General features: G+C 40.8%; 1 protein-coding gene across 1 annotated transcript; it reads right to left on the reverse strand.

Moving 5' to 3' along the window:
• Window positions 1-755: 755 nt before the first annotated feature.
• LOC136879136 (exostosin-1) lies at window positions 756-57,805 on the reverse strand. Its single transcript, XM_067152888.2, has 2 exons — window positions 56,469-57,805; window positions 756-864 (listed from the first exon to the last, which is right to left on the reverse strand). Exons 1-2 carry the CDS (start codon window positions 57,383-57,385, stop codon window positions 768-770), a joined length of 1,014 nt encoding a protein of 337 aa, XP_067008989.2. The 5' UTR covers window positions 57,386-57,805; the 3' UTR covers window positions 756-767.
• Between the last annotated feature and the right edge of the window lie 14,284 nt (window positions 57,806-72,089).

The raw sequence follows: 72,089 nt of genomic DNA on the forward strand, positions 1-72,089 counted from the left end.
TTCAGCTCCGTTCAACAGGTGAAGGAAGCGGTGCATACGTGATTTGCTACGCAACCAAAAACCTTTTTTTTTTTTTACAGAGGGTATCAGAAAGCTTGTGAAACGGTGGACCATGCGCATTGAAAAGCAGGGTGACTGTTGGAAAATGATAGCAATAAAAGGTGTGTACTCTGTTTGTAATAAATTTAAAAAAAATGATGCAGATACCTACTTATTGACTTACCTTATCTGGTAATCTCGACAAGACCATTTGAAATTTCACCATTTCACTCAGCGTGAATACAATTATGCATGGCCTAGGTTATAGCGGCTAAATGCCCGACTTCGCGTACCGATTTCCATTAAATTCTCTTCAGCCGTTTTCTCTTGATGCGTGTACATACATACAGACAGGAATTACCGAAAATTAAAAAGTGCATTTTCTTGTCACTATGGACACGACTGATACAGAAATACCATCCTTCTTAAATTCTGAGCAATGTACAGACAAACCTCTTATTTTATATAAATAGATTATTATAATCTTACAAATATTGCCAGTACATGAAAATAACTTAAAGAAGTTTGACATCAACCACTGAACTATTATTTTTTTCTGGAAAAAGTCTATAATGAATCATGACGACTTCTTATCTTCTTCTGCATACCGATACGTTCAGCTGGTTTATGTACGAGTTTTTCCCCTTGTTTAAGAAAGTAGCATTTCTTGAAGCACTGCCTGAAGAACCTTTGCATCCTCAAGATCATTTCCTTCCACAACTTTAACTTCAATGGTGTTTCTTCATAAAGCTTGTCTCCAGTTCTCTTATTACTCTGTTCTTCAGTTGGTGACTGGTCTGCGCCAAGTTTCGTACTGAAAAGTAACTAAAAAGTAAATTCACGTAAATATTGTAACACTAATTAATTGACTATGATAAAAAAAAATGAACAAATGGTTGCAAAAGTAACCTGATGGCAGCCCTGACTTTTCAACTACCGGAGAAAATAGAAATCATTAGGATGGTAGGTCCCTTAAAACAACAACTACAACAATCAACATCATCATTTTCATACCACATGATTAATATCTAACAACTACTACTACGTACTAAACAAGTTTTCATTCCGTCCTTGAAGAAACGCAACGCCGCACAGTGGGTAATTTCTAGCATCCAGCCGGCCAAAAATAATATTTTCAACCCTTGTCTTTGGTGCAAATTTTCTGTGAGTCGTGTTTATAAGACTCTTGGGTACAGTAATTCAGTAATGAAAAGTCGCGCTGTCTGATTATCTAGTCTCACCGAAGGCCTAAAGTGGCTCTCCTCCGTTAGGGCGTCATATTCTGGCGAGGAGAGCGCGCAGTTATTATTATGTGAGGGCTCAGTAAAGACGTCAGAACTAAATATTTCTTTAGCTTGCAATGTGATTATATTAGATGAAGGTATGTATTTTTATACGGTATATAGCATTTTCTGAAAATTACTATATTGTTGTCCGAAATATGCACTTAAAAATTCAGGTACACGGTGTCCAAGCGCTATCTAATTATACAAATTTGAGCTGACTTTCAAAATGGATTGCCCTTGATTTCCGCAACGAAAGTCTTTTGGATGAGTTATCTATACTTTCATGAATAGAAAACCGTGACTTTTTGCTGCGACCAGGCGCGACCATGAGAGTAATTAATTTTTTTCACAAGCTATGTACTCTGTAACCCGGAGGTCGGTTTTCGAGCTGTTGAGGAACAGCAGGGAATATAAGCGGAACGATGATATTGCGAATGTTGTAATTGAACCTTTAGGCTTTGAGGATTGTTTAGAGGATATATCCAAGTCAATAAGGAAATCTGTCAGTATTTTGTGTGCTAAAATTCGATCACGCTGGACAAAATATAGTAGAAAAAGGGACAAATATCTGAAGTAAAATAAAAGTTGGTTCGAGCAGAGAATGAGCCTTGCGGAAGGACGTGCATCACAACAATGTCAGGATGAGCCTGCCAGTACTATAGCTCATTCCATGTTAAGAAAACAGTATTGCTCTTATGACAACAGGGTTGCCATATCGAACGGCTCCGCTCAACGCCATCACGGGAAAACGCCGGCACATAAATTAGTGATATTCAGTATGTAAGTTCAAGACAAAAGGCTGATTAAACTAAGCTATAAATTACTTTTATGAATTGAAGGGGACGTGGGGTTTACAGGGGCCACTTTTGGTTTGTACAGAATCAGAGGTAAACTACGGCACATACGAGGTAATAAACCTCAGCACTGAAATATAAGGCCAATTGTGAGAGAAAATAGACAAATAATTTTATGGACTTGAGGGGCGGGTGATGTATTTAATTGCATTTAATAAATTTATCCAGACAATAAAAACTAGAAAACAGACGCAGTGAATAAATACTGCAGATGACTACAAAAGATCACAGTATTAATGTTAAAGAAATAAATCACACACGTAGGCTTATCGCATAACTCTCATTCAACACAACACATTTACGCACTGATTTAAAGCCTAAAATACACACGCAATAAATAAATATTGTAGATGACTTCCCTACAGAAGTTCAGGGAGGAAACGCGTCTATTGGTTGATATCCGAAGCAAAGTGCTGGCAATACCAATGATGGAAACCGCTAGAAGATTCTTCAGAGAGGCTTCCACTTCTGCGGATATTACTGGAGTAGATATAAATTTAATAAACTATCTACGTGCCATCGTAGAAACTCTTTCGTGTGGGTATGCCATTGATAAAGTGACATTTGTAATGTACGCAAAGGGAACTATACAATTGTACTTACAAAAATACAAATCGTACTGCATGCCTGTAACTTTGCACAAACTCTTGATTCATGGCACTGTATTATACCTATTGGACACCTCTCCGAGGAAGCCACCGAGCTCGATAGCTGCAGTCGCTTAAGTGCGGCCAGTATCCAGTAATCGGGAGATAGTGGGTTCGAGCCCCACTGTCGGCAGCCCTGAAGATGGTTTTCCGTGGTTTCCCATTTTCACACCAGGCAAATGCCGCGGCTGTACCTTAATTAAGGCCACGGCCGCGTCCTTCCAATTCCTAGGCCTTTCCTATCCCATCGTCGCCATAAGACCTATCTGTCTCGGTGCGACGTAAAGCAAAAAAGAAAAAAAAAGAGAGAGGAAGCCCAGGAGACCAGGAATAAAGATAATAGGAAATCTCCCAGAAAGACACAAATACTGACCTTCTCCATAGGTTGCTTATATCATCGGACCCTTATATTACCAGCTTAGGGAAATCAAGGAGGAGGTAGTTGATTCCGCTTTCACGAGAAGTGCTCAACTTACTGTCTGAGCCTCCTGTATCTGGTTCTGCCGAAGGAGATAATGAAAGTTACGTAGCGATTCTGATATAACTGCATTTAATGAATAAATTGTTTGGCAAATACATGTATTCCTGCATCTGTCTTTAAACATACTAAACAGCATGTCCCACTATTAACATCTATTTAATTTCTTAAAGCTACAACGAAAAATGATTAAAATTATAAATATTACTAATTCTATTTCTTGCGTAGTAATTTTTTCTTTGTACTTGATTGACCACACACTTAATTATCTCCAATAATAACAGTTACATACTAAGTTTTATGTAAATCGGTCCATTAGTTTCCGAGATACGATTTTTGGCCGGCTAGATTCCTGAAATTACGCACTGTGCGCCGTCTCTAAGGCCAGAGGGATGTGTGGGGAAGGTGAGAGGGTTGGCGGCCGTGCCCTATAACAGGAACTGTCCCGGCATTCGCCTTAGTGCAGGAATATGGAAAACCACGGAAAACAATTCTTAGGACAGCAAACGGTGGGGACCAGCCCCCTCTTCGTCTACCAAATACAGAAACCTGAGCCACGGTAGACCGGGGCCAGTCGTAGCCACTTGTAGACTGAAACCTACTATGCCGACCTCTAACAACTAGCAAGAAGGCGTGCAATGTGACTGCAGTAAAATTGGTTCAAAGTAATCCATTCAGCAAAACCTGATGTCACCAAATAAAACTGCAACAAGACTGAAACCGATGGACACGCATTGGGGTTCTACTGAAATACTGTGCAACGACCGCCACAACTACAGCTGAAGTCCTCAAGTAAAATGGACAGGAGGTGCACCAGGGAGTTCATTGTGTTTCCACACATGACGAACAGGAGTGTAGACATTTTAGACCCATAACACGGAAAATAACAAAAACTTGTTTAATATCCCACAAACAGTTTTGAAAGAGAGGCTTGATGGGGAAAAACAGCCCAATAATATCTAACAACTACTACGTCCTAAACAAGTTATAATGTTATGCCGTAATTTTGCCTTTTTGATATACGGTAGTTCTTTTATTGTATATGTTCAAAGTAATTTTGTATGCTCTCTGAAGTTTTTCAATTAGTTCTTTGTTAACTTGCTGATTTAACCCTGTTGGTTCGTGCCATATCTTTCTTTTTCTGCTATTTCCTTTACGTCGCACCAACACAGATAGGTCTTATGGCGACGATGGGACAAGAAAGGCCTAGGAATGGGAAGGAAGCGGCCGTGGCCTTAATTAACGTACAGACCCAGCATTTGCCTGGTGTGAAAAAGGGAAACCACGGAAAACCATCTTCAGGGCTGCCGACAATGGGGTTCGAACCCACTCTCTCCCGGATGCGAGCTCAGAGCTGCGCGCCCCTAACCGCACGGCCAACTCGCCTAGTGCTGCCATATCTGTCTGAGAAGTACAACAATCAACTTGATCAATGGGTCTATTTAGAACAAGAAGTGTCCCATCCAATTACACACGAAACATCCTTAAAGACATTAATTTTAAATTCTATGTAAGTGAAAGAATCATAACTAGTTCTCTTCACATAGTGCATTGTTACCTGTAACAAGCACTATTAATATTTTCAACATGATTTTGTTTCTCAGCACGTATGGTAATGTTTTAGTTGCACTGCATATTTTATTACTATACAGTATACCGCATCCTCGCGCTCACCCTTAGTGGACGACGGCCGATTTTCAATAAATCTTTCGCTCTCTTTCGCCGTTTAATAATTGAATGTTCTCGTTCTTACTTACGTCGGCACTAATTGTGTTCACTCGTAATACATGTTTAAGTGCCATGGTACCTTCAAAAACAATACACAATCCTAAGAATCTTTCCGTCTGAGCCACAATTAAGCTGATGGGTCAGTAAAATTGCCGGAACTCATACAAGTAATGGATTCAAGATGATATATGGGTCGTTTTGGATGACCTGCATTTATGTAAGTACGAATTACAAGACGAAAATTCTTCTAATCATATCCTCTACAGTATGTGCCGGACATACCATAGCAATTGTCTTATCAAATAGCCTACTTAGCGTAACCCGGGGTACTTCATCAAATGATCATTTTTAGATTCAAATCTTTTCGAAAAGGCACTTTATCACCAAGATTATAAATATTCTGATTACGCCACTCCTAAGCAAGATAACCCAAGAGATATGCTCAACCCAAACCCGACCCCCATATTGAATTTATTCCGAATTAAGTTGAACATGAGGAATCCAGGAGCCTCCGTGGCTCAGACGGCAGCGCGTCGGCCTCTCACCGCTGGATACCGTGGTTCAAATCCCGGTCACTCCATGTGAGATTTGTGCTGGACAAAGCGGAGGCGGGACAGGTTTTTCTCCGGGTACTCCGGTTTTCCCTGTCATCTTTCATTCCAGCAACACTCTCCATTCTCATTTCATAGCATCTATCACTCATTAATATAAATCACTTTGGGAGTGGCGACCCCATCGTAATAACAGCCTATATATGATTCATTCATTACATCCCTGACCCGGTCAAAGACTGGAAAACAGGTTGTAGGTTTTCATTTTCATGAGGAATCCAATACACTGTTATCAAGTTCAGAAATGTAACAAGTGAATGAAAGAGAAGTTTCACAAAATAATTGTCAAGGTCCATGCTGGACTGTTTCTAAAGCGTAAGAACATGTTAGCAACGGACTCAATATGGGTTATTTAGGCCTACACCATTACCACGTACACAAACCAAAGTACGTACCTACAAGGAATTGCATTCCCGTTCCAGTAAGCAGGGCCTACTGTAACTTAATACATAATAAAGGAAAACATATCGATTATTTGTATCCCAGAGAATTTCCATTTAGACACTAAGGATCAAAAACTGCAACTCATTCTATTCCTTTCGTTACTGTATAGTAAATGCTGGTATAAAATCTTATCACAAGCAAGCTTAGAGCTGAAGAATTTTAAATTATTAACTATGAAAATAAATTCATAAAGCTCTTTATTTCTTAAAGTCACTGCGAGTGGTTTTGATGTCACAGCAGTTATCCTGTCTTATTTCGGATTTTGGTCGGTGGTTCCACACCAAATGTCCTTCCTGACACAAGCCACGTAATTTTACATGCGAATATTCCACTCTAGAATCCACTGGAATCGAACCATTCACAACGATTGTATATATAACTACTCTTGAAGAACGCATAATAAATCACCATGTTATACAAGTACGTTTGTCCTGAATGGATTGCCACTGATGTTTCACTGGAATCAGAGAAAAGGCATTTTGCGGATGATGTTATTCTGTATAGAGTAATAAATGTTACAAGATTGTAAGCAACTACAAAATGACCACGATAATGTTATGAGATGGATAACAGGCAATGGTAAGATGATAAACGGGTTTAAAAGTCAGGTTGTAAGTTTCACAAACAGGAAAAGTCCTCTCAGTTTTTATTAGTGCGTTGATGGGGTGAAAGTTCCTTATCCTTATGGGGATCACTGTAAGTACCTAGGTGTTAATATAAGGAAATATTTTCATTGGGGTAATTGCATAAATGGGATGGTAAATAAAGGGTGCAGATCTCTGCACATGATTATGAAGGTATTTAGGGGTTGTAGTAAGAATGTAAAGGAGAGGGCACACAAGACTCTGGTAAGACCCCAAATAGAGTATGGTTCCAGTGTATAGGACCATCACCAGGATTACCTGATTCAAGAACTGGAAAAAAATCCAAAGAAAAGCAGATCGATTTGTTCTGGGTGATTTCCGACAAAAGAGTGGCGTCACAAAAATGTCGCAAAGTGTGAGCTGGGAAGACTTGGGAGAAAGAACACGAGCTGCTCGACTGAGTGGTTTGTTCCGAGCTGTCAGTGGAGAGACGGAGTGGAATGACATTAGCTGACGAGTAAGTTTGAGTGGTGTCTTTAAAAGAAGGAAAGATCACAATATGAAGATAAAATTGGAATTCAAAAGGACAAATTGGGGCAAATATTAGTTTATAGGAAGGGGAGTTAGGGATTGGAATAACTTAACATGGGAGATGTTAAATAAATTTCCAATATCTTTGAAATCATTCAAACAACAGGAAAACAACAGATAGGGAATCTGCCATCTGGGCGACTGCCCGAAATGCAGACGGGTAGTGACTGATTGGCCAAACTTCGAGGTCATCGGCCCGAAACGGATATATACTGTACAGTATATATACCTAGTATAATAACTTGCCCGCCTGGTGGCCATGATCGTTAAGGCGTTGAAGTCTAAACGGTCTGACACTGTGGTTAGCCGGTTCGAGTCCCGTTGGTCGAAAATTTTCACCATCACAATACTGGCCGTGGTATACAATTTCTAATCACTAGTTTGCGTGCAAAAAGCCTGGATTAAATTCCAAACATCTCCGCAGTGTTCATATGGAGTGAGGGCATATGAGGCTGTTGATGGCGATTCGTCCGTAGGATGGGGACGTTAAGCCTTAAGCAGACCCCTTGCTGCTATTCGACAGGAGTAGGCCGGCACCGGGTTTCACCCTCTCCCCTCATACTATCATATATCATGTAATTGATTTCACCCCAGTAACTCCTCTGATGAGGTTGTCGTCAGGGAGGGCATCCGGTCATAAAAACCCGGCACGACAGATTCATCTCACGTCATGCCCAACTCCGTAGAGAAATGGGACAAGGACTGGACAAACAAAAACAAAATACCTAGTATAATAATGTTACTGATGAACAGAATAAAACAGAATAGACATGGTGTGATGTCGTGAGGGCAGGTCCTCCTCGCTGCCGTCCGTTGGCGACCTGCGCGTCTGGGTGTAAGCTGATGATGATAATAATGAGGTAGGGAGTGATTGAAAGCCGGTATCGGCATATAGCCTACTCCTGTTGAATACGACCAAGATGGTCTGCTCATGGCTTAACGTTCTTTTCGTCGCACCGACACAGACATGTTACTGTATTTACTACACAAAATGTGTTAAGAGGTGACGGATAAAATGATGATGATTCGAATTGAGATTGGGTAGTAAAATGCAATCGAAAGAATGTGTAGTTGCAAAAAAGCGTTAAGACCTAAAAATTGTTAAAAAGGACCAATAACGCCTAAAAGGCAAAAAAGGACAAATAAAACCTACCATTTTCTGGTCTGCAATGGCCCAGAATGAACATATATTATGTTGGGCCTCGTTTGCGGACACTCGAGAAAAAGAGGATTTTTTCTGAACTCCCGAGCCGTAGTTATTAATATAAGCGCAAGAAAAAGGTGAACTGAAAAAATAAATCAATAAAGCGGAACAAAAAAAATGGCAATTTGAGTGACAAACCACGCCTCCATAATAAACTAGTTGTGGTCTGGACGTGAAAAAAACTTGTTAATGCCATATTTGAAATTCCAACAACATACAAAGCGACTAGAACTGCAGCTTGTAAACCTGCTTCGACAAAAGAATATTTCAGCAACATGTGGTCAATAAACCTCGCAATTCGCTAGAGGTTGCAATGAAGCCAATTTGCTACTTAAATCACTTGTTTAAAAACTAAAGATAAGAGTTCTGTGGTTCGTTGTATCAACCTAATAATGATGGGTTACTTAGTACTTTCGTGTATTTTCGTTTTTTTTTTCGGGGGGGGGGGGGCGGGGGGCGTTGATTAGCCTGTTATTTAGGCTACTTGCTTTCCAACAAGACAGCTATCTTTCGAGTTCCGGGTTGGAATTCACACTTCAAAAATCACGTGGCGCCAGGAGGGCATGACGACTCAAAACCCAAACGGACTTAAGTCATGATTTTCAAAGTGAAATATCAACAGAAGAAAATAATAATGTTACTGGTTTTACAAGGAGCCTCTGTGGCTCAGGCGGCAGCGCGCCGGCCTCTCACCACTGGGTTCCGTGGTTCAAATCCCGGTCACTCCATGTGAGATTTGTGCAGGACAAAGCGGAGGCGGGACAGGTTTTTCTCCGGGTACTCCGGTTTTCCCTGTCATATTTTATTCCAGCAACACTCTCCGATATCATTTCATCATCTTTCGTTCATTAATCATTGCCCCAAAGGAATACAACAGCCTTCGACAGCCGGCACAATGAGGGCTTCATTCATTCCATTGCTGACCCGGTCGAATGACTGGAAACAGGCTGTGAATTTTCACTGGTTTTACATCCCATTATTGTTGTTGTGTTTTTGGGTCATCAGCCCACATAATGATCTGATGCAGCTCTCCATGCCACCCTATCTTGTGCCAACATTTTCATTTCTACGTAACGACTACATCTCACATCTACTGGAAATTGTTTGTCATATTCATACCTTGGTCTATCTCTATCGTTTTTACCGCCTATCCTTCCCTCAAAGACTAACTGAACAAGTCCTGGGTGGCTTCAGATGTCTTCCCTTAACTACTGTTATAGGTTTCGGAGACGCCGAGGTACCGGAATTTTGTCCCGCAAGCTTTCTTTCATGTGTCAGTAAATCTAACGACATGAGGCTAACTTACTGTATTTGAGCACCTTCAAATTCCGCCGGACTGAGCCGAGATCGAACCGGAAAAGTTGGGGACAGAAGGCCAGAGCCATATCCGTCTGAGCTACTCAGCCCGGCATGAAGAGAACATTCATCACAATTCTGACTAGAATGCGCTTAAATCAGCGTAGCTTCCTCAGTCATCTCTACTGCATACACGTTGTGAACTCTCTGTACTGTGTATGTGACGGAACTACTAAAGCAGACATGTACTATGTGTTCTTCGCCTGCAGAATATTCAGAAAACAACCGGAAATTCCCATGAAATCGATCAGCAAACATCAATGGCAGTTCAATACAAGCAGGAGAAAATCCAACAATACTGGGCAAAGACCAAAGCCGAACGGTAGAACAAGCGTGGTTCTAAATAGGTCCATTCGTAAGAAGAAATGCTGTCGCCTGTATGGTCTAAACACTAATTGCCAATAAATTTTAATTACAAAATTAAAAAAAGAGCGTAAGTGGCTAGAATGACCCTAGAAATAACAAAATTGAAGATCCTACGAATTACTTATGAGGCTGTGAGGAACTCATGCTCGCATGCACAACACTGATAACGATTCGCGCGTATCAGCTTTTGAGAAACCCATATCGAATCACCACTCTAAACAAATATGATCAGTGTTGACGACGCTCGCTTTTGATTTATGTGGACTGGATTTCCATGTGATTACAGTATGTGTGACCTTTATAGGTCCTTCTAGTTGACACCACGGGCGACTTGCGCATCTGGAGGGGGGGTGGTGGTGGTGGTGGTGGTGGTGGTGGTGGTGGTGGTGGTGTAGGAAGAGGGCGAAACCTCGTGTTGGCACATCTCCTACTCCCGTCGAAAAATACCAAGGGATTTGCTCAAGGCTTAACGTCTCCATTCGATGGACGAATCACCATCAACAGCATCATATGCCCTCATTCCAAATGTGCACTGCGGAGACGGTTTGGAATCGGACTCAAGACTTTTGGTACGCAATCTAGTGATTATACATTTTGACGGACAATGTTATTTCTAGCAAATCTAGGTGCAGTTCCCACCCTTTTAGGTGCTTTATTGGGGTTAGGTAAGGCCCGAATCAGATGTACCAGAACACAGCATCATCTACATACCCTAGGATAAGAGATAATTATCATGCTTTATTACATCGAGAGATCCATTTTGGTGAACTCCAGTGCCCAAATTTACGAACAATTATTATTATTATTATTATTATTATTATTATTATTATTATTATTATTATTATTATTATTCTTTGTCGTTTAGGCCTACTGAGGACCACGGGGCTCGTGTCTACTCTTCGGTTGAGTTGTTGCTTTCTTCTTCTTCTTCTTCTTCTTCTTCTTATTCTCCCAATACTCCATTTGCTGACTATAAAGACAGCTTTCTCTCCTCTGTCCACTTAGTTCCTGTACTCTTCTTACTTGTAAGGGACGTTGGGGTGGGTTGACGGAACAGTAGTCGGCCATGAGTTCGTCCCAGTGGAATATCTATTATTATATATAGTTGTTCCATATCCGACTTAACTGACGTGATCCATTTGTTCTTAGAAGCCTTGCCTCTTCCTGTTACTGTGAATATCCTGTTGGTGAGTCTTTCGGAATTAAAACGGGTATTTTATTTATTCGGCCAGCCCCGCATTGTAAGGGTAGCGTTCCTGCCTCTTCCCCGGAGGCCCCTGGGTCAGAGATTTTTACCTGGATCTCGGGGTTGGTTCAAGGTCCACTCAGCCTACGTGATTACAACTGAGGAGGTATCTGATTGTGAGATATGCCCCCGGTCTATAAAGCCAAGAATAACGGGTGAGAGGATTCGTCGTGCCGACCACACGACACCTCGTAATCTGCAGGCCTTCGGGCTGAGCAGCGGTCGAGGATGTAGTGTCATGTGCTTGAATTGGATTGTATCTATTCTCATGTCAAGGAGTTTTAAAAACAAGCACAGTTACATCAGCTCCCTGGCTGAATGGTCAGTGTACTGGCTTTCAGATTAGAAAGCTCAGAGTTCGATTGCAGGCCAGGCATTTTACTGTAGCCACATCCAATTAATTCCTCTTGCTCGGGGACTTCCATCGTCCTAATACACACATTAATTCACACACAACACATCACGCTACCAGCCATCACACAAAATAGTGAATACATCACTCCTCATAGGTTGGTGTCAGGGTAGGCAGCCAGGTATAAAACTGGGCTTAATCTACAGTAGTTCGACCCAAATAACTGGGATAAGGCAAGGAAGGAGAAGATTCATCTGTCACATCCTTGACTTTGAAAACTCGAAAGCGACTGTGGTAGGAATAACTCTAGCAATGAAATTCATATCCAAGCAGTCCCTAATGGAAAATTCTAAATTCCCATGGAGGGAATTAGATATTTTTCACCAATAGAGCATGTCAAAAACATATCAGATGTAAGGCTTTTCAGGCGTTTGCTCTATCAACCAGCAACTTGCATACACCCAGCGTCAGTGGGTAGGGTCTGACACATCCCACTCTGACGAGTCTAGTGTCAGACCTAAGACCTGGTTGATAGAGCAGACACCTGAAAAGCCTTACATCTGATATGTTCAAGCAGTCCCTGTTAAAAATTGTGTGAAAATGGCGTTCAATAGGAAGATTTGTGAGTGTCCCTTCTGTTTCAGTGAGGAAAACAACGGGAAACTACATCACTTCTCACTTTCCTAGTACGCCTCTTCAGTAATGCCTAGGCAGCTAATAGTGAAGATGCTAGGGACTCAATCAGCCTTCGAGTCGAGGACTCAACTTATTTACGAACTCCAGTATTCGAATTTGTAGCTGCCATCAATGTTTTCAAGCAAACGAAAAGAAAATTGTCTTGTCTTTTAAACTGATCTCCGATGATGTATTGATAATAATAATAATAATAATAATACTAATAATAATAATAATAATAATTCTGTCCTCCATATCGCAACCGACGTGCTTTAAGAATTCCAAGAATATTCACCTCCAGATTCTGAGATTGCCAGCAGTGAGCACTGAAAACTGCAGAAGAAATATGAAATACAATTACAGGAAATCTCGGGAAAGTTAATCACCTAAGTTGAAACTGTATTTTATATCTAGCTGAAATACATCAAAATGAGCTGAAGGCAAACATTCATTAAACCGACCCAATATTATCACTTAAAATTCAATTTCTAAGGTTCAAATATATCTAAATGGAACTGAACTACTCTTCTCGTTGAACTCAAGTCGTTAGATTTTTTAATTAAATGCTCTGACTTCGCTCTCAGCAATTTCTGCAGAGACCACATCGTACGAACCGCGGTGGAGAATCATTACAAAGTTTAATAGCAGACATAAAGCATAGTATGCCTACATTCCCAGCTTTAGATCATGCAACTCTATTAGCAATCAAGAAATTAATTAATCCATTCTACGCAAATTCAATCGTTCAGATTAACGTCTTGGCGCCTCCTTTTCGCATTAAAGAGCTAGTCAATGAGTGCAAATAACTAAAGGAATAACTACTAAAGTCATTTGCGAAAATTCAGTTTGCCGCCATTATAACTCTCCGTGTATGCTGGTTAAGGGCCGCGCCAAACCTGTAAACACATTATTCCAAAGAAAATTTCATCGCTACGGTCGTCGTAAAGAAACAGGCCATACGTAGATATTATTATTATTATTATTATTATTATTATTATTATTATTATTATTATTATTATCATTTCCGCCTCTGTGGTGTAGTGGGTAGTGTGATTAGCTGCCACCCTCGGAGGCCCGGGTTCGATTCCGTGCTCTGCCACGAAATTTGAAAAGTGGTACGAGGGCTGAAACGGGGTCCACTTAGCCTCGGTAGGTCAAATTAGTAGAAGTGGGTTCGATTCCCACCTCAGCCATCCTCGAAGTGGTTTTCCATGATTTCCCACTTCCCCTCCAGGCAAATACTGGAATGGTGCCTAAATTAAGGCCACGGCCGCTTCCTTCCCTCTTCCTTGCCTGCCCCTTCAAAACATCCCATCCCTCCACAAGGCCCCTGTTCAGCATAACAGGTGGGACAGGCTCGGCGAGGTACTGGTCCTCCTCCCCAGTTGTATCCCCGACCCAAAGTCTCGCACCCCAGGACACTGCCCTTGATGCGGTAGAGGTGGGATCCCTAGCTGAGTCCGAGAGGAAAACCGACCCTGGAGGGTAAACAGATTAAGAAAAAAAAAGAAAGAAAGAAAGAAAGAAAGAAAGAAAGAAAGAAAGAAAGAAAGAAAAAGATTATTATTTATTAATTACGATGTAGCCTGCTAGGTACACGTGTCAATCCTTCCTTGTAGTTTCCTCTTGCACTGTTTCCAGTATTCCTTCATCACTGCAATAGGCTTTATTCTTCTCTCTTCAGACAACTTTGGATCGGGTTCCCTTTTCATTCTTCCTTCCTTAGAATCCTTCCATTCTTAAAACTTTACCTTTTTAAATCTCTCTTTCCACAGTTTCCCCTTCTCTTGTTTTATTTCTTTCTAAATCTTTCTTGAACTCTTGAATCCAGCTTGTTATTGACATTTTCTCAGAAAGGTACTTGAATATGTCTTATATGTTTCGTCAATTTGTTATCATCCATTCTATAGATATGTCCACAAATAGCAATTTCCTTTTTCTTATTGTTTCTCTTATATATTATTATGTCATGATATATTTCCTCATTACTTCTTAATTTCAACTGTTCTGTTGTTTTCATTGGACTTAAGATTTTTCTCATAATTTTTATTTCCAGTATTAAAAGTTTATCTAAACTGTAGTTGGAAATGAGACGTTCACTTTCGTAAAGATATCCCGTTTTCACCACTCTATATTGTAGTGCCTTACTTTTTTCAGATAAGCATTTCTTGTTGTAAAAATTCTTAGTGATGCCATACGCTCTTTCTATATTGTGCACCCCTTCTTCTAACACAGATATTCTTAAACCATTTTCTTGAATTATTTCTCCCAGGTATTTGAATGTCTTTACTTTCTCTATTCGACCAATACAATTATTATTATTATTATTATTATTATTATTATTATTATTATTATTATATCCCATGTGGTGTCCACGATCGTGAAGGTATCAAGTATTTATGGCCTTATATCGCGCTCAGCTGGATCGAATTTTGTTGGTGGGAAAAGAACATCAGAATGTTGCTCGGTAGTGTAGGAGAGATGGTATGCAATTTCTAATCACTAGATTGCCCGCCAACATCCTAGGTTCAATTCCAAACCTCGCAGTAATGTTTATATAAAGGGAAGGCATAGGGCGCTGTTGATAGTCGTGTTACTACATAGAAGTAGGCTATGTGCCAACACCGGATTTCACCCTCTCCATACCTCATTATCACCACCACCACACAAACGCGCAGATCACCCATTGGCCTTAATTACAAAGACCTGCACCAGGCTTCTCCGAAAGCCACACTCACGCTATTATTATTATTATTATTATTATTATTATTATTATTATTATTATTATTATTATTATTATTATTATTATTATTATTATTTACTTTCATAATTGAGCCAAACGCGCGTTCCAGGGATAGCGAACCTGCGTCTTACCCGAAGACCTCGGGTTCGACAACTGGCCAGATTTCGGATTTTACCTGAATCTGAGAGCTACTTTGTGATCCACTCAGCCTACGTTAGAGCTGACGACATGCTACCTCCTAATCTGCATGCCTTGTTATGTGGTAAATAAATACGGAAAGTCGAAAGTCGAAAACGGCTCACTGGCAGCCTAAATGGCATATCAAGCTAAGACCATACGAGAATTATTACCGTTAAATTTTCCTTTCTAACGGTCTGCTCCTTGACTGAACGATCAGAAGGCCATGGGTTCCATTCCCGGTGGTTGGAGATATTAACTGCGTATCGCTAATTCCTCTGGCTTGGTTACTAGGTGTTTGTAGTCGTTCTAAATACACGCCTCTCCATACAGACAACACAAAACACTACCAATCACCAAAGAAACATACAACAGCGAATACTTTGCACCACAACCACAAAGTGTTGGTATCATAGGGCATCTGGCCGTAAAATTGGACCAAATCCACATCATGTACCGACCCCAATAAATAGGGAAAAAGAACAAGTAGAATCAGTTTTCGTTTTCAGTTTTAAAAATTCTTTGTCAATCAAAATGTATGATCAAAGCTAATTATTTATTTTTAAATCAACTCTGAATCGCAAGGGAGCCACAAAGCTGTCACTAAGCAATTATAAAACTTAACATTTACTTCTAAAGTAAGGAGACAAAATTGCAATTATTTTCCATATTACTGTCGACAAATCCTTTTTTTGTTAAGTTCACGTTGAAACTAATTAGCAGAAGTGTTTCGTCAAAAACAGACCTAATTACTTGTTGGCACGTGTTTAATGTCACACTATTACTTAGAATAGGTCTCAGGAGAGTGTAATATCAGCTAAAATTAGGTCAAGTCCATCATAATGCAACATTAATTGTTCCCCGCCTGGCAGTTAGTGATAACATCGCCACTAACCCCAGATACCCAGAGACTAGAATCGAGCCACGTTAAGGATACAAACCCAGCTCTACTTAATTTCTGTGGTAGTGGGGGTGTAGGTGCCGTTATTTTTTAAGGAGAAGTACTAATCAGAGGGAAAAAAAAGGAAGAGTTCCAACCCTTGAAAGGTATCAGGAAAAGAAAGGGCCCCGAAGGACATTAAAACAAAAGAAAACCTAATACCGTCGGGGTCAGAAGAGAACAAGAGGTAGGAAAGATTATAGCGAGGAGACTGGTATTAGTCGAGCGGAAGCAAATATCAGACTCTGCTAAGGGACCCGCGATCATCAACCCTCGTTCCCACGCTGAGATAGTGGTAATGTGTTGATTATTGTTTTAAGAGAAAGTACAACTGGGAACCCATCCTCCATTTACACTATTTAGAAGGAAAATGGAAGAGGTCCGACACTTCGAAAAATACGGATACCAAGAATAGAAAGGCATGGACCACGATAGACGTGAAAATGAAAGACTCTCTAGGCCTCGAAAACCTAACACCGTCGGGGTCGGAAAAGAACAAGAGATGACCAAGGAAGATCGGATAGGATAGATGAAAGTTAGGAGCCTGGCACAAGTAAAAGCGAAGCCAGGACTCAGTTAAGGGCCCCGCTATCGCCATCCGACGCTCCCAAATTGAGGCCCTGGGGCCCCTTTTAGTCGCCTCTTACGACACGCAAGGGATAAGTGGATGTTTTGTTCTACCGTCCCCATCCACGGAGGGAACCCACGCTGAGAATGGTGGTGGTGGTGGTGGTTTTTACTATTTTAATAATAATAATAATAATGCTATTTGTTTTACGTCCCACTAACTACTTTTGCGGTCTTCGGAGACGCCGAGGTGCCGGAATTTAGTGCCGCAGGAGTTCTTTTACGTGCCAGTAAATCTACCGACACGAGGCTGTCGTATTTGAGCACCTTCAAATACCACCGGACTGAGCCAGGATCGAATCTGCCAAGTTGGGGTTAGAAGGCCAACGCCTTAACCGTCTGAGCCACTCAGCCCGGCAAAATTTTACTATTTTAAAAGGAAGTACAACTGGATAACCGTCCTCTATTAACAGAAATCAGAGGGAAACATTAGAAGGCGTCCGACACTTCGAAAAATGAAGGTACCGGCCGAAGAAAGACAGGGCCAAAAAGGACGTGGAAATGAACACTCCCTAGGATTCGCAAACCTAATGTCGTCAGGGTCTGGAAAGAACAAGTTGTGTTTTTCTTTTTTGCTAGTGGCTTTACGTCGCACCGACACAGATGAGTCTTGTGGCGACGATGGGATAGGAAAGGGCTAGGAGTTGGAAGGAAGCGGCCGTGGCCTTAATTTAGGTACAGCCCCAGCATCTGCCTGGTGTGAAAATGGGAAACCACGGAAAACCATCTTTAGGGCTGTCGACAGTGGGATTCGAACCCACTAGCTCCCAGATGCAAGCTCATAGCTGCGCGCTCCTAACCGCACGGTCAACTCGCCCAGTAGAACAAGATCTGACCAAGAGAGCTCGGACAGGACAGACGAAAGTGAGGAGCCTGACAAGTAAGTGGAAGCTATGTCAGGACTTAGCTAAAGGCCCCGTGGTCACCAACCCACACTCCCAAGTTTAGAGCCCCTGGGGCCCCTTTTTATTTGTCCCACGCGGAGAGTCTTTAAGGTTACCCATTTTAGTTCCCTCTTACGACAGGCAGATGAAACTATGATACCTTTACCTGCTTCCAGGGATGAAAATTAAACATCAGAGAACGCGATGAATAGTATCGCAGGAGGCATCACGGGAGGTTCCAAAGGATGACCTCCAGCCGTGCTTTCAGACGATTTACCAAAGAAGGTAAAACTGTATAGTCGCCCAGTGGTGGTTAATCATTTTTTTTTGCTAGGGGCTTTACGTCGCACCGACACAGATAGGTCTTATGGCGACGATGGGATAAAATGGCCTAGGAGTTGGAAGGAAGCGGCCGTGGCCTTAATTAACGTACAGCCCCAGCATTTGCCTGGTGTGAAAATGGGAAACCACGGAAAACCATCTTCAGGGCTGCCGACAGTGGGATTCGAACTCCCTATCTCCCGGATGCAAGCTCACAGCCGCGCGCCTCTACGCGCACGGCCTACTCGCCCGGTGGTGGTTAATCAGAGGTTCTTAAAAGATCATAAGTCTCATTTCCATTCGATTCTTAATTTGAAATACAATTCGCTCGGTAGTTCGAAAATGTTCAAATAGATCAGAAGTAAAAGCGGAGACGAACCGCCAAAATCGTCTAGTTCGAAGTGTAATAGTATGCAGTCCTCAACGACAAAATAACATTGCCTTCAAATGTCCTGGTTATGACGTCTTCAGTAAACAAAAAATACTTTTACAATTCAATAAACTGTTAACGCGTCATATGACATTCTGCTAAGCGTTCTAAAATGCGAGTAGTTAATGCAATTAGCGCGCATGCACGTTGCATACGTCCGCCAATTACGTTGAACAGTCCGAGTAAAATCTGTATAATAACCTGTGATATTGTAGTGAGCGAAGTAGCGCTTGTGTACCTGATTATTTGGTAAAGGTATTGAGATAGGTGTCCTGGGACGAAGCCAAGTGAAACCCGTTCCAGACTCTCAAACAAGTCTTAATTTTATATCAGAATCGAGGATCAATACGAAGTCCTGTAGTAGGTCGACAACCCATAGAGTACAAGACAAAAACTTGAAACAAAAAGCAAAGCTGGCTTTGCCAAAAGATACGCTTAAAAAAAACACCAACTAACTGGAAGAATATACAGTACTAGATACTCTAGAGGCAGTGTATCGAGCCCCACCAGATCTCTGGCTACACTGTGCGATTATCCGACACACAGTACGCAGCAAAAAGTAGCCTGATTGAGCTTCGGTTTCACTGCCATCTGATGGAGCAAAATTGTACCGAATTTTGACGTGTTGGTAGCCTCAACTGCGTTAAAAGAAAATGTCTGCACGCGGTACCGGTACCTTAGAACGTATTAATATTTTGTTTTATGTCAGAATTGTCTGATTTATCGAAGGTGTTCTTTAATACGTTGTACATCAACGACACAATGAGTTTAGTCGCATTTAACAATCTTCTGGTGGCACCGACCTCAAATGGGATCGAATTCGATATCTCTTGAGCAGTAGGACAATCACTAACCGACTGCGGCACTGCGATAGACGTATTCGCCGGAGGATAAATCAGAAAACTATGGAAAATCACTTCTAAGATGTCAGATTGAATGTTCTTAACCCTCTTTCCTACTAAATTTATTAAACATAACAACAACAGCAACGCGAGTGCACCCCATGTAAAATTATCCTTTTTTCCCCTCATTCTCTCATTCAGGATGCGCTGTATATGACTTATACCACGTTTACACACAATGTAACCACTCCATTAGACTGAACTGAAAAAGTACTCTGGGATATTTGCCAAACGATCATCAAACAGCACGTCGACAGTCTAGCAAGAACAATAATTAGCATACAGCTCACCATATCAGCACACATTGTGTGACAATAACCGGATATGTAAAATACTTTACATCACCTTATACAAACAGAAATTTGCTATGCTTCATGCCACTAGCATTCTTTAGCATAATAAGTTTCATTATTTCGTGGACGAGAAGTGACCGAAGATACTTTTTTTTGCTATTTGTTTAATGTCGCACCGTCACAGATAGGTCTTATGGCGACGATATGACAGGAAAGGCCTAGGAATGAGAAGGAAGCGGCCGTGGCCTTAATTAAGATACATTCCCAGCATTTTCATTGTGTGAAAATGGGAAACCACCGAAAACCCTCTTCAGGGCTGCCGACAGTGGGGTTTGAACCCACTATCTCCCGGATTCACGCTCACAGCTGCGCGCCCCTAAAAGCACGGCCAACTCGCCCGTGCCCGTACCTTGTTTAACAGTTTCACTCTATCAGTCACATATATTTGTACCGAAATATCAGTTGTATAATATTTTGTAAAGGTTCATTTTTCTAAAATTAAACTAATGATCAGTGAAAATATTCTGTCGTTCTCTATTATGAGTGAAAGTAAGGATAATATATGTTCGGTGTGATTTTATGAAATATTTGCATTTCTATCCCATGTTACATGAATGGAAGGACCAATACAAGCAATTTTAAGTTAATCGTCTGATTACGAGTGGCTATGGTTACATTAGCGGGCCCTGAGACCTCACCTCACAACGTACGTCCTAGATATACTAACTCGCAAGTTGAGGGTTAAAATACCACCAGACAGGGCCAGGGTCAAACCTGCCAATATGGGGTCAGAAGGCTAGCACTTCTACCGTCTGAGCGGCTGTGTGTTGATTGCGGACACCTCATTAATAGTCTCGATTGCGGACACAAAATATTTGGGAAGAGTGCCAGCTCATTCCAGGGGTTACCTTTCGACCCATCTTTGCTTGTTTCTGTTCATTAATCGTTGTTGTGCTATTAACGAATATATTGAGACGGAGAAAGGTAAGCCATGTGCTTTATTGCATGGTTATAGATACAGGCAATTTCGAATGAGTAAAAATGATGTTACATGGATTTGTTTGAATGAGAAAACGAAGTGCAAAGGAAATTGATTTACTAAAGGTACATAAGAGAACTCAATTTTTAACAGATTTTAATCATTTTAATATGTATACCTATCTATGAAGTATCAACTCTGATTCATTTAAACGGTAGTTTCAAATGCGTTAAAATACATTATATTTAATATTTGTGACCCAATTTCATTTTTCCAGATTGACAAACTTGAAGTCCGCAATAAAGGCGCAACTGAAAGGAGAAAACGCTGGAACGAGCTGGCACTCCTCCCAAGTATTTTGTGTCCGCAATCGAGACTGTTCGCAGTCGCGACGACACCGTCTGAGCCGGTCTGACCGACGGAACTATACGAGGCCACACAGCTAGTTGCAAATGGAGGATTATAGAAGAGCTTATTTAACTAACAGAGACTTCCTGTCTGAATTCTAAAAAGGTAAAAACGTCTATAATGAAGTATATTATCATAATAATCAACAAAATACATAACCTAGAAAATAAACTTTGCAAAATAAGTTCACGTATTGGACAGGTTGACCGATAGATTTACAGATAATCTGATAAAACACAGGAAGACGATCAATTGGTTACACAGACCGACTGAAAACTAATTTAAGACTCCATTACCAAGAAGCGGGCTGTTTGCAGGTGCCGGAAATACCTCGGTGCCAGGCCCGCCCACCAACCTGCTGTAGTGGATCTTGCTGAGAGAGAAGATGCCGAGCAAACCAACATTTCCGGTCCGCCAAGCTTCTATCGACTGAGTTGAGCTTTCATGCAACATCAAATGCGTCCAGAATGGCAAGCGTAAGCTCTCTCCATACAGAGAGAAGAAGAAATGGTCAGCAGTAAAGAACCCTTACATCTTCAAAAACTTCGATAATGGATTCAAGAGGTAACCCTCCTCTTCCAATGTTACTTGCTTCCCTCCTTGACGTTTCCCGTATCATCCACGTTTCCAAACAAATATGGAGAGAAAAGGAAACCACAAATATAAACACACTTTAGACGTGCAAACATTCAAAAGTCAAAAATAAGGAGATTATTTTTAGGACATATCGTGATCTATTATAATACTCCACAGATAACATAACTTTCATTAATTCAAAAATATAACATTCCACTACTCTATTAGATCACCGTTTTCGTTATTTATAAATACCAAAATACTGCAAATATCCGAGCTTTATAACACATGCCATTTCGCAATCTGCGCAACACCACGTGATCAGTGATGATCGTAGTTGACCTGACCCTCTTCAGAAACTCTGAAGTAAATTTTTGCTTATAGTACTTGCACTACTGGTCAAATTTTGAGGTTAAAAGTTTTTCCAAAGTTTGTAAACGCCCTGGTCTGAACTGCCTTTCTTGTAATTATGCTAAACATCGCCTCACACTCAGGATTGCCATGTGGAACTAATAAAACGGCAAGCATTGCCTTAGAGATTTTTATATGTAAGAACACCATCAGCTGGTTTCATCTATCCTGCCAATGTCCACTCAAGATCAATTTCTTGAAGAATGAGAGTTTCGGCTGGAAAAGAGAACCACAATGAGAAGGGGCGGGGAAATAGGAGCTCCACTGGGCACAAACCAACCAACCAACCAACCAACCAACCAACCAACCAACCAACCAACCAACCAACAGGCCCATTAAAAGATCTGGGCTGCCAAGACAAATGCTACCCCGCCAGACGGCGTGGAGATATTGAAGATCCACATGGTCAACAAGACGACATTATCAGCCTATTGCTTAACTTTCGCGGGGCTTGCTACCTCTCGTAACAGATAGCTCCTTAGTTGGTATCACGAGGCTGAATAAATTCTGTTCCGGCCCTCAGGACAGAATTAAAATCCCTAGACTGACCAGCAATCCAACCTGGGGCCTCCAGGTAAGCGGCAGGGACGCTACCCCTGCACTACGGGGCTGGCCTTCCTAGGGTTCGCAAACTTAATATCATCGGGGTAGGAAAACAACTCAAATTGACTAGGAAGAAGGAACATAAAAGACAAGAAAAATAACTCGGTGCCAAACTCAGATGATACCATACGTGTCACTGGAGATCACATGGTCAGTATAATAGAACCAACAACCATTCATAACTAACTTCGACGCCAAAACCACTAAACTTTGGTATCAGATGGGTAACCAATTATCCTTACAAAGCTGAGTGAATCTTGTATCAGGTTCCCTACTGGCAGGGCCGGAATGGATCCATAATCACTTAACTAATATCCGCGCAAGTTTCAAGGTAAGCAAGGGAAGCGCACTTATTGGTTAATGAAGACAACTTTATCACGAAAAGTAATACTACTGAAGGGTACATAGAAATCTAAAAAGATGGCAGTGATTCTTTTTCATATTACTGGCCTGGATATCTTCAGCCACAGTTCTATGCAATCCACACAGTTGTCCACAGAGCACGAAGTACACACGCCACCGAACGCAAGGCTACCCACACACTATCTATCTGATATTGCCGTCTTCTATAACCGTAACATTTTACACGAGTGTCATTGAGCCAAGCAGACAAGTCTCCAGACCTGCCATCGCAAATGTTAGTACACTCGAACAACACAAAGTAATTTGGAGCACCTCGAAAATAACGCCGAACCTACAACCGAAGGTGAGATACACTTCCAGAATAAATTATGAATATTTAGTTCCCACGACTGCACTGATCCTGAAATAAACTTTCAGATTATTAGCTCGTGTTGAGTACATATAGTACATGAGGAAGAGATGTCAAGCTCAGAACAAAAAATGACCGACCAGATACCACAGGAAACTGAACTGACAACATTCTGACTTGATTTGGCCCACGGCGGGAGACAAGCACGCACTCAACAGCAATACTGCGGCAGTATACAGTAATACTGTATAGTTCAGATACTTTTCAACAGAACAAATATGATCTAGATCACCACAGCTCAATCTATAGAACATCCGACGGAAGATTGGAAAGTTTGTTTTATGAAGAATTATGAGCCCATCACAGATAAATTAGGCCTACGGAAGAAGAGGATCTGTTATTTTGATTACATTACGAGGATACCAAAAACCAGATTACCAAGAAAAAAGTATAGAGAAACTATGCAATCTGAAGCAACAAATAGGATGGATTAAGGAAATAGAGAGAATACGGAAGAACTACAAATAACTCTGAAGGATTTGCAAAACAGAACAGAAAGTTTTAAAATCTGAAAAACATAAACATAAGATTAAAACGAAAAACAGACAAACGACATACAATGAAAAGGGTATTTACAGATTACGAACGACAGAAAAAATCAGAACGAATGAAAAGCTCCTGGGCAATTCGGAAAGCATACCTATCAAAGATGACCAGAAAATGATTGACTGAAGTGGTCTAATGAGGCCGTAAAAGATGATGATAATGATGCTATTTGCTTTACGTCACACCGACACAAATAGGTCTTATGGCGACGATGGGATAGGAAAAGCATAGGAATGGGAATGAAGCGGCCGTGGCCTTAATTAAGGTACAGCCCCAGCATTTACCTGGTGTGAAAGTGGGAAACCACGGAAAACCATCTTCAGGGCTGCCGACAGTGGGGTTCGAACCCACTATCTCTTGGATGCAAGCTTACAGCTGCGCGTAAAAGAAGATGAAGAAGAATTATGACTGTTTCTCTCTACTCTGGGTTCTCAAGCTACAGGATGGTCAATGAGCATGAGACCTAAACTACAACTGGCATTCCTGCAACAAATCTTGCATAAAGATCCTCTCCATTATCTCCCACGTTTTGTCTGCACGAGTCAATTTCTGCTCCCTTCACACGCCGAAAGTACGGTACCTCGAAGTAAGTTACTAAGATCTAAATGTACTCTCATAGCACTAATCATTCCTAATACTGTACTAATTATATTCCTTCCTCTTCCATACATCTGTCTTCTTCAGAAATGGGCTAAAGAAATAAATAAATCATAAGACTCATAATTCAAACATTAATCAAGTGAGGTTTGCTGTACGGAAGAAATGCCACTATATCTCCCACTACAGTATATAAAGTAGCTATCTATATAACGAGCATGTGCTCCAAGCCTGACACACCCAAATATGATGCGACCAGTATCAAAGTATCCTCTTATACTTCCTTATCTCATCTTACATCCAAACACATCGGTTGAAGTCCAGACAGATAAAAGCTATCCATCACTCATTGTGCTGTAGGGTGTAGCGGGAAGAGGAGAGAACGGAACACAATAAGTCTATCTTGAATCCCGACACCGGGCGAGTTGACCGTGCGGTTAGGGGCGCGCAGCTGTGTGCTTGCATAAGGGAGATAGTGGGTTCGAACTCCAATGTCGGCAGCCCTAAAGATGGCTTTCCGTAGTTTCCCATTTTCACACCAGACAAATGCTGGGAATGTACCTTAATTAACGCCACGGCCACTTCCTTCCAACTCCTAGTCCTTTCCTATCCCATCGTCGCTATAAGACCGGTGCGACGTAAAGCAAATTTAAAAAAAACTCCCGACAAACATTCCAAACTCTATCGTGATGTAAAATATATTTTCAGGACCACGTTTTGGCAAAAATGCATTCATACAGTATGATAAACAGGGCTCGGAAAGTGAGGAAAAATCTCTTGTTTTCTCGTATGTCCGAAGGCGACGCCCAACATGTTCATTCAGGGTAACTGTTGGCCAGAAAATGGTGAGTATTATTTGTCCCTTTTTCGACGTTTTTAGTATTATTGGTTTATTTTAGCCCTTTTTAGGTCTCAACGGCTTTTTATTGCGACTTCACCTTCTTTCGACTATATTTTTACTGCCCATTCTCAATTCGAATCATCGTTAATTGATCCGTTATCTCTTGACCATCTTTTCTCTAGTAAATACGTATATTTGAACATAATTATAATGAAATAAAATGAAATGAAAAAATGAAACTAGAAATAAACCAGGGGTATAAAATTATTTGCAAGATAAGTAAAATATTGAAAGGAGAAAATGTTGATGTGAGTGTTTTTGAAGAGGGAGATCTCACTTGCTTCAAGTAGACTACGAATCCTTGACATCCGCTGATGCGTAGAGAAGTTTCTCGATGTTTCGCAACGTGCTGTCTGAAAACCGACGATCCTTTTACACGTACGAAACTGGAGATTACTATTGTGATATACTGCAAGGCCAACTGAGGTAAAGTTTCCGAATTCCAATTCCTTTCCCCCAGGATGTCCACTGCGGGTTCGCTGAATTCATTCTAGGTGGAAACATTATTTCATTCTAAATTCTGCAAGTACTTTCTTAACAAACAGGAATTCCTTTTCTAATTATGTTTATCTTAAAATATATAATGTCTGAAAGAAAAAGTATTTCACTCTTATATTTCAGTGATGTTGCATACCACCATAATTTTGCATTTCTAACATTATATTCCTTAATTGAATGCGCAATTGAAACAAATTATGAACGTATTTGGATTGCATTTTTATGTCCTTTTTGCCAGTTTTTAGGTCCTTTTGAATATTTTAGGTCTTTTCATATGTCTTTTTTTTTTTTTTAGAGCGATGTATAGGTCTTCAACTTTCCGAGCCCTAATGATAAGAAAAAGACTAACAAACATCGGGATACCTATTGAAGAACACTGAATAATAATTTCATGTTTCTACTCCTTGAAACCGTAAATCTCAGCACTGTAGCCTTAACCGTAACTATGAAAAGATTTCGTAAATGAAAACAATAATTGGATAAATATTCTTGTTAATCTCCAGAAAAGTAAACCCTTAATTTTCTGTGCGCGCTTTATCGATTCGTGTTCATGTTCGAGTTGTTTTTCTTCAATCACGCCCATCGCTGGCCATTGGGGAATGGAAATGCTACGTTCCAAACAGACGATACGTCACGCACGGTCACAATTTAATTGATGTATTATAACAGGTTTTGGAAATGGTTTAAAGGGCAACAGTGATGAAAGGAAGGAACCTGGCTCTTGAAGACATATCAAATAACCTAATGAAAAATAGCAGCAGCAGAAGAAGAAGAAAAGAAGAAGACGTAAAATCAGAGCAGCGTGAGCAGTAACTAAACATAGGGGTGACTTGGAATGTTGCTTGTTTTGTTAAGGGACACACAAGTTTACATAAAAGCGGAATTTTGGCAATTAGTAAATATACAATCCACCATTAAAGGGAGTGAGAAAGCATTTTTAAATGACTTTTTTTCAAATGTCTCAAAATTATTTGGACTATGCTGAATGAAATGGTGTATAATTTATTATGATACGCTACCCGTAAATATTTCAAAATATTATTTTAGAATATTAATGCACAAGTAAAATTTTGCAACTTCGGGCATGCTTCGTTTCTCTTTGAAGTTAGCTATTTTAGTAACCGTTTGATTTAGAAGGCTGTGGTCTTCACTGATCACTTTATTACCGTTACAAGCCGGAGTCATGTAAGTTTGGCAACGTGCAGCGGAGGCCAGGTGGAAGGAAGCGCGGGAGCTATCCATTTATTTTGATATGTAGAGAAATTCGTCTTGTGCTTCGTTTTATTTTTCAGGGATATGTTCAAATATATTAACAAGATAAATGATCGAATAAACATACGTAGAACCTATTATCGGAATATGTGAAGGCGCAGTAGGGTTGAGTAGCTTGACAGATTCAATCCTGACTCAGTCAGCCTCGTGTCGGTAGATTTACTGACACGTACAGTAACTCCTACGGGACAAAATACCGGCATCTCGGCGTCTCCCCACAACCGTAAAGTGGTTACTGGGACTTAAAATTAATAACATTATTATTTGTGAAGGCGCAGACTGAATTTGTATCGCAGCGACTATAGCATAGAAAATAAGGTTTTGTTACCTCGTTTAGGTTCCCTTCAGACGAGGAATTAAAACAGAAATGGATTTGTCACTTTAAATGGGATAATTGGGGAACCTGGGAGGGATTCAGTCGTGTGAATAAAACATTTCAGAGACGAAGGTTTTTCAACAGGGGATAGAATTTGTGATAGTAAAAGCAACGTAACTATACTACCCCTACTACTAATGAGATTCTTCCTGATGCATGTCCAATTATTTTCCCAAATTTGCCAAAATATTTGTCATCAAAAAGTATTAAAAGATCCTGAAGGTAGGAGACTGGAAATGAAGAGTTGGGAAAACAAGAAGATGGATGATTTGCCAAATGTAAGCCATTTACTCAAAATTCACCAAGATATGAATTTCTCTGAATATGTTAATAGTTATCATGTGACCGGGCGAGTTGGCAGTGTGGTTAGGGGCGCGCAGCTGTGAGCTTGCATCCGGGAGATAGTGGGTTCGAACCCCACTGTCCGCAGCCCTGAAGATAATTTTCCATGGTTTTCTATTTTCACACCAGGCAAATGCTGGGGTTGTACCTTAATGAAGGTCATGACCGCTTCCTTCCCATTCCTAGGCCTTTCCTATCCCATCGTCGCCATGAGACCCATCTGTGTCGGTGCGACGCAAAACAAATAGCAGAAAAAGAAAGTTATCAGGTGATGCTAAAAGAAATTATATGTTTAGCTGATGGTAAAATATCCAAGTGATCTCAACTAAATGAATATTTATTAAATTATACAGGACCGGGCGACTTGGCCGTGCTGTTAGGAGCGCGCAGTTGTAAGCCTGCATCCGGGAGATAGTGGGTTCGAATTCCACTGTCGGCAGTTCTGACGATGGTTTTCTGTGGTTTCCCATTTACGGTTTAGAAGTTAAATTAGATTTTATAATTTCACTTGACATGCTACAGGCGAGGGTTTAAAAATGGTAGTCATGAACAAAGGCCAAGTAGTGTGGATGCATCATAACACTGCTTATAATTGACAATTGAGATGGATAATGTTTACAATTTGTTTTACGTAGCAACGACTAAGACAAGTCTTATTTGGCGACAATGGGATAGGAAATGGCTAGGACAGGTAAGAAAGCGACCGTGGCCTTAAATAAAGTGTAGCCCTGGCATGTGAAAATGTGAAACCATGGAAAACCATCTTCAAAGCTGCCGACAGTGGGGTTCTTCTTCTTTTTTTCAATTTGCTTTACGTCACACCGATACAGATAGGTCTTATGGCGACGATGGGGTAGGACAGGGCTAGGAATGGGAACAAAGCAGCCATGGCCATAAATGAGGTACAGCTCCAGCATTTGTCTGGTGTAAAAATGGGAAACCACAGAAAACCAACTTCAGGGCTGCCGACAGTGGGGTTCGAACCCATTATCTCCCGAATGCAAGCTCACAGCGCGGCACGTCAATTTGCTCGGCACAGTGGGGTTGGAACCCGCTATCTCCCGCATGCAAGGTGAGAGCTACGTGACCCGAACCGTGTAGCCAATTCTCTCGGTCACAGTAAAATATACTGTTAAATTATGTTACACATTAAATAGGCTTATTATATGGAGGTGAAAATCTATATAAAAATATACACAATGATTTTATTCGTTTTTAAGAAAATAATTTCCTTTACGTCGCACCGACAGAGAATGGCGACGATGGGACGGGAAAGGACTAGGAGCGGGAAGGAATCGACTGTGGCCTTAGATTAAGGCACAGGCTGGCGCGAAATCGGGAAACAACAGAAAACCATCTTAAGGTTGCCCGCAGTGGGTTTTTTTTTTTTCAATTCGCTTTACGTCGCACTGACACAGATAGGTCTTATGGCGACGATGGGTTAGGGAAGGCCTAGGAGTGGGAAGGAAGCGGCCGTGACCTTATTTAAGGTACAGCCCCAGCATTTGCCTGGTGTGAAAATGGGAAACCATCTTCAGGGCTGCCGAGAGTGGGATTCGAACGCACTATCTCTCGGATGCAAGCTCACAGCTGCGCGGCCCTAACCGCACGGCCAATTCGCCCGGTCAAACAGTGGGATTCAATCCACTTTCTCCCGAATGCCAGCTGACAGCTACATGATCCAAACTGCGCACCAACTCACTCTGTGTATAATTATTTCTGCTGAGAGTTCCCAATTTCTTGGGGTCGGCACCATGTGTGGATTAAGCTTAGTTTTACTGCCGAATGCCTTTCCTGACGCCATCCCTATATGAAGGAATGAAGGCAGATGTTGAGGAAAGTAGAGGAGAAGGAGGAGGGGAAGGAGAAGGCGGTAGTGTAGGGAGCGGTGATAAGTGTACAGGGATAAGGAAGTCAAGTAGGAATGACATAAAAATGTTACTGTTGAACTGTAGAAGTACTGTAAAGAAAGGAGTAGAATTGAGTAATTTAACAGATATATACTTACCAGATATTGTAACAGGAGTTGAATCATGGCTGAGAAATTTGTTCACGGAACTGCAGGTTGAATCGTAGAGAAAGGGTAGGAATGGTGGGAGGGGGAGTATTCATTCTGGTGAAAGAAGAATTTGTAAGCTACGAACAGTTAAAGATGACAAACATGAAATTCTAGGTGTAAGGCTCATTTCTAAAGATAATAGGCAACTTAATGTCTTTGGAGTGTAGAGACCGGGAAAGTGTAGCGCTGACGCTGATTCAGAATTATTTGATAAGCTAATCAGGTACGTGGGAAACGACATGGAAAGGAATGTGATTGTAGCGGGATATCTGAATTTACCAAATGTTAATTGGGAAGGCAATGCGAACGACAGGAAGCATGACCAACAAATGGTAAATAAGCTAAGATGGGAAGGACAGCTGATTCAGAAAGTGATGGAACCAACTAGAGGGAAAACTATCCTGGACGTGGTGCTGATAAAACGAGATGAGCTCTATAGAGAAACCGAAGTAATAGATGGTATTAGTGATCATGAAGCTGTTTTTGTTGTAGTTAAAAATAAATGCGATAGAAAGGAAGGTCGTAAAAGTAGGACTATTACGCAGTACCATCTATATATATAAAATAAGAGTTTTGTCTGTACATTGCTCAGAATTTAAAAAGGATGGAATTTCTGTATTGGTCGTGTACATAGTAGCAAGGTAATGCACTTTTTAATTTTCCGTAATTTCTGTCTGTCTGTATGTATGTATGTACACGCATCACGAGAAAACTGTTGAAGAGAATTTAAAGAAAATCGGTATGAAAAGTCGGGAAATAAGTCGCTACAATTTAGGCCATAAATAATCTTATCCACGCTGAGAGAAATTGCAGTTTAGGGGAAAACCTAAAATTGAATTCTCAAATATTTATGTTATTAGTGATCCTATCTTAACGAAATCGGTTTGCAAAATCGGAAAATAAGTCGCTACAATCTAGGTCATAAATAATTTTACTCACGCTGAGTGGAATGGTAGTTTAAGGGAAAGCTTAAAATTGAATTCTCAAATATTTGTGTTATTAGTGGTCCTATCGACAAATACTACATTAGTAAAGTTATATAGTATTAAATTTCCTATTATTTATATCTGATACATTGTTACCGTGTCGGCTATAGTAACAGAGATATTCATGAATTTGGATTTTTGTTGCTAAGTCCATATCAGCACCAAGTCACGAGAAAATGGGTTGACAGAATTTAATGAAAATCGTTATGTAAAGTTGGGGAATAAGGAACTACAGTCTACGCCATAAATAGTTTCGTAAATCTCCCTAATATCACAGAGTCGAAAGAAAACTAAATGTGAAAGCCTACGATAAAGAAAGCTGATAACATTGAACAACAATAACATTAAATTGACCATTGCTCGTTGTGATGTGCTTTGTCTCTTCTGTTGCCAGTCATGTCCGATAGATGGGATTGCTGCTGCATACTGAGTAATTTTTTGTTTTACGTCGCACCGACACAGATAGGTATTATGGCGACGATGGGATAGGAAAGGGCTAGGAGTGGAAAGGAAGCGGCCCTGGCGTTAATTACGATACAGCCCCAGCATTTGCCTGGTGTGAAAATGGGAGACCATGAGACCCATCTTCAAGGCTGTCTACAGTGGTTTTCGAACCCACTACCTCCCGCATGCAAACTCACAGCTGCGCGCCCCTAACCGCACGGCCAACTCGCCCGGTCGTACCGAGTACAACAGCCTGCCTGAATATTGGCGGGAAGTAGCTGGGGAGTTAGATAACTTTCTTCTTAAGCATGCCATTCCTCTGGTTCATATATTTTCTGATACTACTGGTACATAACAAACTGGTTCACCATAGCATTCGAACTATTCAATCTCTACCCTGAGGCACTGTTTGGAATGAGCAGTGTATATATTTAACGGAACAATGGCAGAGGAGTGTTCATGGCAGTCTGCGGCCTGGTCATTCCAGTACTGGAACTTTGGACTGTTAGATCGGCATCGTAGTACTCTTCGTTAAAAGTGAGAAAATGTGCGGTTTTTCATTTGATCGAGTATTTTATGTAACATTGCTTTTAATCGCTACATTCCTACTGACGTTTTTGTAATGGCCTAAGTTAACTAATTGTAGTTAGGAAAACCACAAAAACAGTCATTCTTAGAACCCTGTAGCGAAGCACGGGTACATCAGCTAGTATGGCTGATAAAGCAGGCATGAGGGCGTTTTGAAAAAGTAACTATGATCGGTGGAAAACGGAAAATAAAAACGTAAAGACTCTGGGATCGGTTTAAAGCAACTGTTGAGTATGTGAAAATAGGTTTGTACCTTTAAAGGTAGTAAGGAATGGTAAAGACCCACCTTATTATAATAGAGAAATAGACAGACTAAGAAGGAGGTGCAGACTGGAAAGAAATACAGATAGAAATGGCTGTGGAAGTAAGGAGAAATTGAAGGAACTTACTAGAAAACTGAATCTAGCAAAGAAGTCAGTTAAGGATAACATGAGTGCAAACATAATTGGCAGTCATACAAATTTTAGTGAAAAATGGAAGGGTATGTATAGGTACATTAAGGCAGAAACAGGTTCCAAGAAGGACATTCCAGGAATCATTAATGAACAAGGGGAGTGTGTATGCGAGGATCTTCAAAAGGCAGAAGTATTCAGTTAGCAGTACAGTATGTAAAGGTTGTTGGTTACAAGGATAATGTCCAGATAGAGAAGGTGACTAATGCTACAGATGTATTAAAATTTACATATGATAACAATGACATTTACAATAAGATACAGACTTTGAAACCTAGGAAATCGGCTGGAATTGATAAGATTTCTGGGGATATACTAAAGACAATGGGTTGGGATATAGTACTATATCCGAAGTACTTATTTGATTATTGTTTGCATGAAGAAGCTATACCAAACGAATGGAGAGTTGCTATACTAGCCCTTGTGTATAAAGGAAAGGGTGGTAGATATAAAGTTGAAAAATAAAGGCCAGTCAGTTTGACATGCATTGCATGTAAGCTTTGGGAACGCATTCTTTCTGATTATATTAGACATGTATGCGAAATTAATAACTGGTTCGACAGAAAGCAGTTCGAGTTTAGGAAAGGTTATTCCACTGAAGCTCAACTTGCAAGGATTCCAGTAAGATATAGCAGATATACTGGATTCAGATCAGATGGACTGTATCGCGATTAACCTGTCTAAAGCATTTGATAGGGTGGATCATGGGAGACTTACAGGCAAAAATGAGTGCATTTGGACTAGAGAAAAGAGTGACTGAATGGGATGCTATATTTCTAGAAAATAGATCTCAGAGAATTAGAGTAGGCGAGGCATTATTTGACCCTGTAATGATTAAGAGGGAATTCCTCAAGACAGTATTATTGGACCTTTATGTTTTCTTATATGCATAAATGATATGAGTAAAGAAATGGAATCAGAGATATGACTTTTTGCGGATGATGATATTCTATATAGAGTAATAAATAAGATACAAGACTGTGCGCAACTGCAAAATGACCGCAATAATGTTGTGAGATGGTATGATAAGCGGGGTTATAAGTCAGGTTGTGAGTTTCCAAAGTAGGTAAATCCTCTCTGTTTTAATTAGTGCGTTGATGTGGTGAAAGTTCCTTTTGGGGATCATTGCAAGTTCGGTACCTAGGTGTTAATATAACGAAATATCTTCATTGGGGTAATCACATAAATGGGATTGTAAATAAAGGGTACAGATCTCTGCGCATGGTTATGAGGGCATTTAGGGGTTGTAGGAAGGATGTAAAGGAGAGGGCATATAAGTCTCTGGTAAGACCCCAACTAGAGTATGGTTCCAGTGTATGGGACCCTCACCAGGATTACTTGATTCATGAACTGGAAAAAATCCAAAGAAAAGTAGCTCGATTTGTTCTGGGTGATTTCCGATAAAAGAGTAGCGTTAAAAAAAAATGCTGCTTAGTTTGATCTGGGAAGACTTGGGAGAAAGAAGACGAGCTGCTCGACTAAGTGGTATGTTCCGAGCTGTCAGCGGAGAGATGGCGTGGAATGACATTAGTAGACGAATAAGTTTGAGTGGTGTCTTTAAAAGTAGGAAAGATCACAATATGAAGATAAAGTTGGAATTCAAGAGGACAAATTGGAGCAAATATTCGTTTATAGGAAGGGGAGTTAGGGATTGGAATAACTTACCAAAGGTGTTCAATAAATAAAAGGCTAGAAAACAACAGATAGGGAATCTGCCACCCGGGCGACTGCCCTAAATTCAGATCAGTATTGATTAATTGTATTCGCTATTGTTTGTTTCTGTAGAGGATAGTACCTAATGTGATGTGTTGTATGCAAATGAAGATGTGTATTGAGACAAGCCCAGTCCCCGAGCCACGTGAATTAACCAGACGCAGTTAAAATCTCCGGCCTGGACGAGAATCGAAGCCAGTGCCCTCTTCCACTACGCTGACCATTCAGGCAAGGAGCCCAACCAAATATTACATAAGCCCAAGGAACTGGCGACATGCAAACAGTATTACATTATTCCGGTGATGTAAAACCGGAAACGGAAAACTGTAAGGGGCGCGTCATGGTCTTTAATAGGTCCAGTACATTTCAGCATTTCACTCATTCCAGCGTATAACAAACCAAACCAAACCCCACGGGCCTTAACGCCCTTGAAAGGGCCTTGGCCTTCCCAGCGACCGCTGCTCAGCCCGAAGGCCTGCACATTACGAGGGGTCGTGTGGTCAGCACGACGCATCCTCTCGGTCGTCATTCTGGGCTTTCGATACCGGGGGCCGCCATCTCACCGTCAGATAGCTCCTCAATTCTAATCACGTAGGCCATGTGGACCTCGAACCAGCCCTCAGGTCGAGAGATTAATCCCTGACCTGGCCGGGGAAAAAAACTGAAGTTCTCAAGAGAAGTATCTTTCTGTTTTTAAACAATACGAATCACCGGTTCACCAAATGTTGTCAAACCATTCTGCGTTGTATGAAGCAGCTTTTTAAATAGTGGGTTTAGTCGGATTTTATTTAACTAAAAAAAAATGGAGTCCATGCTTTCGAACGTGAATGAATCTGGCTTGTCCTTTCGAATGAATCTGGCTTGTCCTTTCGCGCTGGAACTCTCCACCTCTTCGCCCACAACAACAACAACGATACATATGTTGACCAGGCATTATTTTCTTATGTGGACCAATAAAAACCAAAGCGTGTGAGTCACATTTGTGCATTGTTAACGAGTAAGATTCAATAGTTCACTTTAACAGAAGTAACTGCAATAATTAATTTAAATGATAATTGTGTCCACGTACAATAACCACAGAAAATATATTGCACATAAGACAAACTTACTTATCTGGAACTGTTTCGTATTCCTGAATAATGTGGAAGGAAAATTTGGTTATTTCTTCAATATTGTGAAGAAATTACTTACCTTGTTAGTGTCGAAGGATAGAGAACATTGACATTAGTAGGTTACAGCAAAAATTAAAATAAACGAAAGAAAAAAAAAAGGGGGGGCATCTGGCTTTCCTTCGGGATGAGTGATTTAGTTTCACCCATGTGAAAGACTATACCCTCCAGTGGTTTTCCGTGTAACATTCTCGGCCTGCATAGCAATCTCACGCGAATTACGTCATTGCAGGTGGTCAGATGAGGGAGAGGGGTAGAAATAACTTCCGTAACCCACAGGAACTTTGGCAGACAAACTTTCCGTCAAGCTCACACACACATATACAGGCATACACACAGTGGAGCAGAACAAATTTAACTACCAGCCTCCCACTTTTAAATCATAATCCTAAATTACCAGGGGACGTGGAACATTTTGATTTAACAAGGAAAACAAGTTTGGATGAGAAGGACTGGCGATATTTACATGATTAAATTAGCAAGTCAGGCCAGACCGGCCCATTCTGGCCAGGAGTTGTAATACATTAACATCTACATACAGAACAGGAATGGCTGACGGACACATTCTAAAGAGTGTCGAGTGGTGGTAGTGAAATGAAAAGCACAACTTTCTATTGCGAGAGTGAAGAACTTTCAAAATTTGTGACGAGCAATCATTTCAAAATATTGTGTGCACGTTCTAGTAAATTACTAATTGGATACCGTACCTGAAGTAATGGCTCAAAAACCTTAAAATACGTGCTGCAAATTGGTAACCGTTTCCCAAATCACTTCAAATCACACAGAGGAGCGATTGGCGCGTCTATATTAAAGAAAACTTGACGCATAAACAAACCATGTAAGTTTCAGTACATGCATAATCATCAATCCAATGGTAAATTAATAAACTAAAATACTCAACAGAGGCTAGAGACCACGATGTTTTTGGCTACTGAAATCATCAATCATAATCAGAGTAATCACAAAAACAAAAAGCTGTTTGTATTCGTTTACTCCTGTGGCAAGCAAAAAAATAAGAGAATACAGATGTTTCAGATACCCTTAAGCAAGGCATTACTGTAGGATTATATTATTATTATTATTATTATTATTATTATTATTATTATTAGGCCTACGTTTCTTCTGCTATGAGTCGTAATAGACACCAGAAGGAGCCGCGACATGTGTCAAATATTAACAATCATGTAAAATTGAAGCTTGAGATACCTAGTTTCGACTTCAAACATGTTAGTACATATATTTTTAAAAATATTTGTAGGATCTCCGTAACCGTTCTGAAGAAATTTCGATTAAACGCGTGTCAAGTTCGATGTTTCGTTTTACAGATAACACCAAATATGTCAGCAGGGAACTTTTACACACCGTACGGCATCGAGTGCCGAATAAACTTAGTCATGCTCTTCAAAAATCCGAATACCCCTGCGCGATCTTGGAAACTACTACTATTCTACAATAATAACGATACCGGTTTTACGTCCCACTAACTACTATTACGGTTTGCGGAGACGCCCAGTACCGGAATTTAGCCCCGGAGGAGTTCTTTTACGTGCCGGTATATCTACCGACACGAGGCTCTATTTGAGCACCTTCAAATACCACCGGACTAAGCTGGAATCGAACCCGGTCAGTAGGCCCGAGGTCGATTCCCGCTACTGCCAGAAATTTAAGAATGGCTGCTATGTGGTTGAAATGGTACATGCACCTCACGTCCATCGCAGGCGTGCCTGAAAAGGGCTGCACCACCTCGGGATGAGGACACGAGTTTACTTAACATGATATGAAAATGCAGAACCTAGGAAAGAATATGAGAACCTAACCATCTACCTATCTCCATTTCTATCAAACTGTCCGACAAGTACCGACTGAAATGGAAAGTAGGGATAAGAAAGGGGGAGATTATTTTTTAGAACTCTACTATGTATGAGTAAAGTTGAACAGATTAAAACAATAGAATTTCGTCAGTGACACTCTTCCATGCGTACAGTCAGCCAAACAGTCGGGAGCAGAAGGTGAGGTTCCACTGCTGCTAAGCGGTTACACGCCCCTCCTCTCCTACAGCAGAGTCATGCCTTCCAAGCGAACCAACCCATCCTCTACTCACGCAGTCCTTGCAGGCACTGAAGTAGATGGAATTTCACAGTATTTTCCTCTGGAACACGTCATATTGTGTTTCACTTTTGGCCTATGACGAATCTCATTTGCTGTACTGTAAATTGCTTCGTGTGTATGTATACATAAAACCGGTTATGGTGGTATCCATATAGGGTAACTCACTTGCTGCTCATACAGTTATCGGGATCGTAGCGTGGGTAGTTGTTTCTTTCAGAAGAAATGCCAGTGGAAGATGATTAGAACAAGAGTATCTCACAGAGAAATACATGTACAGGGTGTCCAAAAAAGTAACTCTGCAGTGCAAATTGGACATTTTAAATTTGAAATGGTGCTTACGGCAGTGCAGTTTTCTCAACAAGAGATGTTGACAATGTCTTACTGCGGCCTGCGTTTTTCTGAAGACTTTCTGGAGGGTGCCGTTGGAACCAGCCCTCTAGAATCTCATGCTCACTGAGTTGGGTCACGAAAGGTTCTAGAATTACAGTGCGGAACAGTTCTGCGTTAATGGCGTCGTGAGAGAAAATTGGCTCAATAACACGCTGCCGGCTTAAGGTACACCATACCCTTGTCATCTGACGGTGTAGGGCAAGCTATTCCAACTTAGGTGCTCCCACGGCCCCAGCTGGAGCTCCGGCGCTGTGCTATAGCACCGTTGAGGTGGTGGGGGAAGTGGCAGAGCCAGAACCACAGGTCGTCAAGTCACTGCGCAGCTTATGAAAACAATATTATTTATGACAGTTTTGTGAATACATAAACACACAATTTATTCTGTACATACATTGCGTTTGCCTTAATGTACATTTAGCGTTTACGTCGATTGTTGACGTCGTTTTGCGGCAACTAATTTACCAATATTGGGTGCAATCGATTTGGCAGTAGAAATTCTAAGTACAGCCTCTGAGTCAGCATCAGACAGAGACGTCCTAGTTCTCCATTTATTTAAATTCAGAATTGAAAGCATCTGTTCGTATGCATACGTTGTACCGACCATTGACGTAAATTTTAAGGCAAGGGCTGAAGTCTAGGAAATTCTTGTGGATGAACACCTTTGTAAAAGGAAATGAAATCTCCGCTGTAGTAGCATCTGTAGTTTTATCAGCTCTGTTTGGAAATATGATGGTGATTTTTCAAGACGCGCTGAAAATGGGGTCATAAATATTTCAAGTTGAGGTGCCATGTCATTCATTTCCTTGAATCGGGCACTGAATTCAGAGTGCAAAGTCTGTAACAACGTCTGATAGTCTCGAAGATTTTCGTAAGTAGACAAATGTAATGATTTTAATGACGGAAAATTGTCAAAATTTACGGCTTCAAGCTGACTTTTCAATAACAAACTCTGCATTCTGAAGGCCTTAATTCTATCACACATGGTGCTAATCAATCTGTTTCTCCCTTGCAATGAAATATTTAAATTTCAAATAAGACGCCAAGAAAGCGAAGTCAGCTACCCATTGTTTATTACGCAAAGTTGGCAGTGGCGAACCTTTCATTTCCAATAACAGGGCAATTTCTTCAATTATTGCAAAGAAGGTTGCCAGCACTTTCGTGCAACTTAACCAGCGCACAATACAATAAAAGGGAATGTCGCTACATTCTGCCTCGAGATCTTTTAAAAGTTCTTTGAACCGCCGATGCTTCAAACATTGCTTTCTGCAGAAATTTACACATTTTTACACAGTATCCACAACAGATTTAAAGTTGCGAAAGTTCTTTGCGCATAATTGGTTTGATATAAAACACCGATAATATTGGAGGTAACCCAGCATCGCGCACCTTCGTTTTGATGCGGCCTGTTAAACCTTGCCCACCCGACGACTTCACTGGTGTTCCGTCAGTAGCGGCACTAGACAGATTTCCGAGTGATAAGCCCATATCGTTCATTGCGTCTTCAACTGCTGCAAATTTATATCTGCGCCGGTGGTAGTATCGTCACTTTTGTCAGTGGTCTCATCGAGAGCAATCGAGTACTTCTGGAAAGAGCCGCATTTGTTCCGCAATTGCTCTTTCTAGTCGGCACCAAGTTCCTGTACACGACGAGAGATTATTTATTTATTCTTTTTTGACACGCTTATCGCCTCAAAGTGGGCCATAGCACGTGGACGCAATACTTCCGAGTACTCTATTAAACATTCTTTTACAAATTCACCATCAGTAAAGGGATGCCCATTTTTTCCAATTTTCAGAGCAACAATAGCCCATAACTTGCTCGAATTGCGCCTTCTAAAGTGTTGGGTTCTAGTATCTGTGGGACAGGGAGATAAAATGATTATCTTTGTGTTTTCTTAGCAGCACATCTAAGCACTTCTTAATAATACAAACCCAAAAACGAAAACAAATCTCCTAAATTGCATGTAAAACAATTCCTAATGTGTAAGTTATTACTTATCTCCGAAGAATTTGGCAAATTCCAATTTTAACTTATTATTTCGTTCGGTTCTTGCTGCGCCAACAATGTCATCATAGGCTGAAACATTTTTATTGTGGTAGTGTAGTCGAACGGTTGAAGACTTTACGCTTAAAACGACATAACAAATTAAACATTGAGCTTTCCCTTCGGTATTGAGAACAAAATATGAATCCACCCATGAAGGATTAAACGCTCCGCTATCTGTTCTATCGAATAGATTCTACTGAGATTGACATACACAGAATGAGAATGAATGTACTGTCTCTTACGCACACTTGCACCGTCCACTGAGCGGGGTTGGTGGGGAAGGAGGGGAACGGTGCTGCTGAGTGCAGCGCTGGTGCGCCCCAGCATTAGGTGCTCGAGTTGTAATGGTCTTGTGTAGGGGCATTTTCTTCCACTCTTGAGCGTTGTAGACACTCCACACGCGAGTTTCTGATTGTTAACGTATCCAGACAGATGAAACCATCCTTATTGTTCTGACTGTTTCTCTACATTACACCGTGCAGTTTCTTTCTGGACACCCTGTGTGATTGGTAGCATAAACCACAGTTTATTCGCCCTTCTGTGAAGATAACATAGTGGTTTTTATGCGTGTGTGTAATCTATGCACTACTGCAGGAACAAGGAACGTAGAAGATAAATCTCTGTTTTTATTCCAATGGATCGGCAAAAATCTGCCAGTCATCAGATTGGCTGTTACTTCTGCATTACCGGAACAGATGGATTTTCTAGAGTTTCTATATACTAAATAAGAAATCAATAGGATCATGAAAACTAATTATTTCCAGACAAATTTTCCACAAGCAATGAATGACCTATGTACCGAACTTATAATCCCTGTTTTGTCCGGCTCCATGGCTAAATGGTTAGCAGTTCCCGGGTTCCATTCCCGGCGCGGTCGGGGATTTTAACCTTAATTTGTTCACTCCAATGACTCGGGGGCTGGGTGTGTCTGGCGTATTCAGCATTAGAAATCGTCCTAGGCAGGGCCCTCATCTTCACAGACATGCAGGTCGCCTAATAGGCCGTCTACGAGAAAAAGACCCGCACCAGGCCTCTCCGAAGGCCATACGCCATTATTGTTATTATTATCCCTATTTACAAACACCATGAAAGAATGCGTCATTCAGGGGAATACTGTTACATCCGGACATAATAATAATAATAATAATAATAATAATAATAATAATCGTACGGCCTATAGCTATCGTGTGAAGGTATTTTAAATCTGACGCCATCCAAGCTGCCTGCGGGTCAATTTCGACAAATGGCAGAGTAAGCTAGATTTTCGTTGGGCGATCTTTGGATGATCGCGAAACACCAAATTTGTCACCAGAGATATTTTACATATCGATATCGTACGACATAGAGGGTCAAACTGACTTTTTCCGTCCTTCAAAAATCCGACTACCTCAGCTTGATTTGAGCCCGTGATCTTGAAATCCGGGCGTGGACAATCTACCACTGATCCACAGATGGAGCTTATATCCGAACATGACGATAAATCACATGTGACAGACGTGGTTTTGTTGCGGATTTGAGTCTTTTCAAACAATATGTGGGCCAACTAAAGCTCTCATAATTTTACAGTCCGACTAAGTGGTGATGGTGATTGTTTTAAGAGGAAGTACAACCAGGCAACCATCCTAACACTAATCAGAGAGTAAAAGGGGTCCTACACTTCGAAAAATGAAGGTATCGGCCAAAGAAAGACAAGGCCACTAAGAGCGTGAAAATGAAAGACTCCCTAGCCTCGATACCTAATACCGTCGAGTCTGAAAAGACCAGGAGAGGATAGATGAAAGTGAGGAGCCTGGCAAAAGTGTGTGGAAGTAATACCAGGCCTCGGGGTCGCAAATCCACGTTCTCAAGATGAGTCCCTGGGCCCCTTTTAATCGCTTCTTACGACAGGTAGGGAATACCGTGGGTGTTATTCTTGTGCAGGGAGAGAGTCCGACTAATACTTCGATGGTTGGTAAAAAGAAAAAAAGACTATAAGCTAACAAGCTAGTTTACAAAGAATTTTTTTTTTTTTTTGCCTACAAAAATACAAACATTGATGGATGAAGCCCAGATATTGAACGTAATGCAGAAGAATGGACTTATTTTATCGATTTATCAAAAGTGGGTGTATGAACATTTTTATTGCACACGGGAATACAAAACCATAGGTTTCAGTGGCCTGTAACTTATACAGCGAGTATGAAACGAATCCATTAGAACATATCACTATAACCAACTGAGTATGCAGCTGACAGAAAGGAGAACAATGAAAATTTCCTGCTTACGGTAATTCAGGCCAAATAGTGACGGCAATTCACTTCTTACTCATGCTTGTATACATCATATACAGGCGGTTAGGAGAGAAGGATCTGTCGTCGCGCCGACCGTTGCGACGTCTACTATTAGGACCTGAGCATCGCCGAACACGCTTTAACTTCTATAATAAACGGGCACCATGGCAGTCTGTGGATTTGCGACGAGTGGTATTCAGCGACTAATCACGGTTCTGTTTAGATATACTCTTAGATGACCGCTGAATTCGAGTATGCAGACGTCCTGGCTACCGCAGTGATCAACGCTTCATTGTAGAGCGCTACACAGCTCCAACGTGGAGTGTCATGGTATGCGGGTTATGTGAAAAAGTAAATATCAGAATAATAGAGAAAAGCAGTACAGCTGATGCAATTGCTTCAACAAGGGAGTATTTCAAAGAAGCCTCAGTTGATATAATATTTTTTGTGTTAGTTATTACAGGGATGAAGGATAGTAAGTTGATTTCTAATACCATTGATTAACAAGCTAAAGGGTTGTACCTACTGTACCTGCTCAAGCACCGAATATGAAATATATTGTTCCAATGTCCTTATAATTAGTTGAGAAAAGTCATTGTAGCGGTAGGGTGGCTGAGGTCAGGATTCCTGCTCCCCACTGGTCGTAATTGAAAGAATAATGGCAGGATAATGTCCGAATTCGCGAAGCACTGGTATCCCCAGCCTGCCTTCGTTCCTCGGTCAGCAAGGTCTCCTGACCTCTCACTCGTCGAGAACTTCAAGAACCAGATTGTATGGCAACTTCAGCCAGCGGCAGGCCAGTTGCGGCATCTGTGGCAGGATCTTCCTCACAAAACATCTGAAAGCCACCATGCTCGATCGTATCACCGTCTGTCTCCGCGCCACAGGCAGCCCAATACCGTGCTAAGTGTATCCTGCAAGTAGTTGCTACCCTGTAATAAATATTTGGTGTGGTATAATATTTTGATTATTTATTTATATTGCCGTGTTCTTTACCGGTCCCCACTTACGTATCTCTGCGACGGCTCCTTCGTGGTGCGCACATTTGTTCGTTTCTTTTTAGTAAATGAGTGTATTTTACTCTTTACTGTTTCGTCCGCTGCTCAACCCTGCATGAAATAATTTGTCAAAATAGAGAGGACACATGAATGTGAGGAGTGTGGCCTGTTTGCTGCCGGTCCTACAAGCAAATTTAGGAAAATATTTTATTCTTTTGCGCCAGGTTCCAAGTTGTAATGATATTTTGGTATTTTTATGATACAAGTGTGTAAATATTACCAGAGACTTGACGTCAAAGAAATCCGAGCAATAATAATATAATAATAATAATAATAATGCTCCAGCTGTCAGGCCTTCTGAAGTGATGCTATTTAGGAGACTACCTCGTCCGGGATGGAACCCATGAACTTGGGACCGTGAATCGGACGCTCTACCACTAACCCTCTACAGCAAATAATACATTTAGTAAAACTAGTGAGAGCGAAGAATCAGCTGTCAAGAGAGAGAAAAAAACTAACAAAGATAATCTAGTGCCGGTACCGGTAACTCTTGCAATAGTGTTTGCGGTACCAATGAAGTAGTAGACATGTAGATCAATTTTAACTAGGCCCTACCGGCAATTTGAACTGAAGGAATACATTATAAACCATCATTAAAAGCAAATAACAAGTAATAATATTATCTGCTTTACGTCCCACTAACTATCTTTACGGTTTTCGGAGCCGCCGAGGAGCCGGAATTTAGTCCCGCAGGAGTTCTTTTACGAGTCAGTAAATCTACTGACAAGAGGCCGACGTATTTGAGCACCTTCAAATACCTGGACTAAGCCATGATCGAACCTGCCAAGTTGGGATCAGAAGGCCAGTGCTTCAACCGTCTGAGCCACTCATCCCGGGTTAATGGGAAACTAAAAGTCAGAAATTAAGAGAATACTGTTATTCTAGTGGCGTTTTAAAAGATCCTTGGGATATATGAATGGCTGTTTGGAAAGTGGCTGTGTCGTATGACAGCTTCTGTTTTAAGCAGTGTCCACCATTGCTTGCTAGAGAGTAGGTAGCTGTGTCTCGGGGCGAGCCTGGTAAGGCGGCCACATATCTGGACCTACAGTAGTTTCTCACTTTCATATTTCATTCATACTGGCCTCTCGGGTCCGTGTTGTCATGTTCTCGTATTTTCTGGACAAGGCTCTGTTTCCGTGAGGTTCAGTTATAATATGCAGAGTCACCAGGGTGTCGGAAGTCTTCCCGCAGTTCTTTAATGCACTGAAAAGTAACAAAAAGGAGTTGTCGCATTTCAACATCCGGCGTCCTCAGTCGGAATACAACCCACTACCTTGGATAAAGGTTTCCACAACCCGTAACCTCGGCATTAAGTAGGCTAGAGTTATTAGCTCTGCTCGGTTACCTCTGTCCCTAGGAATTAACCTGTTAAACCTCTTCATTTTGGAGGAGGCTGAGTGAACTTGCCTCTCCAGAACTGGAAATCTCGTTTCCGAATTTTTCAACTTCCTGGTGGGAAACCGACTGCACATTCATCCACGTGAGTCGAGTGCGCTTTTACCACCACAGCTAGGCAGTCCCTACATCACTGACAACGATGCCCAAAGAAAGACATCAGTCGAGGAAGGGGGAAAAAACAACTCACACATCTATTTCTAGAAACAAAAACTAATATTTTAACACTGACTGCTTGTTCACACCGTACATGAATGTCATTTTACAAAACCACAAGGTGACATGGTTTCTATTACGACACTGTCACCCCGATGTTAAATATTACGAAATCTTGCCGTCAACGCCATGATTACCACGGAAAGTATTACACACATATTGAGTGGTGATTAATTTTTCTGCCGAGGCATCAATAGTCGTTAATTCAGTGTTCACATACATACGTCTACGTGTATTCATTATAGACTGCACGCTTTTCAACCTGAAGCCTCCATGAATTTACTAAACGCCTTCACAATCTTCCATTTGTAACTAGTTCCGTGGCCTCGTTTTACTTCCATACCTCTTATCATAAAAAACTGAGTCTAACCCGTCGTCGTCTTGTACTCCCTATACTTCTTTTACCCTCTATGACCGAGTACATTATTCTCCTAGCTAACTTCTCCATTCACCTCACATGACTCCACCACCGAACCCGGTTTATGCGTACCGCTTAATCCATAGAGTTTATTCCTAAACTAACCTTTAGGTCCTTATTCCGAGTACCCTCCTGCCATTGTTTCCACCTATTTTACCAGCGATCATTATCTCTGAAAACAGACCGATGTAAAGATGATTTCGCCCGAGAGATGACTTCTTTCTTACAAAATACCGCTGATCGCAACTGTGAACTCACTGCAATTACTTTAACTGCACCTTGATTCAATCTCGCTTACTATGGACGTGTTATGAAAGGTATTGCTCATAGGTTTAGTCGTGCTATAATAGCACTGTCTGGCCAAGTGAGGAAAGCAATGGCAAATTACCTCACTCCTCATCTTGCCTAGTACGCCTCCTTTTGGTGTTGCAATTGGTTTTCCTATAACTGCATACTGTTTCTCCTCTGATGAGGTTGACGTCAGGAAGGGCATCCGGTCATAAAAAAAAAACCGCCACGACAAATTCATCTCACCTCATACCCGACCCCGTAGGGAAACGGGACAAGGGTTGGACAAACAAACAAACATAACTGCATACTGTTTGGTGGTGCTCTTTCAGGATCCAATAAGCCTCTGGGCTGATGACCCAACAAACAGACACAAGGGAAACAGTATATTTTGCGAACTTTAATGTGACCTTAAGTTTATAATAAACACATAATTTGTTCTCAGTCCTTACATTTAAAGTACGTGGTTTAAAGATGCATTGACAAGCTTACAATGGGAGACTGGAACTACGCTGAAGACACGGTTAGAGTGGTTGTAACATTCGACTTTGACCCATGCGTCAGGATTACAAACTCTTAACTGTACCTGTTAATAATGCAGAGTGTTAATTTACGAATTAAATTAACTTCGACTGTAAGGGTATCAAACTTATTTATTCTTTGATTTAGTAAACATGATAGTGGAGCGTTGGACTTCTTAGTCCAAGCTGGCGGGTTCGATTCTGGTTCAGTCCGGTGGTCATCGATGGTTTTACTTTAACACACTACTGACCCTGCATTCGAAATACAACGCACGGAGCGAAATAAAGATTCAAATTGCCACGGACGAGATAAGCAGTACATCAACTCCAAGAGAAAGTATTTTAATGGTATTGGACGACATGAATAAGCAAAGATCAATGATACAGTAGTATAATGGGGTGGATATTGTAAAATGGCATCTTAATGTGAAATATGAGGACTAAAAACAGTTTCTGTATTAGGCCAACCGCTAGATGTTTTCATCCATTTACGTCAATCTAAAGGCAGTAACTTTCAAATGACAACTTACAAATACCGATTTGACCGCTTTATGAGCCTTTGAATTGCTTAATTTGAATTGTAGGTGTATGTGCTGATAATACTATGTATGCGTAATATAATGAATTTCCACTTCGTCGATATAAATATGCTCTCATGAATTCACTAAGTTTGTTATTCTCTAAATATGGGGCACTCAACATGAATGTCTAACTGGCTAAGTGTGCATCGACCCGATTGCAAAATATATTTGTAAAAATGAACAAACGCGAGCTCTGCTACAAGAACAACACATAGCCATCTGAGCTACATCAACTACTGTCGTCAGTTTCGGTTAACTACCGTAATGCGACATCTCAGCAAGAACTGAAACTCAAGTAAACATGTACGTTACCCGAGTGGTTTCAATTAAATACTTGCCTTTCAGCAGCCGAGGCAATTCCTTATTATTATCATTATCATCACCATCATACTCCTAGACTGAATGACAAACGTCGAGAACTTCACAGTAAAGGGTACCGCGTTCAATTCCTGGTCGGGTCGGAGATTTTTAATTACATCTGGTTAACTGCTTTGACTTGGAGCTGGAGCAACTAGAAGTCAAAGATAGTTAAGTTAAGTAGTATACTGCATCTCCAGTATTCTTATCATAATACGAATAGGTCTACAACTAAAACCCTAAATGTTTTTAAGTCCCACTAACTAATTTTACGGCTTTCGGGAACGTTGTCCCGCAGCAGCACTTTTACGTGCCGGTAAATCTACCAACAAGAGGCTGACTACCGCGCTGAGTCGGAATCGAACCTGCCAACTTGAGCTCAGAAGACCAACACTCTACCACCTGGGCTGATCAGAACTGGTCCAAAACTGGATGTCACGATGATAATTTTAAAAACTGTATGTCAACCACAGCATCCGCTACTGCCCTTGAAGTAAATAATAATTTTCTCTACATATTTTATATTTCACATTCACGCTACGCAACTATAGATAAGGAGATATTTTTCTGACTCCAATGTGTCATTTCTTCCATGGAAAGGTTCACACAGGAGAAAAGAGGTTTATGAACAAATATCAATTGAGGTTTGAATAAAGCGAAGTGCTCAAGAGGTTAGTATTATCGATTTATTTATCACCTATTTAAAATTTTAAGATAAACAAGACGGTAATTAGGTCGGGGTGATAGTTATTTGAACGGACAAAAGAACTGTATTACAGTTTCTCTGAAGAATAATCATCAAGGAAAACAGACACCTTCCTAATCGAAGAAAGTTGCCATAAGAGGCGAGAAAATAATTGAATGTCTGGGCACGTCAACCTGTAACACCGACAGGGGTGGTCAGCAAGGAGAGATGCAAAAGAGGAGCCTGGCTCAAGTATTCGGAAGCAATGCCAGACTCACCTGCTACAACATCTTACAAGTTGTGAGGCGCTGTGGGATGGGACTGATTCATAAGTTGACTCGGCCCCATTAGGATAGTTGGGAACCCTAAATAAATGTGCTGATCGTGCATCCCTGGTAAACCTCAAACAGGCCAATGACAAGACCTAAAACAGCTATCCCGTGAAATTACCTCCTACGTCGTCAGCAAACAAAGCGTATCTCTACGCTCAGAAATAGGTACATAGTTCACTAACCTTTTAAACGAAAATATGAAACTCACAAGTCCCTACTAGGTTTTAACGCCCATATCCCCTGGCTTACGTCCATGCTTTTTATTTTGCTAGAGGCTTAACGTTGCACAACCACATTGAAGGTTTCTGGCGACACAAGGATGGCAAAGAAGTGGCCGTGGCTTAATTCAGGTACAGCTCCAGCATTTACCTGGTGTGAAAATGAGAAACCACGGACAACAATCTTCACAGCTGCCGAATACAGTACAAGCTAATGTCACGGCACGGCCAACCCACTCAGTACATTTACCATTGCTTAAGTGAATACTTGCAGATATGGCTTTTGAGATTATTACTCAAGAGTTTGAAGAGCGGTTGTCAACAGCCTCATGCACTTAAAGTTTCGAAGACCAGAGTGGCGAACACCACACGATTTCGACATCCCAACGTCTGTTACGATCGACAGTAGTTAGAATAGACCTTTAAATCAAACCGCAATAATAATAATAATAATAATAATATTTTACTTACGTTAAATAAAGAATGCTAAGACTTTTCCCACAAATCCTTAGGTAAATTTGGGCTAGGTACTCGGAAGACAAAATTCATTATAATCGCCAAAAATAAACACACAAATGAAGTTAACATTAAATGGTACAGCCAATGAACAAGTCAGCCGGCCCCGCGGTGTACGGGCAGCCGTGCCAACCTCTTACCCGGGTTCGATTCCCGGCCAGGTCAGGGATTTTTATCTGAATCTGAGGTCTGGTTAGAGGTCCGTTCAGCCTACGTGATTACAACTGAGAAGCTATCTGACGGTGAGATGGCGGCCCCGATCTAGAAAATCAAGAATAACGGCCGAGAAGATTCGTCGTGTTGACCATATGACACCTCGTAATCTGCAGGCCTTCGGGCTGAGCAGCGGTCGCTTGGGCTGTTGCGCCTTGCGGTTTGGTTTTTTTTTTTTTTTTTTTTTTTTTCATCGAACAAGTCACAGAATTATTCTACCTGGGAAGTGTATGTAACTCGGATAATAAATGCCTATCAGGAATCAAGTAAGCTAGTGCTGGCGAAAAGAATCTTTCGAAACAAGAATAATTGTTTACTAAATGAACACATCAGTTTGGAGAAGAGCAGCAAGACACGTGACCATGGAAATGTGGTTCTGGAAAATGTCCAGCTCCATGGCTAAATGGTTAGTGTGCTGGCCTTTGGTCATAAGGGTCCCGGGTTCGATTTCCGGAAGGGTAGGGAATTTTAACCATAATTGGTTACTTCCTCTGGCAAGGGGACTGGGTATATGTGTCGTCTTCATTATCATTTCATCCCCATCACGACGCCATTTACTTTCACAAAAACAATTTGGAGGGACAGAAAGTAAAACGACCTCGATTATTAAAATATCAAGGAAAAAACTATGTCTACTAAGCGATCATGAAGAGGAAAACGAAGTTCATTGATCGGATACTCAGGCACGACAAACCTCTCCAGCTAATTGTTGAAGGTAAAGTTTTTGGGAAGATAATGCGGGGATTGCCAAGGAAATCATAATTATATTAAGAACAATATCGATGAGCTAGATAGTATTTCGTACGCGGATATGAAGAGGATTGCAGTAGACAGACATGTTTGCAATGACAAGGCCTTTCCTCAGATGATTATGCGTCCTATTAACTACTATTACTGTGTTTGGAGGCGCGGATTAGCCAGAATGTTATCCCGCAGGCGTTCATTTGACGTGATATTAAATCTACCGCTTCCAATCTGGCGTACCTGAGCACCTTCAAATACCACTGGACTGAGTCGGGATCGAACCCGCCAACTTGTCCTTAAAAGGTCAGCGCTCAAATGCTTGAGCCATTCAGTCCGTTTTTTAACACAATCATTATTATTATTTCTATTCGATGGCATGTGTCTATAGTGCTGTGTACTGGTACAAGCATGAATGGTAATTGCTGGACGCCCTCGAGAATCGAACCTACAGACTCCCGATTTCAAAACGACAAACGTTTCGCAAGAACGGTTACAGTGTGTGGAGTCTCATACTTCTAAATAATGATAACTAATATTAAGCATATGGTCTGAGCTATCGTGTAGACCTGTTAGGTCTATAATGATAGCAAAAGGCAAACAAAAAGTTCAGTTTGTTGTCTCCTCCATGAGTCAATAGCGGAATCAAGCGAGGAGGTAATTGCTCTATTTAATCTAAAAGTATTGTTCAGAGAGTATTTAACATTTTCAGCTTTTCTTATGAACGAATTTATTTCCCCATCTCCTTCCACCCCTCCACCTCCCCAAGACCTTCAATGTACTGTATGTCGTGGATTGCTAATCACGTGATTATTTACGTAATACTGTAACCCACTAGCTGACGTCAATGCACATTCAAACACTGCTTCTAAACAAAAAACCAATCCATCACCTTGATGTAACTACGTATCATTTACCTATATACTTCTAAAATTGAATTCATTCATCCTTGTGGCCTTCAATCGGTAAAGCAAGAAATTTAGCCTTGAAAGAGCAAACTAACATCACAAGTCAGCTTACCAAAGAACACCAATAAGCGCTGGGAAAGTAAATAAAGAAGTGGGATGTCAATAAAATTAACGGACTTCTACTTACGCGACTTTGCAAGACTAGCTTGGGCTGAACAGTTCAAGGACACAGTAAGCCACGCTTCGGACGAGCTTCATTCTAGACGGGTGGCTGCAGTACCAGTAAATTCTCTAGACCGGACATTCCCTGAAACTAATAATTTCTGAGAAAATAGTCTCTGAAACTAATTATTTCTGAGAAAATAGTAACGAGACTGCAGGAAAAATAACTAATCAATAATTCAACGGAGAACGAAGGAAAATTCATCTTAATTACACGAGGAAGATACACGTGCTGAGAGGGGCAACATGAAAAGATAACCCCAGTCACAAAGGAAACTGCATCGACTTTCATTTCATTCCTGGCAGGCCTAGCCTATGCTCTCCATTTCAAATGAACAGTCCATTCAATTCGCAATTAAAAAACAGCATACCGACTTCAATAAAAGAAAATTAGGCAAATAAATATTTTCGATAGGTGTTCCCAGATAATGTCTAAGGCGTATTGCATATCTTGCAATTAAAACATCTTCTATTTAAAATGACTTAAGTTGACTAAGTCTAAAAATAAAATATTTGCGCGACTATACTAAAAACATGTGCTCACATGCTAATAACGTTACATTTCCCTTCAAACAAAATGATAGTTAGGTACTCCGAAATGTATTTGTAACATTCTATTAAGCCTACTGACACGTATCTCACATTTCAGTATTCATAAATGCCAACTAACGATGGCAGAAGTATTATCCGCGCACTTTTTAGTGATAGATTTTTGTACTCGTTGGAGAAGTAAGAAGGGTTCCGTCAATACTGCCAACTGAATGGAAATGAAATCTGAATTGAATCGATAATATGATCGATCGATATGAATTTTATAAACCTTTATTATTTTAAGCAAACAACTGTGTCACACACACAATATTTAATACTATATAACATTTCCCGTTGCGAAACTTGTTCCTAGCATGAATTCTATGGTTTGGCTTTGCTGTGTAAACAACAACAGTACGAGTACTTAAAGTGTACGCCAGATGGCGCACAGCGATGATAAGCGATTCTTAGTTTGTGTTTCAAAGGTTGCCAATACGAATCACGAAGATAACCAAAGTCGACCGCTTCAGCACTAGGGTGTAAATCTATCACTAAAAAGTGCGCGGATAATAAGGAGGACATAAAAGACAGACAAGAACAAGCAAGGCAGGCCATTCTTAAAAGAAATTTGCTCAATTCGAAAACTGATATAGGAATTAGAAAGATGTTTTGAAGACTTTCGTATGCAGCTGGCGTTGTATGGAAGTGAGACATGGACAGTAACCAGCTCAGAAAAAAAGAGAACGTAAGCTTTTGAAAAACTGAAAATCCACAAGCCTGTTTCCAGTCATTCGACCGGATCAAGAATGGAATGAATGAAGCCCCCATCTAGCAGAACTGTGCCGGTTGCCGAAGCCTGTCGCACTCCTCTGGGACAATGATTAATGACTGTCAGATGAAATGATATTGGAGAGTGTTAGTGGAATGAAAGATGACATGGAAAACCAGAGTACCCGGAGAAAAATCTGTCCCACCTCCACTTTGTCCAGCACAAATCTCACATGGAGTGATCGGGATTTGAAAACGAAAGAGAGTGGTGACACGCCGGCGCGCTACAGCCCTAAGAAGCTTTTGAAATCGTTATATGAAAAGAGTTTACTGAAAACAACTTTGGTAAATCCGTCCGTCCGTTCTACAGGACCAATTTGATTCACTTTTGTTTTATTCTCTCCGGAATTACCTGCCGGTGAATTGTGAGACACTGTTAGGTCTCTGAGATCAGCCAACTTCGTGTAATCATAAAATCAAATCAGAAATATTCTGATCCTTAGTAATGTCATTGCATACAGCCATGTCTGATTAATACCTGTCCAGCCAAAGAGTATGCACTTCCTCTGATCATGCTCGAATACTATTCTCTGAGAAATGAAAATCCACAACCTGCTTCCAGTCATTCAACCGGGTCAGGAATGGAATGAATGAAGCCCCCATCTAGCGGCGAGGATAGGAAATGTGCCAGCTGCCGAAGCCTATCGCACTCCTTTGGAGCAATTATTAATGAATGACAGATGAAATGAAATGATAGTGGAGAGTGTTGCTGGAATGACTCATGACAGGGAAAACGGGAGTACCTGAAGAGAAACCCGTTCCGCCTCCGCTCTGAACAGCACAAATCTCACATGGAGTGACCGGGATTTGAACCACGGAACCCAGCGGTGAGAGGCCGGCGCGCTGCCGCCTAAGCCACGAAGGCTCACACTATCCCCTGCTAGATTCCTAATAACTTACATGCTGCTAAGAGAAAAAATGTCTACGTACAGACCTCATTATGACATACGCCTAGACAGCTATCTTGGAACACCTATCGAAAGAGAACTTAGACACACTAGAAAGAGTGAAGGCCATGTATCTTAAAAAGTTAAAAATACCAATGCCTTCTACGACACATCACGAACTGCAGGATAAAAAAAAGCGAATATATGGATAGATTTTTACGAAACAGACGGCATGATGACGTCAGAATGGATGAATTCTGTGTACGAACTGCAGCATACCATACTGCGCTTCTTATTAATTGTTCATAAAACCACTGAAAAGGCCAGGCAAAACAATATGACTACGACAGGCATATCAGGACGAGTTATCTGACCTATTTATAACGAATGCTGTGGAGCAGCGCGGGTCCTCTACAGTGGTGTTAAAGAAGAATGATGACGATAATAATGTTACTCTTTTTTACGTTGGGCCGATGACCTATCTGTTAGGCCCCTTTAAACAACAAGCAAGCATCTTTTTTTTACGTTCCACCAACTACTTTTGGCGGAATTTTGTCCAGCAGGAGTTTTTTACGTGCCAGAAAATCTACCGTCACGAGGCTGACGTATTTGAGCACCAAATGCCACCGGACTGAGTCAGGTTGGAACTTGGAACCTGCCAAGTTGGGGTCAGAAGGCCACTCAGCCTGGCAAAGAAGAATGCTGAAGATGAGAAGGATAAACCGAAGCACGAATGAGGAGATGCCGAATCGAACTGGTGAGAGGAAAACAATCTGGTGAAATTTTATCAGAGTTGAGTTAGTTTTTGAGGGCAGTGAGAACGATAGAAATAAATAGCCTATGGATATGACAGAAGAGATTATAGTAGATGTAGTAGTATAGTAGAAATGAAAAGGTTACAACAGGATAGGCTGGCAAGCAGGGCTGCATCAAGCCAGTCCATGGACTGATGATCAAAACAACAAATCCCAAACGAATTTTTTTAACTGCTCTTCAGTTTACTTCAGATTTATTGCACTTCCAGTTCCTAGCAATGTACTGGGATTTGAGATCACAACATTTAACAGTCTGTCTTAGAAATAATACATATTCCCATCTGTATTCACAGTAATTCTTCCAAGAAGAATACCAGTAATACATAACAGATAAGTATGATTGGGGTGACTACACATACATCACATTCCACTATCTATTTGAGAGATATGCAGTCATCAGGTTTTACTTTGATGATGATGATGATGATCAGCCCAGACTTGATACTAGCATGGATTAAAGAGATTTTTATGCATGAGCTCTTGAGGGAGTTTACAGAAATTAAAATAGTGAAAGTATAAGACCACTCTGCTGGTAATTTTGATATCCAAGATGATTGTTTTTAAGGGGTCCAACAACTAGGTCATCAGCTCCTTATACCTGGTAGGTTACATTTTAAACATAAAAGCACTGGTGCCTAAGAAAATATCCTAATTAATGTCACTTGGTCAAGGCTTGTTCTGGGTCAAGCATGAAATATTGGTGTGATGTAACAACAAGATTGGAAGTGTGTGGTCAGAAGAATCGCTAAGAAATGTCTGACTGTGATTTCTTGAAAGTGCACAACAAAAGTCTATTTTGCATAAGTATGAATTTCAAAAATACCTTTAAAAAAATATTTTATTTTACCAGATACTCTGGCATTAGAAACTAATCAGGGTGTTCCTTCTTCTCCATCAGCTATACATATTTCCACCTTTCTTACCAGAGTAATTTGTACTCCAATTAATTTAATTCTTCTATGCTTCTATAACAATCAATGGATTTATTTTTTCACCACAACCAGATGGAAGAACTGTCTACTACACTACTGGTATGTTTTATTTTCAATGGCAGAAGTAATAAAGGAGAACTATAATGAGATCAAAGGTGGTGTTCATGTAGCCTACTGCACTAAAAAGCATAGCCTACTCTTACTGAAGGTCTAAACAACTCTACAAGTTATGAATACTAATACATTTAGGCTAAGTTAGTGATCCCAATTCCTGTCTATTTTTTTTTAAGGAAGAGAATAGGTACCTATAAAATATTTCATTTTTACAAAAGAGAATAGTTTTCCTTTGCATTAAAAAGGATCAAAGCGACAGAAAGAAGGTAAACCTAATACTAACTGCTAGAAATATGACTAACATCCATTAACAACTGAATAAAATTAACTGAATAAACATGTTGTTATGAAAGAAAATTTTAAGTACTAGGCCTAATGTATGAAAAGCACAAATGTTTTCACATAGGTCACAGGTGCTACAATTGAAAGAATAAACTTTATAGGCCTAATTATTTTGTTAAATTAAACAAAATGTAGCCTAATCCCAAATCAAACTAAAAAATCTCCTTGGTAAAGTGAAAAGATTCTGTAGAATCTGAAATGAATTCTCCATAAAATTTGCCATGTAGGATAACATTATGTATTCTTAACAAGAATGTAACACCTCAGAGAACACCAAAAAGTATTCATTTGCATCCTGTCAGATGACTTGCAATATCTAACCAAGTGCTAAGGGCATGAGCTTATAACTGATACCTCAACATGTTTTATCGCAAAGACAAAAACAAATAGGTAGGTAGTTACCAAAAAAAACCTGTCAAATATTAAATGGTCTATTCTCACAAAAATTTGTGAAGAAATGTTTACCTTTACTATGATAGACTATCGCAGATATAACTTATTTCAGAGCACTTCTATCCAACCAACCATGCCTCAATTATCATGACTTTTCAATAAACGTTCCCTAACATTCATAAGAGACAACACAGATTTGTCCCATATTACCCAAGTAAAAATTTAATTTTAAATATACGACTGGTAAATCCTTCGTGGTAAACAAAAGAATAACAACCATGAAAATTACATAAGTTGCATAATAAACAGGAAATAAACTACTCTGCTGTATTACAGTCATGGACATTTGTACAAATAAGAAGAAATCTAAAATTAATGTAATTATGACAGATATTACTATAAAATAATGTGGAATTATGCACCAATGAGTTAAGAGGAAAATTACACACTACATTACAGGAAATAGGTCTTCATATCATTTGTCTATAAATTAACTCCAAATTCACTTCCAAGCAAGCAACTTGGTCATAAGTTCGTTCTTTGAGATTTCAATAAAATGCCATTTCTCCACAAATTAAGTTCCACTTTAAGCACAATGACATGCACATTCCACCAAAACATGCATTCCCCATGACCTTGGGACAGCCGTGCAACACTAATATCAATCCTACCTGTCATATTCAGCATTATCCTCATCACAGCGTTCATCCTTTAGGTCCTTCCAGCTCTTGCCATGTCGACACGTAGTCACCAACACAATATCCTTCTCATTATGAAGATGATACAGAGAATTACGAGTCTCAGAACCAATCCCATGCACATAGCGTTTCCCTTTAAAAGCTAGTAAGTACTTCTTAGACACTGGAAAATTGTTTGTGGTAACAAAACCAGGATCACCACCCTTTTCTGGATGATTCTTATGGAAGAGGGGTATAGATACATCAAATCCAGGCCGGAAATTCATTACTGACATGCTTGCTTTTGCTAAAATAGCCATTCCAGGATCAAAACCTAGGTTGTCCTCTAAATAATCAGGCCAAGTGCCAGAGTATAGATTAAAAATGACATGATTTTTCCCATCATTCCATAGTTTTAGTTTCTGCAACCGTGCAGGTACATTACGAACATAATCAGCTGAGAGAGTATCCCTATCTAAAGTATCAATGGCTAAAACAAAGAGACAAGCTTGACTAGGATCTGATGTATAGTAACGTGACTCCTGAATCACATTCAACACTTTTTGATATGACGGACTTGGGGTTAGAATAGTAGCAGCTTCTGATTCTTCAGCTTGAGGATAAATGTACACTCTGAAATCACCACGACATTTGCTAAAATCGAAACACGTCTCCATACGACACTTCTGATTATTATTGCTAGTCCATTTGACATTTCCACCGGTCCGTCTAAGATGTGGAGAGGATTCTAAATCACGGTCATACAACTGATCGTTCACATCTACGTATGACGGCAAATTTTCGTAAGGTGCTCGAGTTCTTTCACTTTTCAGTCTATATCCACCAAAATAACAATAAGCTAGAAAAGCACATGATAGTAAGACCAAAAGATAGCGTTTCTTGGCCTGCATTTTATCAATAATCTTAACCTATGCCCTCAAGGGTACTTCTGTACACTCCTCATGTCATGGCTTTAAAATCGTTAAAAATAAACACTATTATTATGGCGCATGGAGAACAGGAACTTTAACATAACCTCTAAACACTGTGACATCTTCAGATAATTTTTCACGCCATCTTACAGATTTCTCGTCGCTTGCCGTCTTCTGAAATGTTGTGGGCTGAGTCGATATGGCAGACGAACAACAAAAACCACGCGCATCGTTTCATAAAACACACGCTAATATGGACGCACAAAATAAAAGAACTATAAACACAAACAGAAACTTCGTACCGTAAACTCACGATGTGTACAGGACTCACTGTCTAAATCGAACCGCCTCCTCTCATTTCTACAGAAAGTTTGGCAGCTGCAAAAGACGACAGCCGCAACGACCGTCATTACGGCGCGCTGCTGCCTCCAAGCGGCCACTGCTGTACTAGTGGGAACAGAGGAAGGTCGGAGTGGGTGTGTGCGCAGCGCGGACTATTCAAATTGGGAGGGGCTGACGGACTTGGACCATAGTAAAGACATTTGAAAGATCTTCTGGTTAGCATGGTGTACAGCATTAAAAAGCAGAAATAACACGTCCAAAATTATAGTATTATTGCCAGATACCTTCAGACGAACAGATAAAATTAGTTTTCTGTTCAATCGCATAGTTGTCTTATTGGGTTGTAAGTTATATTACTTCGACACTATCTTCCGACATAAATTAATAATATAAACAGTATTTTGAGCTGAAAAAAATAATTGACCTGGAATACACGAAAATCTATAAGTGTCGTGTCTTATGACATATTTAAGAACTATGAACATTTCAACTTTATTTAAAAAACATGACAGTGCTCGCATGTCCAATCACATTGAGGGATTTAAGATTTAAAAGTGAAAATCTTGCGTATAATAGTCTCAGGTCTCCCAGTCAGATTTATGGGATGCGCAAAATAGCTTCTTTGAGACTCACATCCAATTTTGTGGCTGGGTTTTCTCTTATATTAACATTATTATCAATCTATCGTTATAGTAGTACTGGTTGGTATTTAAGAGGGCTTAAATGCGAGAGAACCGTATCAATATATTTATTGGCATATTGAAAATGACCCTTTCCAGGGCAAAATTGCGACATTTCAGCATTTCTTAAAATCTATAACAACTTAGGGGACGTTAAGTGCATTCCATTACTATGACTTTAGCGTAGGATTTGTGTGTAGATGCAATCATTTTGCCCTCATAAAAGTATAGGCGTTTCGTGAAATCAGACAGAATACTAAAGTGAGGTAAAGCGAGGGAACGAACCTCAATTAGGATAGTTGTCGATAATCATGGTTACAGAGATCAAATAAATCAATTTTCCTACTTCTTTCTATTGCGTAGTATGCTTTGCTATCTATATGAGCTCCGAATATTTTCGTCTGATTTTTGACAAGATTGAAACTAAAACGAGCTGTCACGCATTTTCCTCCTGATTACTTATAGAACGACAGGAGTGCCTTTGAGGATTTCTGAACCTTCTTGTGTTTTATTAGCCAACGATTTTCGTTCCGCCTTTCTTGTGCTGTTTAAGTGGTGTTTGTTATTATTTTTTGTTACCTTTTTGGGTCAAGCATGAAATATTGGTGTGATGTAACAACAAGATTGGAAGTGTGTGGTCAGAAGAATCGCTAAGAAATGTCTGACTGTGATAATATTCTATAATATTTGGTTTTGCCACTGAACCTCACTTAGGCTAAATTCAACCCGTGTTTAGCATAATGGAGAGCTCCGTTGTGTAGGAGTAGCGTGCCTGTCTCTTAAACTGAAGCCCCGGATTCGATTCCCGGAAAATTCAATGATTTCAATTCTGGACTGGGGGCTCGGATGGGATTCAGTCAGCTCCCTGAGTTCAAATGAGGAGAGACAGCGGATCCGGTCGTGGAAGTTTTGCATTAAGCTAAATATCTTGTCACCATGACCACGCGACACTCCATATCTGCAGGTGTCTGGGCAGCAATCGTCTTGATAGGACAAGAGTCTCAGTGGCCTTTATGTATTACGGGTTTGGGTCTGTCTAGCACAACAAGGAAGTTGTGAATTGTTTTCAGTACGTATTACCCTGTCATCTCTATTCATCAAACAACTAAAAGGAAGCAGCAAGCAACGTAGGACAGACCCTAAGAGTTTGTCTTTAATGTCTAATGATTTTGATGTTAAGCTCATTCAAACGATGATCTCGCAAGAAGACTCCCCACCGGGCGAGTTGGGCGTGCGGTTAGAGGCGCCCGGCTGTGAGCTTGCATCCGGGAGATAGTGGGTTCAGAATCCCACTGTCGGCAGCCCTGAAGATAGTTTTCCGTGGTTTCCCATTTTCACGCCAGGCAAATGCTGGGGCTGTCCCATCGTCGCCTAAAGACCTATCTGTAAAGCCACTGACAAAAACAAAATAAAAGGACTCCCCGTATGTTCCTGTTACATAGATATCATCATGTGACGAAATATTCTTAGTTGTTTTCCAGCCGACCCAAAAAGACAAACCTGACTTCAGCATTGCATTAGTTAATCAAGACAGAATTCCTGTAAAATAGCTTTGGATAACATAATGTTGCAAGTTAATAATAATAATAATAATAATAATAATAATAATAATAATAATAATAATAATAATAATAATAATAATACCGAGTCCTTGGCTGAGTGGTCAGTGTAGCGGTCTTCGGTTTGAAGAGTCCTGGGTTTGATTCCTGGTCGGGCGGGAGATTTTAGCTACGACTGATTAATTCTCCTAGCACCGGACGAGTTGGCTGTGCGGTTAGGGGTGCGCAGCTGTGAGCTTGCATCCGGGAGATAGTGGGTTCGAACCACACTGTCGGCAGCCTTGAAGATGGTTTTCCGTGGTTTCCCATTTTCACACTAGGCAAATACTAGGGCTGTACCTTAATTAAGGCCACGGCCGCTTCCTTCCCACTCCTAGCTCTTTCCTATCCCATTGTCGCCATAAGAGTTATCTGTGTCGGTGCGACGTAAAGAAAATTGTAAAAAAAAAGGCTCTCTTAGCTCAGGGATTGAGTGCTTTTGTTCATCCTTTTCGTGTACAGTGAAACACAGTAATGATTACATCCCTTCACACAGGGTTGGCGTTAGGAAGGGCATCCGGTCATAAAGTAGGGTCAAATCGACATGCAGTACCGACCCCAAATTGGGTAAAGGCTAGGAATAATAATAATAATATTAATAATAATAATAATAATAATAATAATAATAATAATAATAATAAAAAGCAGCACATTCAGCGTCATATATGGCTAAAGATGGGCAAAATTTGTTTTCTTTCCTTACGTCCCTGACCATTGAGCGAGTTGGTTACCTGGTACCAATTCGTGCAACTGTAAACTTGAACTCGAGAAGAGACAGGTGGAACTTCACTGGCAGCAGTCCTCAAGTAGGTTTTCCATGGGTCTCTGTGTTTACACTCAGTACTTACGGCCATATTGAGCGAGTAGGCCTTGCGGTTAGGGGCACGCAGCTTTGAGCTTGCATTTGAGAGGTAGCGGGTTCGAACCCCACATGACAGGCCTGAAGATGGTTTCCCATTTTCACATCAGGCTTTACCTTAGTTAAGGCCACGGCAGCTTCCTTCCCATTTCTAGCTCTTACCTATACCATCGTTGCCATAAGACCTATCGGTGTCGGTGCGGCGTAAAGCAAATTGTAAAGAAAAAAAAACCACTTACTTCTCAGTCCTACCCCAGTGACGTGACGTCAGCAGCATAACTGTGCTATGGGTGCCAACTTGTATTTTTATTTTTTAAGTTCTTGCAATTTCCTTGCTAGCAACCAGCCCTGGGGTCCATGTGGAGTGTGTCATTTACGAGGCAAGCACGCTGTTGTTCAAGATCCATTTGTCCATGATTCGTTGCATACGGCTTGCTTTTTCGTTAAGATTGAGCTTAGTCGGGGATTTGTCTACAGTCGAGCCGGCGGGTAGCATTGCTTAACGTTTGAGGCGCCGGTGGTTAACGAGGAAATTACGAGAACTATAATGCATGAGAGCTAGAACAAGACATTTTCATAAAATTAATACTATTCTATTATTATTATTATTATTATTCATTTTTCTTTCTTTTTTAATCCGTTTATCCTCCAGGGTTGGTTTTCCCCTCGAACTCTGGCGAGGTACCCCACCTCTACCGCCTCAAGAGCAGTATCCTGGAGCGTGTGACTTTGGGTAGCGGGATACAACTGGGAAGGTAGACCAGCACCTCGCCCAGGAGGTCTCACCTGCTATACTGTATAGGGGCCTTGTGGTGAGGGTGGGAAGATTGGAATTGATAGACAAGGAAGAGGGAAGGAAACGGCCGTGGCCTTAGGTTAGGTATCATCCCGACATTTGCCTGGAGGAGAAGTGGGAAACCACGAAAAACCACTTCGAGAATGACTGAGGAGGGAATCGAACCCCCTCTACTCAGTTGAGCTCTCGAGGCCAGCCCACGTACCAATTTTCAAATTTCGTGGCAGAAATCGAAGTCGGGTCTCCGGGGTGGCAGCTGATCACACTAACCACTACACCACTGAAGTGGACATTATTATTCTTCTTCTTGTTTCGTATAGGCCAGCTAAAGACCACGACATTCAACTATTGCATTTTGGAATGGGCTTTGATGTTTGCCCAGTAGTTGCGCATCCTCAGGCTGTGTTGCTCTTTCTCTCCTTTGTCCAAAGGGCGCCAGTCTTCTTTGTTGGTAGTCTGTCCTGGAACTTCTTATGTTTAAGCATCTTCCTGAGTGCTGTACGATCCTCTAAGATTCCTTCTGTTATTCCCAGTTCCTGTAGATCTTTATCCACTTCCGTCAAACATGGTGACTTGGTCTTCCTATTTTGCCAGTAGCTGAGAATCCGGTTGGTCAACCTGGTAGGATGCATCCTGTAGACGTGCCCATAGAATGCTAGGCGTCTCTTCCTTGCTACATTCGTTATTCAACATTATTATTATTATTATTATTATTATTATTATTATTATTATTATTATTATTATTATTATTATTATTATTATTATTATTATTATTATTATTATTATTATATTTAGACCATTAGACCAATAACTACTTAGATATAATAAATTCTGCACAAATTTACCTATGATTCGTTGCATATGGCTTGTTTTTTTAGTTAAGATTGAGCTTAGTCGGGGATTTGTTACCAATTCTGTGGGAAGTTCTCACTTTGAAGTTTTTGTTGTGTGCCGTAAACATGTGCTAGATCCATAGAAAATTCTGACCCGTAGTAATTGGGAAAAAGCCAGGAAGGGGAATCACTGGTTGTGTTCCATTTGCGATTACAGCAGCACGTAGTTGTCGCCAGCTACTTCAAGGCTGTCTGCCTGTAGGTCTACCAGTCCTTCAGTAAGGAATTCCCTCACAACAACCTGAGTTTTAATCAGTCATTAAAGAGTGATCGCAAATGGGACGACGCCGATTCACTCACTCATTCACGTGCTCGCATACTTCCTTTCACTCTCCCGGCGTGTCCTTCTCTCGCGTACTCGCGGATTTATACGACAGTTTCTTTAATTGAGTTCTTTAATGTACAATTTGAATTCCGTAAGAAGTATGTTTAATCCAGTGGCATCTCATATGAAAACGGAGTGATATTCTCACTGGCTACACAACATCAAGTTGACTGCGGTTCGAATCCCGACAATATGTTTATATGAAATTCTCATCCTTGTGGTTTGCATTTCGTATAAATCTGGAAGTCCCGGCCGTTGTTCTGAATTAAATAACTTACAATTTATTTTAAGCTAGCTGTTGTACCCGCAGTTAATGGGTTGATTTTTATAGAACTGCAGAGGTAATGCCATCTAGCGGAGATGAATGGCAGTCAAAGATAGAAATTGGGCCTGCCTCTTAGGACAATGTAGGCCACCGTATTTAGTTTTCTTTCGGCTCGGTGATATTAAGTGATATTAAGTACGGTAAGTCTATTGTTTTTTACTAAAAAAAGACACTTAACTATCAACGTTTTCCTTTTTTTTTTTTTTTTTGCTACTTGCTTTACGTCGCACCGATACAGATAGGTCTTATGGCGACGATGGGACAGGAAAGGGCTAGGAGTGGGAAGGAAGCGGCCGTGGCCTTAATTAAGGTAATTGCCTGGTGTGAAAATGGGAAACAACGGAAATCCATTTTCAGGGCTGCCGACAGTGGGGTTCGAACCTAATATCTCCCGAATACTGGATACTGGCCGCACTTAAGCGACTGCAGCTCGGTCAACGTTTTTCTAAATAGACTGAAAGAGAGAGAGAGAGAGAGAGAGAGAGAGAGAGAGAGAGAGAGTCGGGATAGCTGCCCTAGAACAAGGGGTACTGTTCGATAACAGCATCAAATAGATAATAATTTTCGCACTATTTATCTTAGGATAAAATTAGCTTATATATACATAAATTTTTAATTTCCCCTGTTGTAGAAAAGAAATAATACTATTGTATTTAAACAGTGTTTCTTGGTTTCTTAATAGTTAGAAGGAAATGTATTAACAGTAATTATCGCTATGTGTTCTGATATAAAATAAGAGTTTTGTCTGTACATTGCTCAGAATTTGAAAATAATGATAATTCTGTATCGGTCGTGTCCATAGTAACAAGAAAATGCACTTTTTACTTTTCCGTAATTTCTGTCTGTCTGTCTGTCTATCTGTCTGTCTGTATGTACACGCATCACGAGAAAACGTTGAAGAGAATTTAATGAAAATCGGTATGTGAAGTCAGGGGATGAGCCTCTACAATGTAGGCTATAAATCATTTTACTCACGCTAAGTGAAATGGTAGTTTAGGGGAAGGCCTAAAATTTAATTCTCAACTATTTATGTTATTAGTGGTCTAATGAAAATCGGTATGTGAAGTCGGGGGATGAGCCCCTACAATCTAGGCTATAAATAATTTTAATCACGCTGAGTGAAATGGTAGTTTAGGCGAAGGCCTAAAATTGAATTCTCAACTATTTATGTTATTAGTGGTCGTACAGTGGAACCTCGATTATCCGTTCCCGGAAAATACGTTTTCCCGGAATATGCGTTCAAATTACGTGGTCCCGCGAGCATCGTAATTAAATCACGTTGTAATAGTCCCGCATTATCTGTTCCTCGAAGAAACGATTTCCCGGATCAACCGTCCAGAAATTCCAGTCCCATCAACGCTAAATCCTCGATCAATCGTTTTTTAATAAACTGTATCTCACAAAAGGACGGCTATGGCATATTTATGGATCTTGGCGTTAACGCCCCGTCACTGCGATAATTAAAGCAAGTACTGTACCGGTACTGGAAAAGCGATCGGCGGTGAACTTGCATAAGGGACCATCTTAGCATCGCATTCGGGTGGTATTGTTTAGAGAATCTCGGAAAATCATAAAGCAGAGAGTGGCGACAACAATTGCAAGGAGACACGGCGCATTTCGACAGCTCTGCTTGAAGACGGAACGAGTTTCGTCAAACGTTCGCACTTATAAAACGTCCATATTACGTCCAGGGTTAGATGTTTATATTTTTACTTTTTTCGATCGTACTGCCGAAGAGGTTTTTGGCACTTTGCTCAGGGCACTGCAGAGTAACTGGGCTTTCAGGCAGGAATCGAAACTGCTTCTTAACACAAATTCAGTATTTTTGATATTATCGTACATGATTATGTTAGCGAGACCAAAACACATGTTGCACCTACATGTAATTAAAAAAAAAAAAAGCCATGGGAGGTCTTGGAATTGCCTATTACTGTTTAAGTCCTAATGTAAGACTGGGAATTTTACGTTTTCGTGTTAAAATACCAAAAACCGCAGTCGTTTTATTTGCGCACGTTACATTTTAAATGGTTGGTATAATTTCAAACTCGCACTGACATGTGCATCGAGCGCGCTTTCCAGATGACCTCAAGGTCACGAATAACCGTAATTTCTGAAGTTTTGATATTTCTTTTATCTTTCCAATTTGATTGGATTTGTGACGCGCAGAATTGAATATAATGCATTCGAGAACTTTTAAGAATCGATACTTATATTCGAAACCATGTTTTCGAGTTCAACATAACCTTTAAAAGTCGACGTAGGCCTAATTTGCGCGGTACGAGATTTCCAGAAACTGACTACGAACAGTATACCGGAGACCAAATTACAATGAAAGATTAAGAAATGAACGGATTTCACATTCATTTTGGGTGCTTTCGTATCTAGTGTGCTTTATTTTATTAGATGAGAGAATTAAAAACTACTTGTGGTCGATTGTCGTTTGGCTTGGCGTTATTAGATATTTCGAAGAGTTTGGCTAGCCTAATCAAAGTCGCTGAACTGAAAGAAGTTTTCACGGGAAACTGACGAAGATTCCCCTGTAAAACTGAATATAAAGTATCGAGCGTACCGGTAATTAATGCGGTTTCGTGGTCTAACATGCCCGCCTCTCATCCAGAGACCCGGGTTCGATTGCGACCAGGTCAGACAATTTTATCTGGATATAAGTCTGGTTCCAGGTCCACTCAGCCTACGTGATTACCTTTAATTGTGGAGCTATCTAATGGTGAGATGGCGACCCCGATCTACAGAGCCAGGAATATCGGCCGAGAGGATTCGTCGCACTGACCATGCGCACCTCGTAATCTGGAGTCCTTCGGGCTGAGCAGCGGTCGCTTGGCAGGCAAAGTCCCACTGGGGCTGTAGTTTGGTTTGGTTTAGGAGTTTTGTAAGATTATAATTATACATATTTCATTTTTGTGATGTTTAGCTAAATTGTTGATGGTTTTCATCATTCCCGGATATTCCGTTTTCCCGTATTGTACGTTTTATTTTCATGGTCCCTCGAAAAACGGAGAATCGAGGTTTCACTGTATTTCAAAGAAAATGGGTATGCAAAGTTGGGGAATAAGTTGCTACAATCTAGGCTATCAATAATTGTATTCACGCTGAGAAAAATGGTAGTTTAGGGGAAGGCCTAAAATATAATTCTCAAATATTGTTATTAGTAGTCCTATCTTGATGAAAATCGGTATGCAAAGTCAGGAAATAAGTCGCTATAGTCTAGACTGTAAATTATTTTATTCACGCTGAGTGAAATGGTAGTTTAGGGGAAGGCCTAACATGTCTCAAATATTTCTTATTAGAGGTGTAATCGATGAATGCTACATAACTAGGGTTATATAGTATTAAATTTCCTATTATTCATGTCTTATACTTTGTTACCGTACTGGCTATGATCACAAAGATATTAATGATTTTGGATTTTTGTTACGAAGTCCATATCAGCGCCGAGTAACCAGAAATGGGTAAACAGTATTTAATGAAAATCGGTATGTAAAGTCGGAGAATAAGAAACTACAGTTTATGGTATAAAATATTTTACAAATCACAGAGTCGAAAGAAAACTAAATGTGAAAGCCTACAATACAGAAAGCTCATAACATTGATCAACAATAACATTACATTGACCATTGTTTGTCGTGATGTGCTTTGTGTCATCTGTTGCCCTTCATCTCCGGTAGATAGGATTACTGCTGCGTACAGAGTATTTTTTATTTGATTTACGTCGCACCGACATAGATAGGTTTTATGGCGACGATGGGATAGGAAAGGGCTAGGAGTGCCTTAGGCCTTAATTAAGGTACATGCCCAGCATTTGACTGGTGTGAAAGTGGGAAACCACGGAATACCATCATCAGCGCTGCCGACAATGGGGTTCGAATCCACTATCTCTCGGATGCAAGCTCACAGCTGCGCACCGCTAACCACACGGTCAACTCGCCCAGTCGTACAGAGTGTAACAGCCTGCCTGAATATTGATGGGAAGTAGCTGGGGAGTTAGATAACTTTCTTCTTTAGCATGGCATTCCCCTGGTTTATAAATTTTCTGATACTACTGCTACGTAACACACTGGATCATCATAGCATTCGGACTATTCAATCCCTACTCTGAGGCAATGATTGGAATTTATTTATTTATTCGTATCAGAAGCATTAATACTATAAATACATATACATATATACTCTTACTGAATTAAATACATTATATACAAAGTCAATCTTATCAAAAAACAAAGGTCTATACTACTTTTGACCAGAAATTGGCGACATCCAGTGCATTTTCTGTTGCCTGAAGTAGATCTTGTAGTGTGCATGTTTTAGGGCACTTACTACACTGCAACAAATGAGACGTCGTCTGGATTGCACCACACTCACACAATGATGACTCGATGTTGAAACCCCACTTCTGCAGGTTGCTTTTACATCTAGTCACGCCTGCCCTTAATCTGTTCAGTGATCTCCAGGTACTCCATTTCTCCATGTGACCAGGTGGTAATTCTTCACTTGGTGTCAACCATTCTTCGGAGCGAGTGCAGCTTGCGCGCCACATAGCAGTTCGGGATTGCTGAGGTGTCCCATTAAGAGCCTCTGTTGTTCTGAGGAAACTTTTCCTTGATTTGAGTCTTGGAGTAACTGGCCTGTATCCATACAGAGGGTGAGCTTCAGAAGTTTCCGCCTTTTTCCTCTCGTTTTTTGCTGCAACCTCTCGACGGATATCAGGAGGGGCAATACCAGCAAGACTATACAATTTGTTCAACGGAGTTGGTTTTAGACAGCCGGTAATGATGCGACAGGTATCGTTTAGAGCAACATCTACCTTCCTGGCATGACTTGACTTGTACCATACTGGGGATGCATATTCCGCTGCAGAGTAACATAGAGCAATGGAAGAGGTTCTCACAGTATTGGGATGTGCCCCCCAGGTAGTACCTGTTATCTTCCTTATAATATTGTTTCTGGCAGCCACTTTTTGCTTGGTGTTCGAGCAATGTTTCTGGTAAGTTAGAGCACGATCAAGGGTAACTCCAAGATATTTTGGTGTGCTGCAATGTTCTAATGTGGTTCCTTCCCAAGTGATTGGAATGAACAGTGTGCATATTTAGCGGAATAAGGGCAGATGAGTGTTCATGGCAATCTGCGGCCTGGTCATCCCAGCTCTGGAACTTTGGACTATTAGATTGGCACCGCAATCTAACCGCAGCACTGTTCGTTAAAAGTGATAAAACGTGCGGCTTTCCATTTGATCGAGTATTTTATATGATAGCATTGCTTTTAATCGCTACATTCATACTTACGTTTTTGTAATGACCTATGTTGATTTCAGGTTAAGAAAACCACAAAGTCAGTCTTTCTGAGAATCCCGTAGCTAAGCACGGGTACATCAGCTAGTCTGCTATAAATACAACAAGAAAGAACGGTATAACAGAGATATTAGAATTTCGGTTATTATTATTATTATTATTATTATTATTATTATTATTATTATTATTATTAGTAGTAGTAGTAGTAGTAGTAGTAGTAGTAGTAGTAGTATACAATTAATTGTTAAACTGCATTTGGATTATTTAAGGTTCCCTCCTCAGCTGTTGGAGTTCCGTAGATGTAGGCTGACAGCATTCATTCATTCATTCAATAAATTAACTCTCTCTCTCTCTCCCCTGTTGGTGGTTATCAGTGACTGGGAGAGAAGAGTGTTGTATTCATTCATTCATTCATTCATTCATTCATTCATTCATTCATTCATTCATTCATTCATTCATTCATTCATTCATAATATCTGTTTTAATTGGAGGACAAGTCTGTTACAGGGATGTGTTATTAATAAATAAATAAATAAATAAATAAATAAATAAATAAATAAATAAATAAATAAATAAATAAGTCCGCCTCTGTTATGTAGTGTTTAGTGTGATTAGCTGCCACCCCCGAATGCTCGGGTTCGATTCTCGGCTCTGCCACGAAATTTGAAAAGTGGTACGAGGGCTGGAACGGGGTCCACTCAGCCTCGGGAGGTCAAATGAGTAGAGGTGGGTTCGATTCCCACCTCAGCCATCCTAGAAGTGGTTTTCCGTGGTTTCCTACTTCTCCTCCAGGCAAATGCCGGGATGGTACCTAACTTAAAACCACGGTCGCTTCCTTACCTTTTCTATCCCTTCCAATCTTCCCATCCCCACCGCAAGGCCCCTGTTCAGCATAGCAGGTGAGGCCGCCTGGGAGAGTTACTGGTCCACCTTCCCAGTTGTATCCCCAATCCAAAGTCTCACGCTCCAGGACACTGCCCTTGAGACGGTAGAGGTGGGATCTCTCGCCGAGTCGGAGGGAAAAACCAACCCTGGACTGTAAACGGATTAAGGAATAAAGAAAGTTCATTGTTGGTAAGGCCAGATGTTTATGGCAGTAATTTAATTTAATGGCGTATGGCCTCCGTAGTGGCGTGGTGCAGGTTTTTTCTAGTTGACGGTCTCTAAGCGACCTGCGTGTCAATGAGAATGGCCCCCGAGCTAGAGGAATTAACCAATTAACGTTCAAATTGCCGACCCTGCCGGGAGTTGAGTCCGGGAGCCCTTGGACCAGAGGTCAGCATGCTAACATTTAGCCGTGGAGCGGGACTTTACGGAAGTGCTACATCCTACCTGCACGGTAATGTGCACACTACAATACAGATACACTCAGTCTATTTTTGGCACGTGTACCATACTGTGCCGGCCCCGTGGTGTAGGGGTAGCGTGCCTGCCTCTTACCAGGAGGACCCGGGTTGGATTCCCGCCCAGGTCAGGAATTTTTACTTAGATGTAAGGGCTAGCTGCAGGTCTACTCATCCTACGTGATTAGAAATGAGGAGTTATTTGACACTGGGATAGCGGTCCCGGTCTAGAAAGCCAAGAAAAATGGCCGAGACGATTCGTCGTGTTGACCACACGGAACCTCTTAATCTCCAGGCCTTCGGGCTGAGTAGCGGTCGCTTGGTAGGCCAAGGCCCTTGAGGGCTGTAATGTCATGGGTTTAGGTACCATACTGTATCCTGTCAAGGTCAAGCGACAACCAGCAGTTGCGATTTGTATTCAGTTCGGTGAGTCTGATATCTTACTGTAAAGTACTACCTGTAGTTGTTTTGGAATCCAATTTTAACTGAATTTTCGTTCAACTGAAGCAAAATCGACCATGTCAAATTCAGTTAAACGGGTTATATTTTGACATAAATATATTTTAGAGTTCGGGGTGATCCGAAAATTTGTGTAGCGAAATAGTTTCTTTCTTTCTTTCTTTCTTTCTTTCTTTCTTTCTTTCTTTCTTTCTTTCTTTCTTTCCTTCTTAATCCCTTTACCTTTCACGGTTGGCTTTTCCCTTGGACTCAGCAAGGTATCCCACCTCTACCGCCTCTAGGACAGTGTCCTGGAGCCTGAGACTTTGGGTCGGGGGGATACAACTGGGAAGTAAGACCAGTACTTCGCCCAAGCGATCTCACCTGCTAGACCAGAGGTGCTCTCGCTGAGCATTTCGTTCCGCGGGCGCACAGCACTGTAAGTGGACGGACTGGCAGGCGATGAGCGTATGCTATTCAACCACAATGACGTGGTTACGTCACAAGCCGTGAAGGTTGAGCGAAGTTCTCCCAGTCACTCTCGATCACTGCGGCGGTACACGAGTTTAAAATTGAGGTAGAAAAAATGAAAGAAAGGAGGCAGAAATGTACGTCATTTTCATTTACATGTAAGAAATAAGTTATTTATGTTTATTGCAGTTAATGTATTTTGACCGGATACAAGAAAGATTTAGGCCTGCAGCCTCAAATACCGTATTTACGTGAATTATCCCCGCATATTTTTAAAAAATGAGGCACGAAATTGGGGTGGGGTTTTTATTTGCGTCAATGTTTTTTTTTTTTTTCAAAATCATCCTTCCTACAGTTAGGGTGCAGGGATTATTCGCGTAAATACGGTATTTTCATAATGTACGTAACGAATATAGTTTTTTACTTTTACATTTTAAGAGGTGCTTTATAAGCATTTCTTATATAATACAGAGTTAAGGTAGATACGCTGTGGCTTGTCCGCCTCGGTGGTGTAATGGTTAGCGTGATTAGCTGCCACTCCCGGAGGCCCGGGTTCGATTCCCCGCTCTGCCACGAAATTCGAAAAGTGGTACGAGGGCTGGAACGGGGTCCACTCGGCCTCGCAAGGTCAATTGAGTAGAGGTGGGTTCGATTTCCCCCTCAGCCATCCTGAAAGTGGTTTCCGTGGTTTCCCACTTCTCCTCCAGGCAAATGCCGGCATGGTACCTACTGTAACTTAGGGCCACGGCCGATTCCTTCCCTCTTCCTTGTCTATCCCTTCCAACCTTCCCTCTTGTGAACAGTTCTGTATCAGCCCACCTACATCACGCTGGAATCCATCTTATAAAGCCAAGCAAAGAAGCAAAGTCATTTCCGTACAGGCCATGAAGGCCCTTGGAGGGGTGGAAGGTAAAGGAATCCACTATCCGTAACCTCGGCACTTGATGGTGTAGAGTGGTTAGCTCTACGCCCGGCCACCTTTGCCCCCAGGAATTAACCTGGTACTCATTTTTGGTGTAGGCTGAGTGAACCTCAGGGCCATATGCACCTCCGGAAGTGGAAGAATCCATCTTGTTAACTCTTTTAAATCCAGACTTTAGTTGCGATCGTGTAAATGTTTTTTGTGTAAGAAGCAGCTGTATATACAGTGAAATCTCGATATCTCGAATCATCTCGGGAGCTAAATTTTATTTCGAGTTATCGAAATTTTGAGATATAGAGAATACCGTTTTTAGCATATAGCATATAATTGAATCATATGTATCTACGGGCTTATACTGAATACATTATTATTATTATTATTATTATTA

The sequence above is a fragment of the Anabrus simplex genome, chromosome 8 (genome assembly GCF_040414725.1).
Source record: "Anabrus simplex isolate iqAnaSimp1 chromosome 8, ASM4041472v1, whole genome shotgun sequence".
NCBI lineage: Eukaryota > Metazoa > Arthropoda > Insecta > Orthoptera > Tettigoniidae > Anabrus > Anabrus simplex.

Bases quoted from the DNA above. Each gene is read 5' to 3' on its own strand.
- LOC136879136 (XM_067152888.2), bottom strand. From the start codon at position 57,385: ATGCAGGCCAAGAAACGCTATCTTTTGGTCTTACTATCATGTGCTTTT. The intron at 865-56,468 runs GTAGGATTGATA...TTTACTTTTTAG, and splicing joins GATAATGCTGAATATGACAG to TTACTTTTCAGTACGAAACT.